General features: G+C 40.1%; 1 long non-coding RNA gene across 1 annotated transcript; it reads right to left on the bottom strand.

Annotated features, from left to right (window-relative positions):
• Window positions 1–14635: 14635 nt before the first annotated feature.
• LOC128087949 (uncharacterized) lies at window positions 14636–52358 on the bottom strand. The gene is made up of 3 exons (XR_008210087.1): window positions 52205–52358; window positions 24034–24102; window positions 14636–15203 (listed from the first exon to the last, which is right to left on the bottom strand). It is a non-coding gene; the product is annotated as an uncharacterized LOC128087949 (long non-coding RNA).
• Window positions 52359–72089: the final 19731 nt, after the last annotated feature.

Raw genomic sequence — 72089 nt, 5'->3', positions numbered from 1 at the left:
TTGACTGAAATTATATTTGTACCCAAAATTAAGCAAACATTTTACCTGTTTCAGTGTTTTCACCCACAGGAAAACTCCTGAAATGAATAGTATCTAAGGCTTTCATAAAGTGATTTTTCTCACAATTACATTTATACCTATCTCTATGAATACATAGATATTTAAACTGTATATTCTGTAGGAGAACCTATAGGAGGCCTATCTGTCCTTCCCAAAACCTCAACCATCAGTGTGCCTTTGCCTCACTCTTAGGAGGCAGATGTGCTAACAGCTGGTGACTATTTCCTTTTGTCCTCATTCTGGACAATTCTGAGAGGTGCAGAGTTGCCAGAGAGCAGCTTGTTTCTCTCCAGACTTGGTAAGATGTTGCTCTGGGTCACAGTAAATACAGGCTCTGAATGGAAAGACAAAACCAATCGTTTCCAAAGCCAGTGTAACTAATGTTGGCTCCATGAGTTTTCTTCCTACTCAGAAACAAACAAAGCATGGTGACTTAAATATCTTCTGAAAGCAGTGACGCATGAAACTTTTGCTGTGCTAAGCACTTGGCCCCAAGACTGGCTGCACCATAAGACAGGTATTCAATGGGCTCAGCAGTAGGAAATTACTTGAACACTGGAGCAAAACTGCAGTATTTCAAGAGTATTGGTCAGTAGACATTCCTCTGGAATCCAGTCAAAGCCGAGTATTTGACCACTGTAAGGAAGTTCACAGTGTGTGTGCTGATATTTGCTCATGAATGCAGGGCATAATTCTGCACTCCCAGTAAACATAGCTGATTCCACACAGTTCTAATGATCTAACCATTCTACTTGGCAAATAGAGACCTGTCGCTGACCTCTGCACTTTTCTACTAGAAACTGATAGGATTTCACAGGATAGGGAGAATGGAGACAAAATTCAACACTGTAGAAAGTGGATCATGATATTTACTTTTAGACTGATGCACTAATTCCATTTTATGCCACTGTAAAGTAAAGACTAAATGCGAGTGGAATAATAATAAATAAGTTAGGGCACTTTGTTGCCCTACTTTATACTTGTGTTTCTTTGAAACAGAGAAATCTAGATAGTGTTCGCTGTCTGCTTTCTGTTTTTGTGAAGGACTCAGTTTCCTGAGTAGTAATTGGGACAGCTAGATTGCAGTCTAGCATCTTTTCCTTGAAAAGTGACTACAATTTCAATCCACTGTCAAAGCACTGTAGAGATAGCACATCACAGCTAAGTCTCTAAGTAATTAGATCTCGAACACAAATGAAGGGTGTTTTTCTTCAGAGATACGCCATTACCAGTATAACCTGGCACTGCAGCTCTGGAAACCTTCCTCTGAGCAGTATTAACCTTTCCTCTTCTCTGTTCTGCCCTCTCCTACCTTTCTCAGGACATCTTAAAAGCTAGTGGAAGGTTCCTAAGTGCTAACATCCTTTTCTGAACACGACACCTGGTTGAAAACAGTGAAAAAGAAGAAAATACTTCTCTTTTTCTTCAGCAAAAGCATGTCAAAATGCACTCTGTACATATATTTATTACAAGCTCTGTTTCATGCTCACCTTTCCTTTTAGACCAGGTGAGGTCATGAGTGAGACTGATGAATCAGCAGACTCTACTTGCCGTTTCTCACCCAGATCAATTTTTAGCTAAATTATCTGAATAATCTGGGTGAATGCAACCAGTTTTCAACTGCATTGCATTACCAGATTCTTTAAAACAAAATAACAACAATTAACAAAGGTAGGTTTTTTTGTTTATTTCTGTAGGGGTGGATTTCTCTTGTGTGACAACTATACCTAGAAGGAAGAGCAGTAAGTCATGATTACTGGGAAATATGATGATTATAGAAAATAATATTAAGATTCTAGAAGAAAATGTTCTGATTATATCTGTTGTTATCTGTTATATACAGTATTTCTGAAAAGGCTTTCTTCTTTCCTCTCCCCATTCCCCAGCCTAATTGTGATCTGGAGCCTAAATTATTCAAGCAGTGACCCAAACAACAACCAAAATAAAGAATCGGTATAGTTCCTATTGATGCCAGTCACTTCTGGCAAAAGCCAAAATTAAACAGCCAGCCTTTTACCCCATGGTGGCATAGGATATCAGGTTCAGATAGATAGATTAAATTTATCAGTAGGGTCAGGCTGCCCTGAATACGAAATCGAATTACACTGAAGCAGATGTTGAAGTCCAAGAGGAGAAGGTGTAGATTGATGGGAGAAAGGCAGTCTGTCAAAGAGGCCTTTGTCTGAGTGTGACTGTATGAGGCAGCTGACAAGGGGCTGTCAGATGCCACAGCGGGCAGCTGCATGAAGGGGCCTGGGCAGCTGACTTCATTACAGCCCCTAGGACACGTGCAGGGGTGCGTTTGTCCCTTAATTGAGCAGAGCCAGGAAATGGCTATGAAAGGGCAAGAGGGAGTGAAAAGGGCTGAAATGAGCCCGGAGGCCAAATAGGTGAATATCAACTCTTATATGAATGTATATGTTATGCTTGTATTCATTATATGTGAGCATATATTAGCAAACTCAAAAGCCTTCAGATGTAAACTGCTCTATGCCAAAATTATACGAAGCAGAGAAGTCACTGGGAATGATTCTGCCTGAGTGTGGCAGAGGGTAAAAATCTGCACCAGTCTGAGAGTCCCACAGACACTGATTGTATGAGAAGCCTTCGATAGCCCATCATTTTAGGAAAAAATCTTACCTTTCTATTGGCATTACTTCTGGCTTACTTAACAGATAAAAAGTCTACAAAATGAATTCTAAGGCTTGCGTGCAGTTTTTCTGTTTGTAGCCTCAGTGGTATTTTCTCCTGCTATAGAACTGCAGAAACCCATCTCAGAGCATTCATCTTTGTAAAAACCAAGATTATCAGTTAAAATATTAATACAAACTCTGTCTTTGACTGCCTTACTCTTTTTACAGCTCACAATGCCAAGAGCATGGGTAGCTTTTGAACACGAAGTGCGAATGATAGATGCTTTCTCAGTGTAGAGAGCAGAGGAAAATCCTTCATTCCACTCTCAGGCACAATGTTGACAGAAGGCAGGGCTTGCATGGAAGGAGTCAGGAGCTGGGCTGCAATACAGATTCTTTGTTTTAAGTGTTCGCATCAAAGCAGCCTAATGTGATGCTCCAGCCAATTAATATGAAATATGAAAAGGACTACAGTGCAAACCTGTAATGAGTAATCTGAGTCTTCCAGCATCAGTGACACTTGGATATGTGTATCAAGAGCAGAATAGACTCCTTTATGTTCTCTCAAAGCATAAATATGTGATCAAAGAAATAGCATGCACTGGAGCTGCCCTTAAGCAGTGACCCCAACCTTATGCTTCTTGCCCCCATCACCAGAATCTCCAAAGCACTCAACAAATGTCAACTATAGTTAAAGTGGAACATATCCATGCATCTCACTGGGAGGCAGAGTAATTACTGGTAAGATTTGCTAAATTCTAATGTGTTTTGCACAACAAAAACTAGCTTGATTTACACACATTTCAGCAATACACTGGAGAGTTTTACAAATGATTAACATTGAGAAACAATTGCTAAATATTAGGTGGTGAGACATCAGTGACTAATTTTAGTACAAAAATATGTAGAAGGTTACTGCAAGGTATCTCAGTTCAGGAAGGCTTTCTGCTGATGTGTTATTATTCAGCTCTTAACTTAGTTATCATCCTTACAACCTCTCGCTCTTCATATAATGTACATTAACAGTAAAATGGTTCAAAATCTGCCCTAAGCTCTGATGTTGTTAAAAAATACATATCTGCCTTCTCTGTGGTGTAAAAATCAATTCATCTACAAACGCCTTTGAGATTGCCCTGGTCACTTCCTGGAGCTTTCTGTCTTTCAGTCAAGCAATTTACTCCTGCTGCTTGGGGTAAGTAAACCAGTTCCCCAATTCATTACCTTCCCAATATGTTCCAGCAATCTTTTCTGCAGGACTCTACAGGGCTTTCATATGAAGAAATGAGCACCAGAATTAGAACAGGAGATATATTTGTTGTTCTTCCCTTAAGACACAAAAAGGAATTTAGGCAGACAGTGTCTGCGAAAACTTTTCAGGAGCTGGAGGACTCAGGAAGTCTCCTTTTTTACAGGCTGCTCAAAAAGGCATTATGGAGAAGAGGAGGAGGCAGGGGAGAATGTCATGACTTTCTACTTACAGAGGTTGTTTTTTTTCACCGCCGTGTGGTACAGTCTCAATTCCCAGGGAGTTTTCATGGGTTAAGAGCCTATTTGACAGAGAAAGTGGATTTGATCCTGCATGATTTTCCTAGTGTCATTTGTAGCTTTGTGCTAGAAAGCAAGCCCTGAAAACTCCCTGTGCTGATACTTTTTGTTATCCACAGAGCTCTTTCCAGCACACAAATTAATGAATACATTTTAGCCAGAGACCTGGAGTAACCTCCAGAAACTGCGAGCCAAAAGATTTTGCTTCAGTTCTGGCCTCTGTGATGGTTAAGTAGACTGTCCTCCGTGAGACTGCTTAGGTCCAAACTTTATATAAATTGTTTCATGATTAGGCCTGGTGCCAGCCATGCTTCCCCATGTGAAGCATGTTTACAGCTGGAATAAAGACCTGGAAAAGAAAGAGAAGGAGTTATCTGAACTCTGGTTTGATGCCTGGAAAAATAGGCATATCATGTATAAAGAAAATTATATCCATTTAGATTGCTCTCACGTGGTTTTCTTTCATTTTCCCTTATCTATATGCACATTGAACCTCGGCAGAGATCCAGGCAAGAGAGATTTTTGGGAATATGCTTTCTCTTCAGCTTCTTAGATCAGGAAACCTCTCTGCCTTTTCCTGTGTTTAAAGGAAGTAGAAATAAAACTGAAAAGTAAGGCCACAGGATAGCTGAAGGTGAATAGGCCTAAATATGCCAACTATTTTCAAGCAGGAGTAAATATTTCTTCCTCACATACCCGTGAGCATTTATATAACTTATACCACAAGCTGTGCCTTCGCAGTGCCACTAGGCTTTTTGATACATGAGGTGGGAAGTCTTGTGTTTGCTTGAACGCAGCTGCTCTCTTGATGTCTACCCTTCCCTGTGGATCCAGGTCTCAGCGTGGATCCTGCACTCATGGGAAATTTGCAATAGGTAGCATGCCACTGACTTGAATTTAACACGTCTATTACAAGGGTTGCTCTGAAAAGAGTATCTCCTACTTTATTATGTTGGCCTGGTGGCAGATGTCATCGATATGGCAGTAGAAGTTGGACCTCCTCACAAATATTCAATAACGTGTTGTTGCTGTGTGACAAATGGCAGCAGAGGGACAGTCTGACAAAGTGCATCTGACATGGAAGTGCATATGAAGCAAAGGTGTGTCACTGAATTCCTCTATGGAAAAAAAAAATTGATCCCATTGACATTCATCGGCACTTGATAAACATTTATGGAGTCCAAACAGTGGATGTGAGTACAGTGAGCCAGTAGGTAGCGCGTTTCAGCAGTGGCAATGGTGACATGAAAGACAAGCCCTGTTCTGATGGCCATGCACAGCTGTCACACCATGAAATGGAGCGTCACAATCAGCTGATCGGCACAAACTGGCTAATGGTGGTGACTGAGTTGAAAAATGGTGTTTTGTAGCTGAAAATTTGCTCTATCAAATAGTGTTACTGTGCTCTTCGTATCTGTTGTAGTTTCCAAGGAAATAAATAGAAGCCTTTACTCTCAGGGAGATGTGCATACTATTATTTTGTGTAGTATTAAGTACTTTTGATTGCTACACCTTTATGCATGGGACTTATAGGCAATGAACTTGGAATACTTTTTTTGATGAAAAATAGTTCTAGTTTGCTTAATTTTTTTCACTTTTAGCAAACAAATACAAGAACTGCCATGAGGTAATGAGCAAAAGCTCCATTCTAGCTCCTCCTACAGTTAACACCAGGGGTATTTTGCTGTGTTCAGCAGAGATTCCACCAGGAAAGCAGCTAGATCTGGCAACTGCTGCAACAGATGGAAAATGCTGTCTGTCTTCATGGGCCTCCTCAATAATTACTAAAAAAACACCCTTTTTTTTCCGCCATTTTTGTACTATTTTACAGATTTCTTAATATGATGTGTACATTTTTTGTGTACAAACAAATTACTGAGTTTGATACAGCAGCTTTAGATAGAAACATGATACTCTCTAAAAAGAGCTTGTATGTAGCTCACCTATACTCAGATCTAGTTAAGACAAATGATTCACTCTTAAAACCTAGTATAATAAATAATTGCTTAATATTGTCTGATTCAGTAATCCTTTGTAGTGGCATACAGAAAGTCAATATTCTTTAAGCAATGGCACAACTGTACTACATATATATACCCATACTACATGTTTACTATATGTAGATCTCTGCAGTAAATTCACAGCAAATCATTTGGTTTGTTGCATGTTGTCTGGTGGAATAAAACAAAACCTACATAGGGGAATAAAGGATGATAAGCTAAGACTGCAGATCACCTAGTCCAGGTTTAAACTTGCAGTGCTAATAAGCAGGTGCCTGCTGCCTAAGCAGTGCAAAACCCCTGAGCCTAAATCTGTTTGCTGTTTTGTGGGTGCAGTTGCCAATGACAGGAAATAACAACTTTTTAGCCTGGTATCTCTGAGAAGAAGCTGAAGCTGCCTATCTCCAGTATAGTAGATTGAGGAAATTGGATTCTAATTGCATGTTGGAAGTAGATATAGGATCCAGCAAATGATATCAGTGAGGCAAATTAATTCCTAGTGTAATTACATTGACGTCAGTGGAGTTAATCCAGGGGTAAATTTGGCCCAATGTTTTCAAGCATTATTTGCACAGGAGAAATCTAAGCAGTGACAAAACCTCTGCAGTGAATCAAAAGCCACTGTATGTTAGAGGTCTTTCTGTTGCAACAGCCAAATTAGAAGAGGAAGTGGGCTAAAACATCACAGTTTTTGTATTTGAGGATGAAAGTACGGAGTTATCACTTTCTTCTATTTGCTGAACTGACTCGACTGTATTTCTCCTAGGTTCTTGCCTGGGCTTCTACTCTCCCTTCTACATTAAGCTCTTTGAGGAATATACTGCCTGAGACTAACTAAGGAGTTTCAGAAAGCAACTGCTACAGGACACAACATCTTCACTTGCACAATGTATTAAGCATGAGCTCAAACCATACTGAACCAACATCAGCAGTCTCACCAATTTGAAGACACTCTTTGGAGTAAGCCAGTGGTGAAAAACTGACCCTACCCTTTAGAACTGGGCCAGATGTCTTGATCTTGTTTTCCAACTGCTCCCATGTTTTCACACTGCCTTTCCAGTAAAGTCTATGGCTTTGGCTGGGTGGACCAAGTGTCATAAGGGCTTTCCTTGTCCCTGTCTGCAAATGCAGCACGTGTTTGCAAGGTTATGCAGCTTTATTAGAAAAAATGTAGATAGCAAGTAACTTTTCCAGGGATTATATGACACACTTTCAAGTATTGAGCCTGACCAGTTCTGGTACAACTGAGAAATGCTTTATATTTGCAGGTTTAACTTTGTCAAGCCTGAGTGCTTTGGTTCAGCTTACAAGAGTGCTGCATATTGTGTCTGGCTCTTGATAACTGTTTAACGACAAAACCTTCATTGAATGGAGCATATCTTTAGTTACTCACTACAGTTTTATTTATTACCCATATATGATTACTATGATAATATAAGCCTGCTGTGTAAACAGCATGCCACCTCTGCATGTACACACTGATTTATATTCCTCATCATCTGCTGAAGATCAAGCAGGGAATAGTTCAGACAAAAAAGATAGTCAGCTAACCTATCAGCTAGTAAAGTGCATTTTTGTTTTGTTGATGTGCTGTTTGGCTCAGAAAGGAGAATAGATATGCTGACAAAGAGGACTATCACATAAATTTTTTCAAGATGCTATAACTGAATGCAGTGCTAGAGCTGGCAGTTCCTGAATTAATTTCACCCTTCAGTGATGGAGTCAGTAGATTAGTGAATTGACCTTCAACTTCCAAGTTCTATGTTAAGTGATTGCAGTCATATAAAAGGGGTTGGAAAAGCTTGCTTTTCGTTTGCTAATTCATTCTTTTGAAGAATAAGGAGTTTGGTTTGGCTTCTTTCCAGTGAGCTCTGTGTCCTAAAGTGCTAAATATTTATTAAGGAGCAGAATTTTTATATCAAAGTTGGAAGGCAGATGCTTAAAGTAAAAACCCTGTAGGCTTTCCATTTTAATATACATACAGTGGGATGTTTTTATGTTTCCCTGTTCAGTGTTTCTTAAAAGTTGTCTTCCTCAAACTGCAGCACCTTCAGTAACTAGAGGCAGCTCTCTTTCATGCACTTCCCTTGCTTATAGCCAAGGTGTGTGAGATGCTGAGAGCTCAGCTTCCATCACCCCCATTTGGTTTCTATGTCTACTGCTTTCAGAAAAACTAACAGGTGTTGTACAGGTGCACTGATGTAACAAAATATGTGTTCTGTGCTTAAAAGCAAGACAATGAAAACAGATGTGTGCTTCAGTCTTACTGGAAAACAAACATCAGCTGTGCGTTGGAGAGCAGAGGACCAAAAGATGCTGAGCTCTTTCTAAGATATGTTGCAACCTCACATCCGGTTTATAATTTATAGGCATTTTGTAATATGTGGGGAGAGACTGTAATAAATTCACAGGCATATGACAAGTTAAATGGGTAAAATGCTACGTGCAGATCACAGAACAAACACGTTAACACACAGTTAAGAGTCTCCCATTTCTATTTAATTGGAATGGCAAATCAATACAAGTGAGGTGGTAAAACATTGAGTATCTAGGTATTGAGCTGCAGGGCCTCCTTTGTTAGCTGACTCCTGCTTAAGTACACTAAAAGCAATTAGCTTGTTAAGATGCTGCTCCTACTGCTACCACAGAGCACCTGAATCCTATCCATTCCTGGAAACTTCCTAATCAGCTTTCTGTTGTAACTAGAAAAAAAAAAAAAAAAGGAATTCTGTCAGTCAGTCTCATGTGAGCTTAACTCACTGAGTGTCAGATGTCTGTCACATATACTGTGTCCCTTGAAATAATATTAATTCAGCCAGGCAGCTGAGTCTTGCTATGGGTATCTACAGAGGAGGGGGCTCCCCATAAAAGACTCATCAGTTTCAGCTCAGTTCAGACATCTGTGCAGCAGAGGACCTCGTGATGATCATGGCAACAGCTCTTTTCATTTGGCTTTGGCTTTTTGTGCTAAATGCTTTTTGTGCTGAGATCCCGTACCAGCCTGCCTCAGCACTTTCACAGCCAGCGCTTTTTCTCTTCATAAGCTTAAGGTTTTTTGTTTTTTTTTTTTTACAGGCCACTGGATCTGACTGAAGCTGTACCCAGAATTACAGAAACCAGCAGCCACCTGTCACAAGGACATTGTGTGCAGTGCAGGGAGAGAGGGGTGGCTGTGAGAGGGCAATACAAGGAGATGGAGGGAGCCAGCTCATTGCAAGGGGATTTCTGAGAAGCAGGACTCTTTGCTTACTCATTTCCAAACACAGAAATGATAACACTGGTTGGAAGCTTTGGAGAGATGGGGGAAGGGAAATAGAGAAACCAGAATGAATAGGATTAGGGGCTAAAAGAGAATCTTTGCAGAAATGTCTGAAAATGCATGCTTTCAGATTCCTTTACTATTGCTAGGATATTTTTTTTCTATACATGATCCCCCTTTAGCTCAGACAGAATCTATATGCACTGGAGTGTTTGTCATACGAGTATAATTTGGCAACAAATAATTAACTACTATGACTTAGTGAAGACTGTTGCCTACTCCAGTACTAGGATGAGTATTAGAGAAGAAAAAAAAAAGTTTCTATCATGCAACCACTCACATCTCCTTATTCAGTTCCATCAGCTGTACTTTGGACTTTACTGTGATGTGTGTTCAGGTGCTTCCTCATACAGAGGACTTTACTGTGAGAGTGGTGAGGCACTGGAACAGGTTGCACAGAGAAGCTGTGGATGCCTCATCCCTGGAGGTGTTCAAGGTCAGTCTGGATGAGGCTTTGAGCAACCTGGTGTGGTGAGAGTTGTCTCTTCCCGTGGCAGAGGTGTTGAAACTAACTGGTAATTTCTGAGGGCTCTCCCAGCTCAAGCCATTCTATGAAATGTATTATTACCTCTGGGATAAACAACAACAACAAAAAAATAAATTATCAATCGTAAAAACTGTATAATTTATGAAAATATCAAGTTCTTGTTGGGAAGAATTATGTTCTTTTTATAAAGTAAAAAGAGTATTATGCTTCCACAACACAACAGAAGTGTGTGATAGCCATTTCTCAAAGATTTTCCTATTAAAAAAATTGCCACTGATACTACTAAAGGAAGGCATTACATACCCAAAATGTAATCATTTGAACGTCACTCATTTTGCCTCCCCCTATATCTAATAATGGAAAATGTTATTCCAGAGATTAAAGCTGAAATCAGGCATCATGGAATAGGACAAATTGCCTTCTGGAGATGACTGTTCCTTTCAGTTGTGCTGGGCACTCTAAAAATGTGATCTAGATAGGTGTTTATTAGACTTTCATATTATTACAACCCAAAAGAAGTCCTTTTGTCCATCACAGTGATATTAACAGGAAAACATCAAACATTGGACTGACATTTACTTTGTGACATTATTTTTTTAGTCTTTGTGTCGTGTAAAACTTGCTACAGGGAGCAAGTAGGAGGCTTGAAGAGCAAGAGCAAGAGCAACTCCATTTCTTGTTCTTATACTGTTGGGCTTGCTCTCACTCCTGATAAATGCCTTTGTCTTTAAAAAGGAGGCATTAGCAGAAATCTAAAACAATACAATGTGATTAAGTTGCTTCTCTGATACTCAGTGATCTTGGTAGTGGTAGAAATAAAAGGGCATTCCCTACTTAGCACAAAGTTCTTTTTCTCTCCTCATTGTCCCCTTTCAGCTTTCCTTGTTTCATTTTCCATATCAGTTCAAGACCTTACGAGTGTGGTACGGTAAGTTACAGAAATATACTCAGTCTACAAAGTGAAAGAGTGGTGGTGAGTGCTCCTATAACAAGACAGTAGTAAATCTCTTGACTACTCGTAAGGATATGGATTGATACTAATTAAGAATTGGGCCACTACACATTTATTTCTTGTGAAAATATGTACAATATATATAATTAATGTCCACACCTATAATTCTTTCATGAAGATATAAAATGTATAATCCATTTTTAATAGAGTGGGCTACGTGTGTCTTCACTGGGGACTTTCAGATGCAAATGACTAATCCTGATAAGATGCCACTGCTACAGTTGTCACGAGGCTGCAGCATTGTTTTGATTTTCCAGGTCTTTCCAGTGACTTGTCGCTGCTTTTATCTTACAGCTTTTAATTCACTACAAGTTGTGCCATAAACCAATGAATGTGTACATGTATTATGTGGTTCTCTTGAACTACTTTTTTTTTTTTTTAATGGTTGTGGTAGATGGCTTGACTGAGCAACCATGAGGAATCAGGAACTTTGTTTATTCCCTGTAGAAACAAGAAGTTAACTTTGCAAGAGATAACAGAAGGAGCACAGTATTGTTAAGATGCTGGGAACATGAACATATTTCTTCTCCACTGAGAACAAGTTTGTTTTGAGGGGTGATCTCCTCTATACTTACATTCTTCCAAGAATTTCTTAATGCCAGTGAAAAGCAATTCAGAAAAGCATCTTCGTGCCTGTTAATGAAGCAGATTCAACTTTAATTTGCACATTAGGAGGCACTGATGCATTCATCCTCTTTTCCACTGTACTATTTCACTGTACTAGGCCACATACTAAGTCAGGATTTTGCTCTTGGTTTCCACCAAAATGCATGGTGGGCATTTTTGAAGGTATAACAAAGGATTTTACTAAATTCATTCAAAATGTCTCATTGATTTTACTTCATTTTAATCTTTAGACAATACATGCCTGTGCATTAAGTTCTTAACAAATACTGAATTCCTTTCAACTATTGTTAAAGCAAGGTGTTTCCCTCCTGAGAAATGTTAGTCAGTTGTGAGATAAAACAAGGGGAAAGGGCAAAGGTAAGTGAATCAAGCACAGCTGATACTGGAAGCTCCTTTTCATTGCTACAACCTGCAAATGACCAACTTGCTGACTGACATACTGGAGGAAGAAGTCTTCATCTTTCTTAAGGAGTTCTTAAGGTATGCTGTTAACTATACAGTTCCTTGATCAAGTCTACTAAATGGTTGCACTTCCATTTGAATTATTTAGTGGTAAGTAACTTCTATGATTCTTCTCAAACTCTATGGAGAAATAATATGACAGTCATGTAAAATGTGATCTCCTGGATGGTCTTGTTAGTCTGAAAGATTAAAACTAGCTATTGAGGCTTTAGTCATTTCTCAGCTGCTTGAGGATTCTGAAAAACCTTTTTTAATGTTTTCTTTTATCTTTATCTGAGACCAGGTCATTTTTCAAGGATAGCTGAAACTATTTCAGTGTCCTAGGGAATTAAAAAACACCTGAGGCAACTAGTAAATATTGAAATCTATGAAGTTTATCCTCCTGCCACATGTACTGGCTTCCACATATAAAATCCCTTTGGCTCTGCTTTTGGGAAATAAACAAATAAAACAGTATCTGTGCAGATATTTTCACCAATCAAATACATATTTATAAAAATATATTTTTTCACCTAACCGTAAAAGGATGAAGATTTGTATGCCTGTAAGAGAAATGCCAACTCAGCTATCCTTCCTCTATTAGGATTATATATTCTATATAATCCTAATAGAGGATTCTATATTCTATAAGCATATTCTATAAGGATTATGCTCTATTTAAAGATGAGTTTACTTACTTGAGCATGTCACAATTCTCTTTCACTCATGCCCAACAACAGCTCAGTCCTCAAAGTTTTTTCTAGTGTGATTTTGCAATCATAACTGATGTGTGCTCTTGCCTTGCCAGCCCCATGGAAATTCCAGTTTGCTTTATTAAAACACTTGGTTATTTTGAAAGAAGAGCAGCTTCAGGAATCAACATTTTGATTTTGACCCAATCACCTATCAAGAACAATAGGAAAAATCTTGCCTGAGCAGAGGATATTCCCCTTTACAACTCACTTTCACACCACACACCAACCTAGAATCAGACACCCAGTAAATGTTAGTTGTTTTATGTTTCTTTCATAGTACAATATCTGCTTCATTAAGTGAAGGACTAGGGGAAATGAAATTTAGTGAGAGCAGCAGCGAAAGTAGCAAAGATAGTATCCAAACAAATATTCACAATGTTTTTGCTAGAGAGAAGGCATTTTGTCGGGGTTTGGCTTGAGAATAACTTTTCCCTTCATTAATTTCCTAACCAGATGATTTTCCCTCTTAAAATGTGTGAGATGCTATATTTACAGTGCAGTCTTATATTTGATCTCCAGGGCAGATAAGAAAACAACAGCAAAGCAGTACTTTGTTGGCAATTGGCATCAGCGTAGGTGACTTCTGAGTGTTAAGTATCGTGGTGGGGGAAATAAATCCTGACTTCCTTAATGTTAAGGCAACATTAAACTGGAAGCAGCTGATAGCGGATGGCAGTGTTCAGAGGAACTGGGGATCATGAGGAGACAGGGACTGAAGTAAAATCCAAGACTGTCTTGAAGACGTTTCAGGAGTGGCATAAAGAACTAAAGTTAGGGTAATAAATGAAAGGAAGACCTTTGAGCCTGTCTGAAATTCTTCAGATTGTTCTTCACTGTTAAACTTGTAAGTACAGTGTAATCTTGTGAGCTACACCTCTTGTCTGACATACTGTTAGGTTCCTGTATGCCATGGTTTTCTTGCAAGGCAGTATTCCAAGTGTTAATCCTCAAGTTGCTGCCTGCAGTAGGAAAAGCTTGTGTAGTCCTTCAAATACAGGTTGAAATACAAAACACAACCAGAAGACTGTAAGATGTATCAGAAGACCATACAGCACATGTGCATTAAGATTTGTGCCACCACATTTTTTGGTACAAAGACTAACTGGTGTATGTGTACTCCAGCTCAGGGGAAATTATGAGCAGGACACAGTACTTTAGCTTGCAGGACATATCTTACAGCAGAATTCATTTGCCTGTTTCTGTTTCTTGTCTGAACAGTAACCAAGGCTTGTGAAGGGCTTGGAGAATATGCCCTAGGAGGAGAGACTGAAGGAGCTGGGGCTGTTTATCATGGGGAGGAGGAGGCTGAGGGGAGACCTGATTGCTCTCTTCCAATATCTGAAAGGTGCTTACAGCAGAGCAGGGCTGGTCTCTTCTCACTGGTGACAGGACGAAGGGAAATGGCCTCAAGTTGCACCAGGGTAAGTTTAGGTTGGATATCAGGAAACACTTCTTACAGCAAGGGTTGTGAAGCACTGCAATAGGCTGCCCAGGGAGGTGGTTGAGTCACCATTCCTGGTTGTGCTTAAAAACCATTTGGATGTGGTGCTCAAGGACCTGATTTAGCAGAGGGTTGTTAGGGTGAGGGTAGGATGGTTAGGTTGTGGTTGGACTCGATGATCTTTAAGGTCTTTTCCAACCTGAGCAATTCTGTGATTCTAAGTGCAAGGTGCATGGACAAAACATACATAGAATATTGGGTGCTCTCTCTTTTCATTTTTTTATTTTATTTTATTTTTTTATTTTTTTCCCTATTACTTGATACACACACTTGTAGAGAATTCCTCTGTGGCACTTGTCAAGATAGTGGAGGCTTTGAAGTAGCTCAGGTTATGGCCCGTAGAAGTCAATGTATTGGCTGACGTACTGAACTGTCAACTGTTCCTTGTAGCTGTTCCCGTTCATGCACGAATACTTTGCATCCTAAGAGCTCTTGTAAAATAACATTAATGGCCACATAGTTAAATGCATAATCAAACGGCTCTCAAGAAACCCAGGAATTGCTCATTCTCACCACTTTCTGCTGCCTTTTCCCATCAGCTTAGATCCATCTCCCTCCCTGGGGAAGCAGGCTGTGCTATGTGCTCCGTGTCACAACCTGGGCAGTGCAGGCAGGCTGTGTGTTCAGGGGCCCTTGGGCCATCAGTTCCAGACTGATGCCATCAGTGCCATAAGCAGTTCCAGACTCCATTGCCTGGCTGGATGGTCGCTGGTCCTCTCCAGGGCCACATTCATCCTGCTCCTGTATTATTTGAAGAGTTTCCTTTGTCCTCTTGTTCCATCCTCTGCTTCAGAGCAGCGTGTGAGGGACAATCCAAGAATTCCTAACAAAAACACAGGGAAAAAAAGAGCGCCTCCATTGAAGTTAATAATCAGCAGGGTCCAAATTACCTCTTATTAGCATCTGTTTTACAAATGAGGCAGGGTATAATTTCAGATTTGGAGAGGGACTATAATCAGCCTCCTGAAGAGCTCTGCCTGAAGTACCGGGCTGCTTATTTCTTTCCAAAATCGCACTGCTCCCTCTCCCTCTTGCGCTTCCCCCACCCTCCTCAGCCTCTTTCTCGATCTCTCTGAATAATGCAATTGCTTTGAATAGCCCAGACAGGCCTGCAGATTAGGGAGCCTGTTTGTGGCACTGGGGGCCGGCTGAATAGGTGCAGGAGGCCCGCTTCCCCGGAGAACAAGGCTCTGGGAACTAGGCCAACTGTGAAGAGCATGTGTGGGGAGGGACTGAATAGGCGAGCAGCCGGCCAGCCCATATGTCAGCCTGTGCCACAAAGACTCCTCTGCACATCTACCATGACAAACAGGATTACTGAAGACAATTAATCTGGCACGCTTTATCAAAATCAAGCGCTGACCCCCAGCCTCTCCCCCCAGCGCGCAGCAGATGCCACGCTCCAATTCAATGGAGCTCAAGTGTTCCCTTTTTCGCCACTGAAAGGCATCCAAAGCCTGAATAAGATCGAAGTGGACTAATTGCAAACGCTGCCTGACGGCGATAGTCAAATGAGACAAACTCACCTTTTCTGTAACTTCTAATGGGAAGGCTGGCAGCAGTCCCCCATCAGCTGCTTGGGAAGATGGGGAAGTGTGTAGGGGTGGGTGGCTGCCCCTCCTTGCTTTCTGCTCCTTGGAGGAAGAGAGCATCCCCGTTGCTAGGGTCCTGGGGAAGCCGAGCTGAGCCATGGAGCAATGGGCTGCTGCCTGGCAAAAGCAGAGTGCTGAAGCTTGGTGCCCTGCTGGAAACCAAGTGATGTCTGGGGAAGCTACAAACACCCCCTTGGTGCCCCAGCCTGCCTGTGGGATGTTCTTGTTGGGTCTGCCATGGAGTGTAAACTTGTATTCATCAGGACCAGTTGTCTCTTCCCATCTCCCTCCCATTTGCTTTATTTTATTTACATTTCAACATATAGGGGATTCAAAAAGTCTGCCCGGCTGACCTTAATAGAAAATGAAAAGTACTGTTCAATAAAAGATGGGGTGAAAGTAGGGGAAAGCTAACAGTATTTTATCTTATTGCTTTTGTATTTACCTTACTGCTGTTCAAATAAGCAGCTCAGGTACTTGCAGTTCAACCTGGTAGATAGGGATTTCTGAATTACAGCTTACAGCCAAGTACATATGCTTCTGTATTGGCATCCTTTTGCTTTTTACAGTGGATGAAGGGAAGCATAAGCATAACTGAATGCAGCCTTCAAGGAAGTTTTTTTTGTTTTGTTTGCTCTCTCCAAGTTTTTGAACAAAAGTTGTAGATAGTTCAGTATCAATTTTGGGAAAACCTCCTCTGTTTTATTAAATTGAGAAATACTAACGAATACAATAATTTTCAAGTGAGTGTTTTAGTAGGATATTATCCTATTTTGTAAAATTTGTGCAAATGAAATTATTCAAATAGTTTATATGGGAAATAATGAAAGAGCTTCTCATAATGTTTCAATGCGCTTAAATTTTGCAAGCAGAAAAATAAGCATTTCTCTCTCTCCCTTCCTCTCATAGACATGTTAAAAAAAAAAAAAAAGAAATCTAAAATATTCTGTGTAACTTAATTTTTCAAGTTCTTTTCTGTCAAAATGGGCAGTATTTTGTCCTGGGTAGCATTTGCTGTTCTTCACCATGTAATTTTGTATAGAGAGAGTGTCTAGGTATTAGCTTTACCTACCTCTATGACTTTCCTCAAAACCTGATGCTTCATCAATATGAAAAAATTAAACTTTCTTTTTAAAGCAAGGAAAGCAGAGGACTGGTACCCCCTGTTTGCAGATTATGCATGGAGGAGCACTGGGCTGATAAATAGGTTGACATCTAAAAGCAACCTGTTAGGACTAGGAGCTGCCTGGGCCATGTCCATGACTTCTCTGTCCCTCTGCCCATGCAATGTGCAGTGGTAGCCACAGGAAAGGCTCACTTGTACTCACAGCTAAACTTAGTGTCAAGCAGTGTCATGTACTTTTGAAGCCACAATGATTTATATTTTCCCTGAATATTAATTCTCAGCACAGTGTGTGCCCATTTAATGCAACCAAACTTGAAATAATAACGTGGAGGGCTGACACCTTCAAAAGCCATGGGTGCAGGAAGCGAGCTTCCACTGGGACAGTGCTCTCCTCTAATGGAGAGGAGGATCTTATAAGCAGTGCACTGCTAATGATGCCCCTCTCATCTGTTAATGTTTCTTTTTCCTGTGTACAGAGCATGGGAAGTTTAAATGCTAGTCACAGATGGAGGAGCAGCTGATTTTGATATTACAGTGTTTACACTCTAGCAACATGCTCCAGCGTCTGAGAAATGCACTACTGAAAGTGGGTCCAAGCGGGAAATGAGAAAACAGAGCCAATATTGCTTAAGGCACCCAGCAAAGCCAGCTGTGGATCACCTAGCAGCTCATTGCTGTGATTCTTTGACATCCCGTAGCCCAACACCTTCCAGAAATCAAAGGCCAGGTTCAGTTTTTATTCAGAGTGCGAAGGTCGATTTCTAAGAAGTCTCTTGTAATGAAGTGATACACAGAGTTAGAAGAGCTAAACTGTACCTAATGGCTGCTGTGTCAGCAAGAAAAACCTCGTGCATGAAAGGTGACAGAATGAGCTACAAATACTACTCTAAGAAAAGAGAAAGAGCACAACAAATAGCACGGAAAACTCAATTCACTGCAGGATAAAGGAGCAGCAGAAGAATGAAGTGACAAGGTATTGATCTCAACTACCAGGTCACACCTTTAAGCCACAAGAGGAGGATCTGCCTGTGGAAGTGTTCAATGCTGTCGTCAAAACAGGAGCCCCTGGGTGCATGCTTGCAGGGTGGCAGAGATATAGGGTGATGGAGATGGGGTGACCATAAAGCAGCCAGAGGCTGGGACCTGGACTCGGTGTGAACACAGAGCCCTGGCAGCACTTCTTGCTTCAACAGTCTTATTGCTTGTAATGTGGAGAGGGAACTGTATCACAACTGGTTTGGGAATGAGGAAGATTGTGATCCTTCTGACAGCAGCTAATAACAGTATTTCTCTAAAAAAATAGGGTATGTCTCACATGATTTTTACATTGTGTTTTGGAGCAGTTCTGTAGGTCGCAGTAACTTTATTACACTCCTTTCTTAGAAGTAATGATAGCTAAGATTTTGGAAGGTGAAGCTGATATGATAGCGTTGACTAGAAAATTGTGTTCTTGTTGACATGGGTGTGAACTTCTTCCACTCATTTACAAAAACAGGAGCTTGCAGAAAGACTTGTGTCAAATAACATTTTTAAAATTTAATTTGGTTTGAGGTGAAGCATTCGCTGTTTCCTCTAAGAAGCACTGAATGTGTAATTACAATGTAAGGCAGAAATGACTGAGTCAGGTCTCCAGCCTGTGCTTGCACATATTGACAACAGAAAGAGTCTCCTCTGCTCCAGTGACCCTCAAGGCATTACCACTGCCTTCAGACAGCAGGAGAAAGTGCGACCTACTTTATCCTGGCTACTCATGGCTGTCAAGATGGTTTTATATCCAAATAACAGTGGTCACTGAATTTTTTCTTTAAACCAATATACTAGAAGTCGAGTGAATTGGGTCAGATTGGCAGAATTCTTTACATTTTCCAATCCTCATAGCAAGACAATATTTCTTAAGGCTGAGAAACATGCCTCACTTCTTTATTTTCCCCCTTCCCTTCCCTTCCCTTCCCTTCCCTTCCCTTCCCTTCCCTTCCCTTCCCTTCCCTTCCCTTCCCTTCCCTTCCCTTCCCTTCCCTTCCCTTCCCTTCCCTTCCCTTCCCTTCCCTTCCCTTCCCTTCCCTTCCCTTCCCTTCCCTTCCCTTTCTTTTTTCTCTTTTTTTCCTTTTTCTTTTTCTTTTTTCTTTCTCTTTTTCTTCTCCTGGACTCAAATAAGCCCTTTTGTCTCTGTTGACACAGTATTGTAAACAGTCATCAGAAGATTTTGCTTTCTCTTGAGTTCTCTGCTGTCAGGTCTCCTTCCTGGTTCACACTGAATACTTTAATACTAACATAGGCCTTAATAATTCAGGTGCTTCACATGTAGGAATATCATTCTGTACTGCAGAGTTTCACATCATACACTCTTATTTTGGTCCCTGTGGTGTGCTTCCACTGTGGCTCACAGCAATACTACCAATACATGAAATCTTGGTGTGTTTCACTTTTGATGTTAATACCTTGCTGCATAGGAAAATAAAACCAAAGTGAATTGAAGAAAGGATAAAGATACTCTGGTAGAGTTCACTTGAAATATTTTCCTTCCACAAGAAGCACACAGAATGAGGCTGGACTTTGTTGGCTTAAATATCAAAGTGATTGGCATCTATCTAAACACAACAGATAGCTCAGGCCAGCAAATCTCCAACTTCTTTTGTTTTACAGATTACTAAATAAAGAGGTGCAGATCCTGCCTGAATAATTTAAGCCCAACCGACATGAGGTTTGCTTTCTTATTTGTATTTTAGAAATCTCTTAGAAGCTGCTTTGGGAGCACTACATGTCCGCAGACCCTTTCTGGTTGAGACCACTGTCCCCAGTGTATGGCTTTCAAGCAGTATGATGTTTGTGGCATCTCCTAACATTATTCTTGGCCATGGCATACCAAAGAGATAGAGCAAAGCATGATATTGTGACTATCATATTATTTGCTCGGGACATTTTTATTTCTGTATTTTTGCCCTTAAGCCACTAATCACTGGTAACCTCTGGCTAAAGGACTTTTCAGTGCTCAGAAGTAAACAACAGAATGTTTTTGGTTCAGTTGGAGTTTCAGAAAAGTGAAACAATGTGGGATCAAATTAAGAGAGTTCAGTTTAACCTGAAAGCCAACATTTTCTTTCTGAAGTTTTAACAATATTTTATAACCAAGATTACAGCAAACAATTGTGGAGTTGCAAATCAACACCATAGGTTTAGAATAATTCCAAAATAAGCTGATGATTTACTGGTTATCTTAATTCCTTTCTCTGCAGCCAAAATGATTTGCTGGAATTTACAGGAGTTTGAAAATCAACTCAAATCCTTATCTCCTTAATAAATGCATTTCAGGCAGGAAAGTTTACTTAGCTGCATGATCACATAAGTAAGCAGAAGGATCTTCCTGTCATCAAAGCTCAAGACTTAAATTTGAGAATGATGTCAGGAGGGTCTTGGCAGTGCACCCAGAGACAGCTTCTGGTCTGCAGGAACAGAGCAGGGAAAAATGCATTGCTCCACTGAGCAGAAGGCTGCAAACAGTGAGTTAGTGGGAACAACGCTCTCTTGGCAAGGGGCTCTGTGTGCCCTATCACCACTGCAGCCACAAAGCTATTGATTTTTTATCTTCTGAAGTGAAGATAATGTCCAGTGGGCAGGACATAGGCCTTCCAGAAAGGAAGATGGGAATCTCAGTACAACTTTTACTCATTGACATGATTTTAAAGTGCCAGAGAAGATACACAAACCATCTCCGAACAAGAATGCAGCCCATAGCTGGGTTTCTGAAACCCTGAGATCTCGAGGACAAATGACAAAAATTGAATGCAATCTACACCTATGCTAATTATCTGCCTGTCAATGAGCCCTGAAATGCATTTGAGAGTAAATACCCAACTGTTTTAAAATTCACAGAAAAACTCATTCCAACTTTCTTCACTTTGAACAATAGGAGATTTTGCCTTTTTTTTTCACTTCTGTCTTTTGAATCCTTAAATTGCTATATAGCACCAAGTGAACATTGAGATAAACTGCTGTTCAGATAATTCACTGTCAAAAATATTGAGCATACTTTAGCTGGATGGCAGCAGTAATGGTCTTTTCAAGTGCCGCTGCACGAAAGCTGAGCCTATCAAGACTTTTTGGCAGGCACTGCATTTAACCTGTCATGTTATATATTGTACCAATGCAGCTGAGGATCAGTATAAATCAACTTACAAGCCTGAAGGAAATAGAAGAATGTGGGTTTTTTTTTTGCAACCTATTAGCAACACAAGCATCTAACAGAAGGTGGCAGCATTTTAACATTGTTAAGGCTACCTAAAAAGGGGGAATTAACACAATCTGCATGTCAAGAAAGCTTCTCGTGGTCAGGAGGGATGTGCCTTGAATTTATGGGTTTGATGAAAATATGTGGTTACGGAAAGGCAAAAAGGTGAAGTTTTGATAACTTTTCAGTTTTCATGAAGTAAATGTAGGAAATGGGCAAAGTAGGTTGCAGAGGGAAGGAAAGCAAGAGATGTATTTAAATATACAGCTGTCCAAAATGTCAGAAACAGCCCTCCTGCAACTAGAGGGCAGTTTTGTGGTAGCTCCATTATAAACAATGGGTAAGAAAATATGCAATCCCTAATGAATGATTGGGATTTGATCTCATACCAGTTTCACAGGGATAGCTCTCTTGCTTCCAGGGTAATCACATCTGTATTGTCAGCTCACATCATCTCATCACAAGATTTTTGGCATTTACTTCTTTTTCTTATAATCTCCAGCCTTTAGAACTCAGCAATGGCATGGGAACCCTAGTTTTCACTTCATGAATACCACCAATAAAAACAGTGAGATTTGAACCCTTGTGGTTACTGGAAAAAAGTTCAAAAAAAAAAAAACAACAACCAAACCAAACAACCCATGACTGAAATGCTCTCACAATGCTCAGAAACCAAAAGTGGGAAGAATAACAGAATTTGTATTAAATAAACCTCTAACCTCATAAGATTAGCTTGAAGTCATACATTGGATTGGCCTGATTGATGGTGATTGCTGATAGGAAGCCTGGACACAGCATTGAGAGCCAAGGCAAGTTGCAATGTAGCCTGATGGGGTGTAATTAAGTGCCTGGCTTAGAGCATAACAGTGGGTGTAGAGAGGTGTTGCTCACTTTGGTGAGATTACTTGTTGATTTGCAGCTCAAGTTGTTCACTGAACTGAGGTCCTAACTCATTTAAGAACTAATCCAGTGTCCATTGCAGTTTGATGGTAAAATGCTCAAAATCAGGATGCCTGTGTTCTTAAATGTCTTCTTTTTTTTTTCTTTTTTTTTTAAGCATCAAACTGCTTCAAGTATCACTTGATTCATCTTTCAAGATAGATATAGACAGCATTAAGGAATACCATATTAGCAGCCACCACAGAGATTCTACATCTCTACATGCTGACAGCAGTTAAAGCCTCCCAAAAACATACTACATTATTTTCTACCTTTCCATTCCAATGGATTTTTCTTTGAAATCAGGTAAAAACTGACAAATCTCACTGGGAAGTTTCAAAGTGGAGTAGATACATTTTCCACATTTTGCATATGGAAAAGAAATGTTAATTTTGTAAAGACTTCCCACTGTATTCATCTTGGAAGCCTGACTGCAGTGCAATTAAGGCAGTGGGCAGATTACCAGATGGCAACCAACCATGGGTGGAGTTAATCTAGAAGAGATATGAGACCTTGCAGGGGCTGAGATTTTCAGGGTTTAGCACAGATAACTCTGGGCACAGGCAGACAGTCACACAGTCAAAAATGGTACTGAATAAATTGAGCCCCAGAAAGATTAAATGCCTATCTGGAAGTCCTGGTGAGCTGACAGAAGAGCTGAGGGTAGGATTGTGACACTATTTGTTCTCAGATCTAGCAAAAATATTGTCAGAAAACAATTTCAAATTTCATGCTGAACACCGAGTTGCTGTACAAAGTAATACTCAGCCAAGCACACGCTGGGCAGGAATAGAACTGATTTAATTTTGTTTGGCTTCTTGATGTGTCTTCCTGGAGTTCCTATTTGCTGCATTGTGGGTTAAATACTTAAACAGGAAATCAGCTCCGAGGACCAGCTGACCATGTCAACCTTGTGGAAACATTTGTCCTTGCCAGAACAATTCAAAGAAAGCCTTGTTTCTGGTGCACAACAATAGTAAAAATCTATGGAGAACAATCTGAGTACAGAATGATTTGCTAGAGTGATATCTGTTGCTCAAATTAAAGACTTTTGAGTAAGGATCAATACAGATATCTACACACATAAAGACAGAAAACTCTGCTTAATTTGTATGTTCTCCATACAGGAGAGCAGTCCTCTGAATGAGTGCCTGAGTTATTACATGAATCAACTAATCATCTAATAGAGTGATTGTCTCAAAATTAATCTATCCTAAATTTGACATAACTGATCTAGAATGACAACAATTATAAAAATCACTTCACAAAAGAATGACCTTTAACAGAAGAAAAAGCAAATTTAAGCTAAATTCATTCAAGTGACACATAGGCAATCGAGGAGGGATATCTTTCTTTTTTTCTTCTTGTCATTGTATTAAAATGCCTGCAATATCATAGTTCTGCCAGGCTTACAAATGTCACATTTCATATTTTTGTCAAGGAGTTTTTATTATTTTTGCTGTTAGTCCATGCATAAGGAATAAAACGTCATGCATGACTTCCAGTATCATCATTAACATCTTTAATAAAGTTCATTCCATCATAGCAGATGCATTTTAATTGCCACTTCTTTTAGCTCAGCTCTGCAACGCTGCTTTATCCTGCTTTAAATCAAACTCCCTCTTACCAGAGGTAAGATTTGTCAGTCCTTTAAAGTGTAACATATGAAAACTATCGTTAAGGTCTGTGAATTAGATGGAAACAAGAACAGAACCAATGGGAGGTAGTATATTTCAATGAGGCTTTCAAGAGATAGTGGATTCTATGCTACCTTGTCAATGGTTTATGGGCTGGTTTCTGCTGGTTCCTTGACTAGCAGGGCAGAGGCATCCACAGTGCCCTAAAAGGGAAAAGGGAAAAAAAGGAAAAGGTTAGAGAGATGGGCTTAAAAATAAACAGTGGCAATGATCTGAGGAGAAACAAACTAATTTACTAAATAAGATATCGGAATGCAAGGTAACACACTATAATACAATATAATACAAAACAATCAGAACTGGAGCTAATAAATCATACAAAATGAGAGGATGTAGCTCTTCTCTTCTGGGACTGGAACTGGAACATTAACTCTTTAACTCACTTTAACATGACGTTATGATGTGGAATACCAATAATATAACCAAAAATCATAAAACCATGACATTCCTGCATATGGCAAAGCAAATCAACCTCTTAGTTTGTGGTGATTTCTAGTGATCTCAGGATTGAGATTTTCCTTAGAAAAGACTGTGTGAACCCCTCATAATTTTGTCCAACATGGAAAGTCATTACCTCAATGTGAAACTAACATTTCTCTCCTAACATGGATAGTGGGGGCCTGGTCTGTGTGGGGATCAATTCACACTTTATTTGTTTGTGAGCAGCAGTTGGTATAGCTATGTGTGTGCTAGTATGTAGGCCTGAAGGACCAGATGCAATTTGCCTGGAGTGTGACAACCCTACTTTTGAGCAGAAAGAAGTTAATGCTGTGGGCAGCATTGTCCTCTTTGCTTTCTGATGGGCTTGTGCAGTTATTACCAGGCATCTATGATTGATGCCAGGGAATGCCTTGAATAATGCCTACTTAAAAGTCTATGGCGTGTTGTGATCTTTTATTTTTATTTTCACTTTTCAAGTACTTTGAGCTTGCTTTGGGAGCTATGAGGACTTCACTTTTGTTTTCCTAACTTTAGCAGTTCTCTTAGGCAGACTACCTGAGTTTCATGTTCCAGTCATTTTAAACAAGAGCTGAGCCACTGTAACCTGGTTAGAGCTTCCTGGCAGAATACACAAAGACAGTTCTGTCACTGAAGGAATCAAGGCTGTGGTTGAAGGGGACATTAAGGATCATTTTGTTCCATCCTCCTTGCCATAGGCAGGGTTACCAATTGCTAGATCAGGTTGCCCAGGGCCTCATCCAACATATCCTTGATCACCTTCAGGATGGGGCATCCATAACTTCACGTGGCCTCACTTTTCAAGCCTGTCCAAGTCCCTCTGGATGGTGTCCCTATCTTTTATGGTGTCAACTGCACCAGTCAGCTTGTTGTCATCAGAAATGGAGTACAGGCCATATGAGGAGAGGCTGAAGGAGCTGGGAATGTTCAGCCTGGAGAAGAGGAGGCTCAGGGAAGACCTCATTGCTCTCTATAACTTCCTGAAGGGAGGTTGTAGTGAGCTGGGGGTCGGCCTCTTCTCTCGTGTCATCAGTGATAGGACCAGGGGGAATGGTTTCAAGCTACGGCAGGGGAGATTCAGGCTGGACATGAGGAAGTATTACTGTTCAGAAAGGGTGGTCAGGCACTGGAATGGATGCCCAGGGAGGTGGTGGAGTCACCGAGCCTGGGGGTGTTCAAGGAAAGGCCGGATGTTGTGTTGAGGGACATGGTTTAGTAGGAGCTATTGGGAATAGGTGAACGGTTGGACTGGGTGATCTTTTAGGTCTTTTCCAACCTTGGTGATTCTATGTTTCTATGATTCTATGAAATCTTGTTGACAGTGCCAATCCCACTGTCTACGTCATTGATGAAGATGTTGAAGAACACCGGACCCTGTGGCACATAACTCATGATTAGCCTCCACCTGGACGTAGAGCCATTGGCCACAAACTCTGGCTGTGACCATCCAATAGAATTTTATCCACCAAATAGGCCAGCCTTCCAATTGCTGTCTCTCCAATTTAGATATGAGAATGAGGTGTGGAATCATATCAAAGGCCTTCTAGAAGTACGGGCAGATGACACCTGTTACCCTTCCTTTGTCTACTGATGCCATCACTGTATCATAGAAAGTCACCAGATTGGTCAGGCATGATCTGCTGTTGGTGAAATCATTTTGGCTATCTTGGATCACCTCCTCATCTTGCACATGTCTTAACATCTCTTCCAGAAGGATCTGCTCTATGATACTCCCAGGCACAGAGGTGAAGCTCACTGGCCTGTAGTTCCCCAGGTCTTCCTTTCTCCCTTTCTTAAAAATGGGATTGATGTTTTCCCATCACTGGGGACTTCACCTCATAGTCACAGTTTTTCAAAGATGATGAAGAGCAGCTTGGCAAGCACATCAGCCAGTTCCTTCAGAACTCTAGGATGCATGCCATCTGGCCCCATAGACTTGTACAAATTATGAGTTGGTCTTGGACTTGCTCTGCTCTTACAGTGAGAGATTTTGCTCCCCTGACCCTTGAATAGAGGTTCAGGGACACAAGAGGCAGGGGAAGTCAGACTGTCAGTGAAGACCAAAGTAAAGAACTTATTGAGTACCTCAGCCCCTTCCTCATGTTTGAGGAAGCCAGTTTTCCCTTCTCATTTATCAAAGGGAGTACACTTTCCTTTGCCAGTCTCTACTGACTGATGTATCTAAACAATCTCTTTGTGTTATTTTTCACAACTCTCACCAGGTTTAATTCCACCCGCACCTTGGCTTTCTTGATCCCCTCTCTGAACATCCAGATAGCATCATTATATTCTTCCTAGATATCATAAGATCCGAAAATCCATCTCTGCTTTCATAGCTTACAGTTTCCCTTCTTTTCCCTTAGTTTGACCAACAGGTCCTTGCTCAGCCTCCTTCCTGCCTCCTCTGCTTTCTTTCTTCTGCTGGAGAACAGAGTGCTCTTGTGTTCTCAGAAAGCATCCTTAAAGTGCTGACAGATCTCTTCTGTTCCTTTGTCCCTAAGGACATTTTCCTAGGTGATCTCATCCAGTATCTCTTTAAACTCAACCCAAAGTTCACCCTCCTGAAGTTTGGGACTCTGACACTTCTCTTTGCCAGGCTCACATTCCTTGAGATTACAAACTCGACCAGGGCACTGTCACTAAGTCACAGGCTACCTCCATTCTTAACCTCTTTAGTGATTTCCTCTGCATTGGTGAGTACCAGGTCCAGTAATGCTTCACCTCTGGTTGTTCTGTTCAATACTTGAATCAGGAAATTATTATCAGCAGACATCAGGAGTCTTCTGGATTGCTTGCAGCCTGCCCTGTTGTTTTCCCATCAGATACTTGGGTGGTTGAAATCCCCAACCAGGATGAGAGCCTTTGAGCATGAGATCTCTTGTACCTGAAGCAAGAAGGCTTCTACTTGAATGATCAGCTCGTAGTAGACCCTGACCACCAGATGTCCTCTATTGGTCCAGTCTCTAATTTGAACTCCCAAGCTCTCAACCTGGTGTCAGCTGTTTCTCAGATGCACTTCATCACAGTCTATACACTTCTTAACACAAAGGACAACTCCCCCACCCTCCTACCTTGCCTATCCCTTCTACAAAGCTTGTAGCCTGCCTCAGTCAAAGGCACACACACTCCAGTTGTGTCCCACCACATGCTGTGATGGCAATTTGGTCATAATTTTCTAATTGCGCCACGGTTTCCATCTCCTCTTGCTTTATGTCCCTCGCTGTGTGCATTAGTATAGAGGCACTTCAGATGGGGTATTGGTCAGATTACCTTCCCGGAGGAGCCTTCCCAAAATCTTCTGGGACAATTCTGAAGTTTTCTCCTACTTCTTCCTAAAGTGAGAGTGTTCTTTGTCTTTGTCACTCAGCAGTACATCCCCTTCCCTGCACCAAATGAGTTTAAAGCCCTGGTGATGAACCCAGCTACTTTGCTGCCTAGTATATTCTTGTCCCTCCTGGTCAATTGTGTCTCATCCAACATCAGCATACCTTGTCAATCAAAGCTGTGTCCTAAGTCATGGAATCCAAAGCCCTGGACATGACATCATCTGTGCAACCAACAGGTCTGTCCTCCTGCCTGTATCCCAGTCTCCAGCTTGGAGGACTGAGGAAAGCACTGTCTGCGCTCCCAATCCCTGCAAGGGATTTTCCCAAGAGATGTAAACTCTTTGTTGACATTTTTTAATTTCCCAGTCACAGCCTCCTGTGACACAGCTTGAAAGACCAGGAGAGGTTAATAGGCCCCCAGGAGTTCTGTGGGGATAGGACAAGGGGAGATGGCTTCACACTTAAAGAGAGTAGATTTAGGTTGGATATAAGGAGAACTCCAGAGGAACCAAGGGGTCTTCAAGCAGTTCCTTCTTCAGCTGTGCCACAGAACTTCAGGAGAGATTGCTTAAAGGCTCCTTTCGAATATCACTATAGTTTGCCACTACAACAGAGCCCTTAATTTTGAATTAATGTATTTGACAGTGACTTTCATTACCCTTCATTTGTGGATAGAAATGTGACTGATGTCCACCAGGACACCTAAGCACTCTTCTTGTTCTCAAAGTATTTATCAACAAATCTAATTTTAAAGCTATTTTCTGCATGCCTAATCTTGTAAGTATATTAATATTCTGCCTAATATGTTCTGTATAAGCAAACAGATCAATTTTTCATAAGGTCATAAGTGTTAAATCTGCAAATTGAAGATGACTTTTTAAATGACTTTTTAAAATCTTTTTAAAAGATTTTTTAAATCTTCCCAAAAGCTCCTTTGCTACTTTGCCTGCTTTTCACTCAAATTAGACCATTTTGATAGAGCTATGATGGTAATTAGTGAGGTCAGATGAAAAATAGTCAAGACTTTCTTACACCATGTTCCCTTGTGGAATCAACAAGCAGTGGGAAAAGGTTTAGGGAGAAAGAAGTTTAACTTTCTCAGGTAGTAGGTCTTAGTATATAAAATATGAATAGCTTCATTCTGCACTCAGCTTTGTCATGTTTAGGTTTGTCTTTGCCTGGTCATGTCAGAGTTTTACATCTTAGTTCTACCTCTGTAATTTTGATAAGAGTAAGACTCTTTATTTCCATGGCAAAATGCTGCTGAAGGATAAACTTGCCTTAAGCAAGATAAGTGTCCAAAATTGTAGCCCCATCTGCATTGCAAATGTGAAATGAGGCATCAGGCAGGTTTCAGGTACGCAAACAGTTTTGGTAACTCAAGGTGTTCTCTAAATGAAAACGACTGGCAAATTCACAAAGCTTTCTGCCCACTGTGTCAAAAGAAATCAAAGGACATGGCCCGTGGTGTCTCATCCGAAATGCTGCTCCCCATGAAGAGCACTGTAAGCTTGAGTGCATCGTTTCATTTGCATATGCTGAGACAGTTGGTAACAGGGGAGGCGTCAGTGTGAGCATGGGATTTCTCACCCACTGAGAGAAAGATCATGAAATACGGGGAACTAAGGAGCCAGCAGTTTCTTTACAGAAGTTGGAGTCTGTCTGTAATAACACCAGTGGGATTTATTCAATTTTATTTTTAGAAGATCGTGCTCAATCAGCTCAGTATTTCCACTGGGAGAATATAAAACTGTAAAAATCTGTTTTTTTGTTGTTTTTTTTTTCTGTCTTTTGACAATGGATCCATACATTCATTATGATTTCTTAGGCAGAGCTTTTATACCCTATATAGATAGATGATTGGACTACTCACTGTTCTTTTCCAAAGTCTGTTTGCTATGTTTTTTTTCTAGGGAGCACAGCATTATGTGCTGAGAGGCTATTAGGAATAACAAGGTGAACAAGACAGTAGACTTGGTTAAACATAGCCATATTGCTCTTCCTTACCATGAAAAGCCTGAAAGCTTGATTTGTTTCAGAGATACAGAATAAACCATGTGTTTGCTCCAGTACATTTTAAGGAAACGTGATATATGCACATACTATGCATATATTCTGTACATACATACATACATTGTACTGCTCTATATTATCTACTTATATACATGTATGTATGTCTACATTAATTAGAGCAACTGAGCAGAGCGAGGAGACTAGAGTGGTTCCTGGTTTGAAAGCTGATGGCTGAAATGAAATCTAAATGCAAAGCACAGTGCCTCACAAAATGTCCCAGGTGGGATTAGGCAAACCTTAACTAAGCTTGTTGTTTATATACACTTTGTGAATGATTCTGTGAATCTTAATGCAGTGGTATAAATGTATATGGTGACACACTTGGTTAACTGGTTTGCTTGTCTTCTCACAGCGTTTGAGTGAGCTACACGAAATTGTGAGGCTTGTGATTCTTTCATAGCAAAGACACTTGCAGAGTGCCTCAGGACAGTGTTCCAAATTTGTCCAGATGTTATCTGGGAAGGGACCTAGTGTGGATGAATGCAACTGCAGGCGTGGAGAGCACAACATCCTAGAAAGAGAGAAAAAGGAGCTGTAAAATTGTTTAACTTGCAGTGGTTTGAGTCTAATTGGGGACACCTGGACTTTGTGCTAAGTTTGAAAGAGCCTTGCAGAGATAACATATAGTTCTAGAAAGCAACGACTTAAGACAGTCATGTAAACAGAAAGTGGTGGGTAACCACAATGATGCTGTGACTCTCACCAGTTCTAAACTGGAAAATCATTCAAGGCTAATATTTGGGTTAGACACTGAGGCCAGGAGAGATGATATGTCAACTCTTGCCTGCTTGAAAGTGGCTGGGAAACTAGGATAAATTTTGGGAAGTTGTGGTCTCTAGGACACAGATGCAAAGTACAACCTGCCACCTGTGCTGTCTGCTTATGGGCTCTGTTTCTGCCTCTCTGAAACACTTGCAGGGCTTTATATATTTACTCTAGGTCATCTTTGTTCTTTGTTTCTCAGAAATGTTACTTTTAAAATCTGATAAGACTCCGTGCAAGACTTCTAGATGACAGCTCTCTCACAAGAATTATGGTTTATTTACTCTCTCTCTTTGATAATGGGAATGGTTTTAAATAGATTACCTATCCCACAACAAACACACTCTTGGAGCAGGAAATCAAAGTCTTCAGAATGGGTATTCAAAGAGTGAAAAAAATTAGCAACTACCAGAAGGAAGTTTATAATTATGAAAGCTATGATGCCATTTAAAAAGTTGTCCCAGAGGTAGGAAAGGATTTGCTGAGGGTAACACTAAATCATCTCATGAAATCTCCTGCTGAACACAAGTCTGCTTTTTATGGACCTCGAGAAATCACAGCATCATTATAAAGGTCTCTAGATATGAGCCCAAGGGAAAAAGGGAAAGAAAGGGTTGCAAGGAAACTGGTCAAAATCTCTCAATATACCCTCCAGCATTAAAAAAAGAAAAAAGGAAAAAGGAGAAAGAGAGGAGAGAAAAAGAGAGCAACTTTAATACCACATGTTACAGTTTTTACTGGCACCTTCCATCCTGCACATTTTGTTAACAGTAGGTGTTGTGTCTTTAGGGAGACTAATATACATATGAAAGGATTAGATGCCTCATTTCAACAGCATTCACACAATGAAAACCTATGTGTACAAGGAGGAAAAATATTAGCATTGAGGGTTTCCTGTCTGGGTTTAAGTTCTCATTAGTGTTTTGTCTCTGGATAGACTAGGTCTAAGTGCTGGAAATACCAATGCAAATATTAGAAATAGCATTTCTGTTAACTTAATTGCTTTCTCCAGAACTGATGACCTCGGGTCCTTACCACCTCTCTGTCATTCTGTACTTTGTCTCTTTTCAAAGCCATTGCCACTTCTTGCCGTGGCTTTGCTCACTGAGCAGTGATGTTGATCCAACAGCACGACTGGATTTAGTCTAGTCTCTCTGTGGCTCTGCTGTGCACTTTTCTGTTCGTGTGCTCTTTCTGTGGCAGACTGTGTTCCTCATGGTAGAACCAAAGCCACCATATCAGCAGATACTACGCAGGTATGATTTCAGCAGAACAGACTAAATGAGATTTTTTTTTCTTCAGTTGTCACTTTCTTCATCAGCAGCAATGGAAGGCTACGCTCTGTGTTTTGCTATTGCATACCCTACAGTTTCTTTCCCCTTGATTAACTGGAGGGAAAGTCTCAAGTTACTGTGGAACAGTCACCATTTGTCAGCTGAGTGCTGGAATCAGCTCTGTAAGTACCTCACGATGACTTAAACGAATGTGTTGCAAGAGAACGGTAAGGGCTGGACAATTTTGTCAGGTCCTGTTGACAGGCTGAAGCTTGTTAAGCTGCTATAATTGAGTTGTAACTCAGTCATGTGGCCAAGTCCTGAATTCCAGTGCGAGTGTCCAGAGATGTGTGGTTAGCAGTGGGTAACTGTTCAAAGAAAAGAGCTCTTTGCATGTGTTTGGTGATGGTGTGAGTTTGGCAGAGGCCTCAGACTCTCTGATGAACACCTTGAAGCAGCAATTCTTTCAGCCCAGGCGTATGTGCCATATTGGCTGGTAAAATGAAGGCATGATGTTCCAGTTCTTCCCACAAACTTAGCATAACAAGGGTCCTGAATTATTTTATTGTTATTATTTTTAGCCAGGCTGGGGAGGGGGGGAAGTTTGACAGTAAGGAAGGAAGGTAACAAAAGTAGAAGTAATAATCAAAGATCTGCTCAGAATTAAATAGGTGCTAGTCATGTACATACATCTGAGCTCTATTTAATGACTTGAAATACTACATAATTATATACCTGCCATTTTTTTTCTTTCTTGTTAAAGTCTCACCCACTTTTTTTGTCTGTGAAAAGTTCATTTAAAGCTGTCTCTCCTGTGCAATAGGAAAAATAACAGTTCATTCAACAGTATAATACAAATCCTAGAATGTTTTCAAATTTCTCTCTTTTGTGTGCTTTAAGATTGACAACTATATAATTAAGGATAACAAAAAGAGATTTAACAAGATTTAGCATAACTCAAGCAACTTGGGTAGCAGGGGGAAAGAAAGTCAGGGGCAGATGTGAAATGAATATGTGGAATTACTCATCAGAGGTGTGCAGATCTGGTCTGTGCTGCTTGCTGAAGTCAAAGTGGAGATCAGGATCAGTCTGACAATCAGTACCCTCTCTCATAGAGGAGGCATGCACAGAGATCCCTCCTGAAATGACAGCAGAAGGCTCCAAAGCACTTCTGCTTCTTTGTCTTTGCCTTTTCCTATCCACATTGTGTGCATGGAGTATGACAGAAACGCAGTCTTCCGTGTTCCAGTGTAGAGTGGTGTATAGCATGCTTGACATCATTTATATAAAGAGTGTACTCCTGCTCACTGGTCATCTCAAGGTCCAGTTTCAAGTAAATCCAATGGAAGTCCTATCTTGTGATCCATTCTTTAGAGAAACAAGGAAAAATAGGCTGTGCTTCTTCAAACAGTTCTTCCTGTGGCTGTTCATTCTCCTTCAAATCTCTTCAGTTTGTCTGATTTTCCCTATATGGCTGTTTTTTAAATGCAGTTTCTCAAGATTTTTTCACTTAAGCAAATCCTATTTTTCCCGATAACATTGTCAAAATCTCTAAGCTTATAGAACTATTTCAATCACACTGAGCTATTTGGTAGATATCCATCTATCATTATGAATGTTAAAGAGAGCTTGAAAAGCCCTCCTTAGAAGGACATTAAACCTTTAAGACTGAAAAAGAGGGGAAGTTTCCTGTGGACCTGAACAAGATTCTCACAAGAGGTTCATTATAAGCCTAGCTCTGACATTTTGAAAGTACATATAGCAGACAATCAAATAATTTAGAGCTGGATTCATCCAACTGTCTGAAGATGGATTTTATTTATTTATTTATTTATTGCAAAGAATATAGATAAGGAAATGAGAGCAAAAATCTTAATTCCACATCAAAATTTCCTTCACAAGCAGGGAGGGAAAAAAAAAACAAGTATATTTTCTTACCAACTTCAGTATTCACTTGCAAAGATGTTCTGAGTATTGTATATTTATTGAAATAGAAGACTGGTGAACTCCAACAAAAATAACCCTTCCTGCTTCTTTGTGGGAGCTCGCAAAATGCTGTCTCACTATCTGAAAGTCCCATTGAGTTAATCCATTTAGTGAAATCCTGTCTAGACACGTTTCCATTGCTTTAAATTCCATTTGAGCATAACTCAGTTTCTAATGAAGTTGAAATACAATAGGAAAAGCACAGATGAAAATACGTGGCATATCTGCACCACTGTGAAAACATCAGAAGCTCTACAAGAAAGTGGAAATGCTGAGCCTTAAGCTGCATGCCCATGAATGTTGCTCAAAATAAGCAATTTTTATTTCTTATCTCATTTTCATTGTAAGCTACTGGCTCCAACTCCAAATAATTTCTTTTAAACTCAAGGGCACAGAGGACCTACAGAGCTGCATAATATTTTCCCTGTTTCTTTCTCGTTCCTTTCACATTACTGCCTTGTTAACTTTATACCATTACACTTTGCAACGTCCTGTGTATTTACATCAGTTTTAGACACCTATTTCATCCTCTTTGCAACTGCTGCTTTAAAAATTCCCGTGCATATAACAGATTCACATGTGCTGCCAGAGCAAATGGAACTGCAGACACCGAACTGTCATCCCACCTCATCCAGGGAAGTTCTCCGTGTGGTACAATAGTGTGGTTTCTTGCCAGTGCCTGGCCAATGTTTTGAAGCATGTTGCTCATTTTACCATTTACTTTGCTCTTGTCATCCTTCCTGGGATTTAAATAATGATGAGACAAATCTGCTTTCTGGTGGTTTCCCCAGTACTGAAGCCACAGCTGTTTTGGTCTCAGCATAAGAGAAAGCAGCTGTGTCTGTGGCATAGCTCACCTATCAAAAGCACTGTACTGTAGTGTCTGCAGGAGTAGCTGACTCCATTGGCTTTATACCAGGAATACTTTATCCAAGCAGCTGCAAATGGATTTGGGACCTTTTGCTTTTTCCACAGTGATCCTGTTGCTGTGCTTGTTGATGTAGGCAGACATCTCCCAGGAGGTGCTGGCTTTATCATTTAAACGAGTTGACTTCTTGATGATGACATTCTAAGATGAGCAGTGTTTAACTGGTCCTTATCAAGTTCATTATCCCAGCTGATTGATCGAAGTAACTTTATAAATGATCTAATTAATTCCTCAGAATAATTAAAGTTTCAGTTGAGGCTAGCCCAAAATATTTCCAGCATCTAAAGTTTCCATACGTATAAAAATAAAATACAAAGGCAGACTGATCCAGGTAGCCAGGGCTGCCACACATAGAACTAATCAATTCTGTCTACAAGGTTATTAGCTTTAGGACATTCCTCGGCCTTGGTTTGTGAAGAAATAGAGATGTGGAGAAACATAAGGAATTGCCTGCAGGAAGGTCTCACCTGTGGTGAATAAATATTATCCTCAATGCTTTTTTACTAAGACTTTGGCTGCAACGTCTCTTGGGCACATTTGATAAAGTTGTGCAGCATCCCAAAGATGTTTCTTTTAGGAGAAAAATAAGTGGCACTGGGACAAGATATTTGTTAGTTACCTTTAAAGCTAGGATCTTTGTACGCTTTGAGATGCCAGATTTGCTCTAAATTAAATGTGTATTACTGTCTTCAGTTCCAGCTATGAATTGTAGTCCAGCTGCTTGGGTAATCCAAAATATCATTATTTTATACAGCTATATTGTTGCAAAGGAACGCATTGTAGCTGCCAGATCTGTCTGCTGGTGATTATATTTGCAATGGTAGAATTGAGCCTCGGTTGTAACTGATAATTGATCTCATAGTCAGTTCCTTAATCAAACAGCGTGTCTAGACAAAATTCTTGTTGACTCTTCCCGTCAAAAAATCTGCAGGATCTTCTAAAAGCTGAACAGTTTCTGAATCAGTCATTATAATTACAGCTTTATCATCTTTGCGGAGTGGGTAACTAGCTATTCTTGGCAAAGCAAAGGAAACGTAATCTGTAGCTTTACTGGCTACAAGCACACCGTGTGTAATAGTAACACATATTCTCTGAAGAAAGCTCTGGATACCAAGAGGGACTCATGAAGAACACCAGCACAAACCTAATTATCACAGAAAAAAAAGGACCCTCTGGTTGCAGTAGCTGAGAGCATGTTCCTGAATGCCAGTGAAACAATCTGATTCCTGCTGTAGCTGAGCCCCAGTGCATAAAGTGTGGCCCCATGAGGAGGCCGTGGCATGGTTCCTAGTGATTTTGAAGGAGCCAGGACAGCATCCCACAGGCTGAATTACGGCGTGCTTGCCAGCAAGGCTGATCTCTGCAGAGCTTTTAATCATGCTACTGTTGTGCCAATAGTATTGTGATACGTAATACTAAGAAACGTGGGCTAAAACAAATAGAGCAAAGTGTGAAAAAGGAATGCAAAAAAAACCATACTCACAAACACATAATGATCATTGTCCAAGCTGGTAAGCCAAACACTCCCCATGGCAAAACAGTCATTTTTTTTGTAAGTAACTTTGTCAAATTTTCACTTTGTGGGCTCACATGTTCTGTGTTCAGTGGCTCCAAAAGGCCATTATTATCACTTGCTATAATTATTACTCCAAAAACAATATAGTCCGGCATTTCCCTGACAAAAAAAATCATGTTGTCTGCTTTAGCCATGAGACTGCTGTCATCAGTTCCTTTAACAATTATTATGGTACGGAGCAGAATTTTGAGCTAATCTGCCTTTTCACAACTCCATGTATCATAGAATCATAGAATTGCTCAGGTTGGAACAGACCTTAAAGACCATTGAGTCCAACCACAGCTAGGCCTCCTTTTGAGTGGCAGTAGCCCTAATACTTTCATAACCATGCTCAGGTGTTTCCACAGCCTCCGACCTCGCACCAACCCTTGTGTTTTTCCTACAAAAGGGTGAGTCGTTCTTTTCCTTCACCAAGACACAAGACTGTGGGATCTTACTAGCACATCCCTCTCCTACAAGCACTGGCACGTTACATACAGACTCTGTACTAATGACCCCAGTTACACCCCAACTCCCCACTGTACGTAGTTTAAAGCTCTATTAATGAACCTTCCCAACTCCCATCCACCCCCTTCCACCAGGGCAAAGCCATTCTATGTCTCCCAGTGTCTTTGGAAATTCAATGGACAAAATTGAAGCAGCCTTTTCTGGATATTTTCTGCAAATTGCATTTTCTCAGTTTTCCACCCACATTAACTATAGCCCAATGGTAGCTGGGCATAACTGGAATTTTCCTTGTGACCATAATGCTGCAGCATGATAGAGATACTGCAGAGGGCAGAAGCTGGGAAACTGAGTGAGGGAAAGGAACAGAAAGAACATCCATGATTTGGTTCTGTGGGACGTAGATCTGAAATAAGAGATAGGAAATGAAGCCACGGGCTAAGGGACATGTAAATTATAAGAGATGCAGAAGATTTGAGGGAGTCATGGATGATGAGGCAGGAAAAATACAGAGACAAATTGGGACAAGGAGATAGAAGAAGTTGCCATAAGGTTTAAGAAGGAGAAGAATAGAGCCAGAACTGAAAATGATACGGTCTGAAAGGGATGGGCAAATAGTACTAGTAGTGGGAAGGGAAAGGAGGGAAAAATAACTTGATGAGTGAGGAACATGGGACTGAGATGCAGACGGTGGTCCTGGCCAGATCTCATGGACTGGAGCAGGGATGGGAAGGCAGGACTTGGGAAAACCATTACTAAGACAGAGACAGAGCAGCAGAGACAGTGTGTGGGAGGGATGGATTCTACCAGCTGGTTTGGAATGGACTGAGGCTAGAAGAGGGAAGGGCTGGTTGGAAGAGTCTGTGACTAACATGCTGCTCTCCACAGCCCTTGAGGGAAGCAAATGCAGCATTTTTCATTCAAGATGTAACTTGCGTGGATTTTTAATTGTTGTTTTGTTTTCCCAAATATAAATGATACATACATGTATATAAACACACATATTTACCTCACAGAAAATGGAATTTCTAAAATGTTTTAGTCATCCGGTGATTCACCTGTCTACCTGGCAGGAAAGCTTAAATCTGGCATTTTCAAAAAGAATTTGTATCTGTCGTTTCTTTAATTTTGCAGCCTGGTATACTAAAATTTTGTTTTTATTCCTGTATGACTGTGTGTGTGCATGTTCTTACTCATAAGCATTTCAGAGCAGAGACCAATTCCACAAGGCTGTGCATCATAGAAACATAAAGATTTGTATCTGATTTGTACACAGATTTACTTTTGAATGAAGTAAGGTCCAAGAATTTTTCTGCTGGAGATAATTTACAAGTCAGTTTTAGATACAGAATGTAGTTGTCTATATTATCATTTGTTAATCACCAAATAGACTGATCTGCCTTGGTAATCATGAGATCTGATATTCATTTATGAAAATGTTCTTTCAACTTGGGAAGTTCATTCAGTTACTATTTTGTAAAGTAGGAGGTGGATTTCTATATTTATACATGTTAGAGAAATCAGTGTTTCAGCAGGAACTGGTGGCCTTTCAAAATACATGCTTATACTACAAATAGCTCTTATAACAACAGCACACAAACAAAAGGCATTCTTTAGCCACTGTGGTAGACAGATTGTGTATGCTTATGGGAAGGGTGAGTTTTATTACTGTTTCTACATCCAAAATCCTGGTTGGAATTGTATCATTTAAGTTATTGCTTTCTGGATATTCCTGTCGCTCTTTTACCAGGCTCTTGGCCAACATAGTAGGTTAGACATTAGTTGTTCATTTTCCCGTGCCCTCAGCTTCAGCAAGATCTTTTTTAATAGGAACTTCACTGCCATTTTCTTTCCAGCCATGGAAATATCCCTCTCGCAGCAACAACTTAACCACACTGAGCAGTGAAAAGCTGAGGTTCCAAAAGGAAATTAGTTGGGCAAGAAGCCATGGGACAGGTGGTGGGATGAAGCTTGGTAATGAATTTGAACATTACTAAATCTAAAACTGATTTGGACAGCCCTGCCTCAGGAAAAAGGAGGAATTTATGACATCACAGCCTGGCAGTAGACTTTATGAACGACATACATATTTAAAGGTGGTGTATTGAAATTCTGCAAGAACACTGTAACCAATATTCCCTTCCTTCCCAAACTGTACTTAACACTGATGATATTTCAGCAGTGTATTATTTAACAGCCACGTGAAGTGGAGGAGTAAATATTTAAGTAAGATTTGTTGCCTCTCTGTGGCTTCTTGCTATATTGCCAGGAAGTGCAGATTGTGTTTGCAGTGTTGGGGGTTTTTTTGTGTGTTTTTGGGAGATTGTGCCTGTAGAAGCTGGGCTGAACTCTTTCCATAGACACCAATGAACGGTCATCAGGCACTGCATATTAGGAACCGTCCTTGAACAAAGCATAATTAAAGAGAAAACTTTAAATGTAATATAACATGTAGGTAGCTGTACTGTCCTGGCTGTGAAATACATTTTGTGTCTTTTCTTACTAAAAGAGGAAAATATCAGTGTTCTTATATTTATTTGAAATTATTTACAATCAGAACAGGTATCTGTGAATCATGTTATTTTTTTCTGAGTATTCTAATTCCCTCACTCAGTGATTATACAAGCTTTTTCCTGGACAAAATAAGTGCTATTCCTATATTCGAAGCATATGGTACAAATTCTCATGTGAACAAGTACAGAATTGGATTTCTTTGACCATCTGCCAATATTTGTTTAAAATGAATGATCTTCATGAACTTTCTTGCCACAATGCACAATGCAGCAGGGGTGTATGGCCTGGGACCGATCCATCCTCCCCCTTCATGGCATCAGGCTTTCTATAACACAGAAATGAAAAGCAGACTGGGAACCACTGCACTACAGTATTGGTGGAAAATAAACACAAGCTAAGTGAATTCATTAAAGGCATTAAACAAGCGTTTACACAAAATCTTCTGCAGTATTTGCCTATCTCTTATTCAAACCGCTGACCTAGCAGAAAAGGCTCCAAGCCAAATGGGACTTGAAACCATTTACATCATTGTTCTTCTTCTAATAACCTGGATTTATTACTTTCAGAGTGTTTTATTGTTCTTTGTGCACTACCTGTGGCTTTTTAAATTCATTATGGTCGCCATTATTCTACAGTCCTATATGAAAAACGTTCATATTCTTTTCTGGTAACAGTGCACGGTTTCCCATAATATTTCCCTGTATCCTATACTCCACACTTTGTATTAGAAATGAATGATATAATAATGAGCGCTAAACCTTATTGTCATTCATTTGTGTGAATAATAAGCACTCTGCATTTGGAAGCGCAGAAAAAAATGCTAATAATCACTCGTAAAAACCAGACATTGGGTGCAGTTAGTCTTCTTTGTCACAGAACACATCCTCATTTGCATTTCCATCTTCCCTCTTTGCCGCCAGCACAAAGAGAAGTGCAGACTCTTTGAATACCGCAGCCCCTAAGGGAGGCTTGGAGGCTTTTGCCACTGCAAGTTGCGCTGTGCAATGAGAACACTTCTCTCAGAGCTTCGTGGAAAGGATGGTTTCTGAAGCAAGCAGGGCACCCTGTGCTCCTGAGGACGGGAGTCGTTGGTTAGGGTTAGGCTGTTCTTTTCTCGGCCTCGTTGCTTTCCCTTGGCATCCGAAACTAAAAATACCAGCTAGGATAACACTTTGGGGGGAACAGGGATTTTACAGAGAATGTTCATTTCTCCGTCCCTCTCCACCCATCCCTCTTTGCCAAATCACAGCGTGCATTTGGCAGCAGTTCCTTTGGAGAAATAAACAACCTGCAGCACTGTGCTGAGGGCACAACTGAAGGCACAGTAAAAGAATAAGGAGATAGTTTAACCTTTGCTGTTATCGAGGCTTCACATGGCAACATCTCCACATGCTGCCATGGAGGAGCACAGGCAGAGTGGCCATGGAAGAGCAGGAGAGATGAAGAATCATGGACTGAATGCAGTGCCTGTTCCCCACACCCAGTTCTCCTTGGGGAACAAGCTAGGGGAGAATGAACAGGAGAAGTTGCTTCTAGTTTGCATTTAGTCCTCACTGCTCTAGCCTGTTAGTAATAGGCAATACATTATATGAGTCTTTCTATACTGAGTCTGTTTTGCCCATGGCAGTAATAGGTGAGCAGTCTCCCTGTTTTTATTTCAGCTTATTTTAGCTGCCCATCAGGTTGAAACCTCTACAGAATTATGCAGAATTGCATCTGGGATATTACAGACATGGATTTTTATTTGCTTTTTACCCTCTGTAGAAGGTGTTGAAAAGTATTTATTTTGTTTCTAGAAAACATTCACTTAAGGAGACATTTATTTTTCTACAGACTTGCATAAAGCTTTCCATAATGGGTAGAAGTTGATACTTACCTTGGGGCACATTAGGCTCTCATTCTACTGGCTTATATTTGGACTTATTTTATAAGTAAGAAAGGAATGGTATTTGCATGAGGAAAAATTAAAAAGAGAATGTATTTTACATCAGAAGGAAATTATTTTACAGAAATGTCCTGGACATCCTGTCTTTGGCCTGCAACTGAATAGTCTGAAACTGTCTTTTAACTTAGAATCATAGAATCATAGAATTGCAGAATGGCTTGGGTTGGAAGGGACCCCAAGGATCATCTAGTTCCAACCGCCCTGGAACAGGCAGGGCCACCAACCTCCAAATCTGGTACTAGACCAGGTTGTCCAGAGTCCCATCCAACCTAGTCTTGAGAGCCTGCAGGGATGGGGACTCCACAGCCTCTCTGGGCAGCCTGTTCCAGCATCTCACCACTCTCTCTGTAAAGAACTTCCCCCCTGACAACCAATCTAAACCTTCCTTCCTTGAGCTTAGAATCATTTCCCCTTGTCCTATCACCATCTACCATTGTAAAAAGTTGATTCCCCTCTTTTTTTATAATGCCCTTTTAAATACCGGAAGGCTGCCTTTTCTCCTCCAGGCTGAACAAGCCCAGATCCCTCAGCCTGTCTGTGTAGGGGTGGTGCTCCAGCCCTCTGATCATCTTTGTGGCCCTGGTCTAGACCCTCTCCAACAGCTCTACATCTTTCCTGTACTGGGGGCCCCAGACTTGGATGCAGTACTCCAGATGGGGCCTCACAAGGGTAGAGTAGAAAGGGACAATCACTTCCCTGTCCCTGCTGGCCACCCCTCTTCTGATGGAGCCCAGAACACCATTGGCCATCTGAGCTGCAAGAGCACACTGCTGGTTCATGTTCAGTTTTTCATCCACCAGGACCCCCAAGTCCTTCTTTGCAGGGCTGCTCTCAAGGTGTTCTTCTCCCAGTCTGTACACATACCTGAAGTTACTCTGACCAAAGTGCAAACCTTCTGCTTTGCTATGTTAAACCTCATTAGGTTCACCCTACCTTTCAAGTAAGGCCCACCTTTCAAGTTTGCTGAGGAATTGTTCAATAACATCAGTGGACATAAAGCATGCGGATTTTAGTGTTCAAGGACAGTTTGAAATGATAGACAAGGTATTATGTATCTCACTAACAACCAAGTGTAATGCACCAACTTGATTTAACTCCCATTTCAAGCACTCATATGGAAAGATGACAAAGAAAAAACCTGGTGCACTGTAGTTCAATTGTCTTGTGATCAAACAAGCTGTTTTAGCATAGTTGTCCTTGATTCAAAGGACAGCATCTCCCAGAATGAGTAAGAAAAGAAGAGACTTCTAGAGACTGTCTAATCCAACCCCACCACATGCAAGTTTCTTAGAGCTGTATCTAATTGGGCTTTCAGTCTCCAAGGATGGAGATTCTACAACTTATCTAGGAGACTTCTTCCAGCATTTGACTATCCTCGCTTTAAAGAAGTAGTTTCTTCTTATATTTCAATGGAATATTTAATGTCAATTAATTGAATGTTTCCTCTTGTTCCATCACTGGGAATCTCTGAGAATAGCCTGGCTTCATTTTCTTTAGTAATCCCTTTCCTTAGGCATTTATACACTTTGATAATACCAGCTTTTTAGCCTTTTCTTCTACAGACTGAACAATTTCAGCTCTCTTCATATTGGGTGCTCCACTTCATTAATTATCTTTGTATGGTGTTTTTATTTTGCTGGGCCCACTCCAGTATCTCTGTCTCCCATGTATTGTGGGGCTGAAGTCAGGACCCAGCACTCGAGATTCATCTCAGCACAGCTGAGCAGAGTACCTCAGCCTGCTGATAATACAGTGCCTGATGCAGGCTAAGAGGCTTTTGATGGTGCATATTTAAAAGCTGTGGAGAGTAACATATAAACTCCTCATGTTATTGCTATCTCATAGTATCTATGGCTCCATCTGAGAGCTATGCCGAACTCTTCCTGCACAGGCAACTCCTCTTCTGTTTAAATAGATCAGTTCTGTGAGCATTTTTACTACTTTAGGCCTTAACATCATGAAGGATTGTCAGTTCTTGGAGAAGGAGCTTATAGGCAGGACTGTTTGCTCTTACTGGGATAAGCTCTGCAGTGTCTTGTGGAATGCCAGAGCAGCTGTGGAGCTAAGGCTTCTATGAGATACTATGTGATGGGCACTCTGGAATATTTCACTGGAGCAGCAGGTACCTAGTGGCACCACTGACAGCAAGAGAGATCTCTCCCCAGGTGTCTTCATATACAGGGTAAGGAATTACTCCCATGGGGAATTCTCCAGAAAGTTACTTTTCCTGTCATTTCTAATGAGTTTTCATCAGTGTGAGCACTACAGTGCTATTGTCTGGCAAAACCCAAGCTCTCATCAGCTGTCTCCATGACTCCAGGCCTGCAGGCAGCCTGCGTGATCTCCTCAGCGAGGCACCCTGCTGCTTGTTAAGGCAAACCCCACTGCCAAAATTCCTTCCACCAAGTTTCATACCCTGCATCTGCCTCCTTTTTCCCTTTTGCTCTTTATCCCCAAATCTGACTTCCATTAACAAGCTGGAAGAATTCATCTTCCAGAGTAGGATCTGTGTCTTTCTACCAGAAGTTTAATTTACAGTGCTGGCAAGCTGAGAGCAATTGCACACAAGGGCTAAGGGAGAACAGGCAAATTCTCCCACAGTCTGCCACAAATGAATTCATGGGACAGTACACAGGGTAATCCAGCATGATGAACCAGCAGACGACCTACTGAAACTCATCCCATCGTAAGAATAACCCAGCAGCACGACTTCACACTAGGCGTGCTATTCCCAGCCCACATGACTTCACAGTGAAAGTCTCCTTAGAGATAATTCTCTCCATTTGGTCTTGGTGACTGACATCTGGTCTGAGTCCTTGGGTTGCCTGTGGCCAAATATAAGCATTTACTCAGCAAAACTTGACCTTTCTCTGCATCCTTCCTATTCTGTTTTGCCTATAACTATCAGGGAGGAGATATAATGGGTGTTAGGCTGTTCTGCCATAATTCCCAGCAAGGCAGTCCCTTCATTGATGGCCCTTCATTGATGGGGATCATCAACTAAGTATTTCTGCCAGCATTCTTATTATCAGATGGATGGCTTTCAGCCTGAGCTATTGTACACAGCTAGCTGTTAACATGTACTGCCAGTCCCACAAGCAAGCAAACAATTAAGCATGTACTTGCAGTGTTGTGGTAAATTTATAACTTGGGGAAGAGCCCATCTTGCTTGGTGCATCTTGCATCTTGCTCAGGTTTAGACACCTTTTGATCAGTGCCATTTCTCCTCCACCCTCATAAAATGAATATGCAAAGCATATATTAATGTATAACCTTTAAAGCATACTAGTACATGGTATTAACCCACAACACACAGCCACACGCATGCATACACTCACCAACTTATTTGCAGACAGCAGGTTCTAGCATTACTCTTTGTAACTAATTAACAGGAGTGTTTTTTCACACATCTGTACCTCCAAATATTAAGGTGAACAGAAAATTAAGAACAAAACTAGTCCTGAAAGTAAAATGGCATAGGCATAATCAAAAGTAGATTTGTAAGCCTGAGTACAAAAGCTGTTCCCAAATAATTTCTGCTTATTGATTAGCTGGGTTTGGCTCAGGTGGGTTGGGTGGATTTTAAAAGCCTCCTGACAGCAGATTGTCCATGAATGAGGAGCTGATAACTAGCAAAAGACCAGTAAACAGCCTCTTTAGAGATCTTTGAAATGGCAGGACTTTGCAAACTTCTTACATCTATTTCAGTTAAATATTATTTTTTTTTCCCTAGAAGGACAGCTCCTTACTTTTTATCTGTCTGAGACTCGGTTCATTGAAGGGTAGAAGCCACTCAGTGCTTATGCTTATTGCCACAGCTCTGGCACAGCCTCCAGACAAAACGTCCACAAACCTCTGAGCTGCTGTAAGCTGTGCTGAGAGGACAGAGCTCCATCTCCCATCCCTTTCCTTCCTGTTGAGGTAGTGAGGGACAGGTGAGATAGAATAGATTGCCCTCAGGAGGGATTTTCAGCTGTAACTTTAAGCAAAGCAGTGCTACCAAAGCAGAGGTACTGTCCGAGTATGTTTTACATCCTGGGTCAGCTGAGTAGAATGCAGTTTACAGGATGTGGCTTGTTTAATCATTTAAAATTTGACATCCTGTTTGCTTTGCATGGATGTCAGTCTGTGGTAGCACTTAAAAGCAGAAAATTCTCAAGGGTCCCTGGCTAAACTGTCTTCTTCCCCTGTGCACTTCATTGCTTTTGCTGGAACTGTGCCAGATTGCATCAGTTGAAAATCAGGCCCAGGCTTTACAGGGAGGAAAAGAGAATTGAAAATGGCAGTCCTGCTTAAGTGAAGTTAAATATGAATTCAACTCCTGAAACTGCACGCAAGAACTTTCTTTCATACTCTCTGGTAGCGAATAAAATTTCCCAGTCCCATTCTTTGCCTCTGCTCTGAGATCTCCTTGCTCAGTGACTAAAACATGTACATTTACCTTCTGCCACCTGTGCCAGCACTGTGCCTGACAAAAACAGGCTGTGGTCGGCCTTTCTTGTCAGTGTTTTGTATCTGTGTCTTCATACTCCTTTGGGTTGAGGAGTCAGATGCTGTTGGTATCAGGTAGCTTTTCTATGGTGAAAAAGTGTGGGAGCACTCAGTTTACATTAACAAGCATAAAGAGCAAAGCAGTCTTCAGAAAGGTAGCAAAAAAAGTCAGAAAACCAAGAGGCAGCTTTGGAGTGTGTGTGCTATCCTGAAGGTCTGCGTTTGAGAGAGTGGGGAGGCTATCTTTATGTAGAAAACTGTTCCTCAGAATGAAAAATGTATGCTTAAGAGGTACAGTATCATTGGATGGTATGTTGTGCAAACAAGGTGGCAGATCACACCACCACTGAGTACCAGTTTGTCAATGTAATTTGCAACTCACACAATAGAAGAGAATCAGATTGACTTTCTATAAATCCAGTACTAAATGAAGTCTTTTGCATCCCGGCAGTAGTGTCATGTCTGCCTGCTGTCCCAGTTAAAGTTGTAATGTCACTTTGTGGGGCTAATTGCTGGTAACATAATACCTACAATATATGCCATCTATTTTAATCCTCACAGAAAAGCTTTCAGAATACATGCCACAAAGCTTGTAACTGTTCTCTTTCCCTTTTCCCCATATTTTGTTTTACTTTTATTTTTCTGACCGCTTATGCATTTCCATCCTAACCACATCTTCATGTTTCACTGTCTTGTGCAGGGAAGTTTCTCTTCAGCCTCTGCACAGAGCTGGCAATGGGACAGGCTAATGCAACGAGCTGTCTGGGGTAGAAGACATCCAATTGCAAGGATCAAAGTTCTTCTTCAAAGAGACAGAAAGTCAATGCTCTGTAATGTCTGAGATTCCAGTGACCTCCATGGCAGTGAAATGGGAAGAAAGATGAGCTTGTGATTATGAGGCTTAGGCTGGGGATCTGGTGGCCTGGTTCAGATCTCTGCTGCAAGCTTTCCCTGTGAGTGTCAGAAAGATCCTTGCAGCCTTCTGGGTATTAAGAATTCTGAAAATTCGACAAGGAATCATCTGCCTGCTTTAGCACCAAAACACTCTTTGAAAGTTGAGTGTTTTCTTCTCCCAGAGCCTCCATGCCTGTTGATAAAATAGGACTGATTGTGGTTTCTTGCTCTGTAGATGAGACAAGAAACCGTTGGTGGTGGAGCTGCTCAGGCAGTGCTGCACTCTGTGGATGCCATAATGAGAGAGAATGTGCTATATTTGGATCTGTGTCCTGGAGATGTTCATGAGCAGCTTATTTAAGACCATTTCTCGGAACTCCCTCTGAAATAAATGAACGGCCCCCGTATTTGAAAATTAGTGCTATGTATATTTGTTTAAAATGAGTGGATTCATTTTTAGTGATGAGACAAGAAAATATATTAAAATACTCAGGCACAAACACTTCTTAATATTTTTCTTGGCACTAGTGAGCTCTTTTTCAGTTGATTTTGTCAGCCACATTTCCTTTCTGAACAGAGGTTACATACAACAATTGGATGAACAATTGTAGAAAACTCTCGGGGGCATTCTTGAAGCCAAGCCTGCATGAGATCATGTTATGAGTGTGGCTTGGCTGTGCTTTTATTCAGTAGGTGATCTCATTCATCTAAAGCTCTAATCATTTTAACAGGGACTAACTGCAGCTATCCAAAAGTATAGCAAAAAGTGATCTTGCAAGATTTCCTATGAGTTTTGCACAACAATACCTATTTCTGTGCTGATTGAACGCTACCTGGATATACTGGTAAGATAAATAAAGTAAGGCTGATACAGGCAAATAAGATTATTCCCTGCAGTAATGGCTTTACCAAGTTTACTGGTTTTTATTTAAATATGTATTTTCTTTGTTGCTTTTAGATTGCTAGCTTTTGGAAAAGAGACCATGTAAACATCTGCATTTCTACAATTTCTATCTCACTGGGGGTCTTGGTGGGGCCTCTGGATGTTATCATGATATAAATATTAAACACAATCTAATAGATTAAATATCCTGGGACAGGTTAGCCCATGATTACCCCAGAAATGCCTACAGAGCATTTCCTCCAGTATTGTTCAATAATGAAAAAAAAATCCCTGGCTGAACCAATTATTTGCAAGTTCAAGAGGCAGGACAGGCTCCTGGCTAGAAAACTTGCTTAGGCACAATCAGCTGAAAGCTTTGAACTGTCTCTCAGAGCAAAGAAATAAAAATGTTTACAGCCAGAAATAGCAAGGCTAGGAAGTTAAATTAGAAGCAGGGGCCAAAAAAGCTTTTGCCTAATTCTGGTTTCAATCAGTGACTGCAGCAGTCGTCAGGAGCAGGCGCTGCTGTGGGTTTGAGAATAATGGCTTTATTTTAAGTAGACAGAAGTTGTTAGCTTGACCCAATTGCTGACAACCAGTCTCCCCTAAACACCCCGCAAGGGGCCAGGTCCTGAAGTCCTCCTGTGTCTTTTTATCCAAGCTCATTCTCACTGCAATTAAAACTTGAGCAGCCTCAGTACTTGGCTTACACCTATTACAGACTCTTTCAGTCTCTTAAAACCACCACAGAAAAATAAATATCTGTGCCCAGGTTTCATTTTCAAGTCTCAGACTCCTTTGCACTGTTGGCCTGATTTTTCTGCAGTGAGTTGGGAGTGGGATATAAATTAGAAGTCTTTCCACTGTTATTTTCTTGCATCTCTTGGGTTCAAGTTTCATCAAAGTCAGAGATTGCCAGCCTTGAATTTGAACAGCAGAGACAACATATTGTATATGAGCTTGACCTTGTCAGGGGTCCAGCAGCTTGGGAATATACAGAGTCCCCTTTACTGAAGGCATTTAGACTAGGTGTTAGCTTCTTGGAGAAAGAGGTCATGTTAGCTTCTTTTGGGCAGCTTTCCCAGCCTGTCTTTCCCAGTGCTTGGAACCAAGGTCTCCAGACAACCACTGCAGTGTACATAAATATTTTAATTGTTGATTTTAAAAAACAGCAGTCAAGTTAACAACAGAGAGGCAAAGCAGCCTCAGAGGAGAAGAGGCTAGCAACTGCATGCACACACCCGTTATAATATAGGGGACAGGAAACCAACGCAAGAAAAGTTGAGATTTCTGTTCTCCATCAGGAGAAGAGAATCATAGGAGTCAGTAATGTCTTTTAGGGACTTTTAAAAACATGCTCTTTATACAGAGGATGAAAACACCAGTAAAAGTGAAAGCTCATTTAAGAACACTTTAATAAAACTAGCATATATTTGGGAAATTGGGAATATTTGGGAAAAAAAAAATCTTCCCTATAAAAATGTTTTAGAAGTGAAATTTTTATCATACAAAACATGTAAATGCAACTCTTTGCCAACTAGCAGCTTGCACAGGGAGGCTGTTTCTTGCTATCAAGACTGGCGCTCCCAAGTGCAAGTGAAACGGGAATAACCTCTGTCATGTCATGCTTAATGTCTCCATGTTACTTGTGGAAATGATTATGTTGTGAGGTTTTTCTGTTTGTTTGTTTGTCTTGAGTAATAGCTTCTTAGAAAACACAGAATTAATCTGAATTTCCCATTTCTCTCTGATTGCTGTATACTTTTTTAGATAATTTGCATCTGAGCTCCATTAGGTACCTCAGTGTGGTACCTAATGTTCTATCATGAACAGCAGTCAGGAAAATCTGGCATTTCTGTTCAAACTGGAAGAATTTTCAGGCCAACTTTAATGTGAACCAATTTAGTTGTTCTCTCTTGGAATCTTTAGTTGATTCCAAGACTGTAGTAGCATGTTATATATAAGTTTACCTTAGCAAAATTTTCTTGCTGATCTGAAAGTGACCTATAGTCACTTCCACTGTCTGAGAGCCTTTGCTTGTAGATACAAGAAGAGCTTTTGTGCACTTTAAGAAATACATTTCAGTATTAAAGATGCTTTTCTTAAGAACCCCACAGATGATGTCTGGTGCAGTTTCTGTGCATTTACTGTCTGTCAGTATGCCTCTGACAAAATTCTGTGGATTTAGGAGCCTGAGTGTAATGGCATTGTGTTGGGCTGCAGCAGAGTAGTTTCAGGCTGAGTTTTTGGAATAAGTATTAGGTAAGTATTGGAATAAGTATTAGACTTAAAGAGACAGCTATTGCTGCTGTCATTGTTTGCAGATGATTCCCGCATGAGTTCCTATGCATGTGCTTTTTAAATGACAGACCATTGAAAGCTGGTTCTGTTTTTCTGCACCCGCACCAGTTTCTCATGCTAAGTGCAAATATCATACAACAACTTTATTTGCTTTCCACTGCAGTAGCCAGAAAAGCAGTTATTTCAGTGCCACCCTCTATTTGTACCAATCTAACTTGCATCTACATTTGTGGTAGCAGTGGTTTGGTCCCATTCAGTAGAGACGATTTTTAAAATCTCAGGCAGTGTATGAATAATCTGTTAAAAGCAGGCTGCAAAGAGAGACCCTCAGCCTGGATCCCAGAAATGCTGGCTGCTGTGGGGCCTGTGGCTAGCACCGCAGCCTACTTGCTCAGCCCCAAACCAGAAGTCCTCCAGAGGGAGAGCTGATGTTTGAGGTCTGGGCTGCGCTCACTGCCACAGATCTCCTGCTCTGGCAGCTGCTCTGGGCAGATGTGCTGCTGCTTCAATGATGTGCAGCTGCTTCAGTGATGTGCAGCCACCACTGTGAATGCTGGGTGCCTTTAGAAAGTAGCCCATATAGGACTGTGCACTAGTGGGCTAAGGGTGGTTGAGACAGAAGTCGTGTCAGCCAGGTTGAAGTTTTGCTTATGAAATGTGACCCTGACTAGGGTCCCTTAGGATCATGTGTGATTTTTACATCTCTGTAGCACGAAATGAATTACATTGTTAGAGTTTGGAAATTGCATTTAGAAGATGTCAGTGAACCAGGGGAAATAGGCAGATACAATAGAGATATGCATGCTCTGAGTACTGCAGACTGTGTTCACATAAATCCTCCAAATGCCTTCTAAAATATTAGCACTAAGGAAAGAAGAATAATTAAGTAAGCTAATAATAACTCAGGGAGACTCTCTGTCTCAAATGTACTTTTATCTTATAAATATAAGGTCATAGCTTAAGAGTGGAAAGACTTATTAAAAATGAATGCTACAGAGAGCCCCTGTCCCTCGCCACTACTCCAGCTGTGTTTGAAAGGTAATAGTTATTTTCTTTAATAACAGAGCTTAAAAAGGAACATAAATAAAGATCTATGAAAAAATGAAGACTACGAAGGCTTAACTTGAATAATTAACCATCATTTTTGGTGAGCTTTCCATCATGGCAAAAATGATTGGGGTTGGACCCGATGATCTCTGGAGGTCCCTTCCAACCCCTACAATTCTGTGATTCTGTGATTATCATAAAGCATAAACATTTGCATGATTTTAGAAAGAGAGAAGTGAAAATTCTGCTTCCACTACTAGTAGCTTCATTTATGCAGCCACTACACTAAATTACTAGCTTTGCAAAGCTATGTGTCCTTTTAAGGATATGACATGAAGCAGGGAAGAAAGCAAAAAATAACTGAATTTATCAGACCCTCCTATTTTAAATGTTGTAACATAAATGGATGTTATCAATTTCTTTTTCAGAACCTTTAAAATATGAATTTTATTTACTCCTCTTAGTGACTTTAAACTGACCTGTGGAGTCTAGAAAGCAAAACTGACTATGCTACTGATTTGTTTTCCATTTACCTTGCATTCACTATTCCCCTACTCATCTTCCTGCTAAGATAACTCCAGGCATCTAATTAAGGTACATAGATTCAGAGGATGGCTGGTCTACTTCTACTATCAATCAGGTGGGCACTTTCTGAGGGTGATTTCAAACCACTTAATATGTATGTGCCCTCTGGAAATGTCCTCTTTGTCTTGACAGCAGAGAGTACCTAGGGTGACATTATGCCTAGATTGCATGTCTCATTTGTGTGCTTAAAATTAAGTAGAATTAATCTAGGCGTAAGAAGCTTTGTAGTTTAATTTTGTACTCCACAATGTATTGGTTGTCAGCAACAAAGTATTTTCCATTGTGGTTTTGTTTTGTTTTGTTTTGAGAAAGAAAATGAATGAAATAAGCATCTCTGCTTATATATAATAGTAGCAAAGGAGATGCCTGTGTAGAAACAGAAAAGAAATAGAAAGGGCAGGTTTCCCCCTGAGCCTGGAACAGCACAGCAGAATGACTAGAGGGTCCACTGAGATCCACCTCTTGATAAAACAGCGTGTTGTCTGCTCCCTCCAATAACATCTTTTTGCCCTATAGCAACTTCTCACCTTCATTCACTTGCATTTTGTTCATAAAGGTTAAAGTATTTGCCAGCTACCCAAGCTAATGAAAAACATTAATACTCATTTTTCTTTTATATAACAACAAAATTACCCCAAATCATCCAAAATTGAAGAACAGTATTTTTTGTAGTACCTTGAACTCCTGCAAGCATTAATCTCCCAACTTTCATACTATGGTCTTAAATCTTTTATCTAGAAAAAGCCAATGTACTTACTAGTCTGTATTCATTTCCACATAGGGAAAGTATGGATTACCAAATCAAATCTGCTTCTGCACTCTCAGTAATATTGTCAGAAGTTGCTTAGGAAATACTGCTATGAAGGCATTCCAGCCCTACGTAGACAATAACTCTGTAACCTTGGCTCAGGTAGAACATACACACTTGTCTCATTGCTTCTCACCCCTGAAGAGGAAGGTTTCATATAGGCCAAGAGATGAGTGCACTGTGAATGCCTGGGCTCCTGTCGTTTGGTTGTCCATACGTGGTATCTGGCTGGGGGACTCATGCACGGCCCACATGTGTTACATTCTGTAGCAGCCAAGCCATTCCACTAGGAACAGACTCATAAACTAAACAGCCTATTTTTCCTGAAATTTGCAGAAGATGGTTCTTCCTATATGGAAATTCTTGGAGAGATGCACAATACTTTAACAGCAAGAACTCTCTTGGCTGTTTCTGGACATCTTAGACGTGTGTTGTACATCTGCTGTATAACGTATAGCAAAATACAACATTTCTGAAAACGGGTCTATTTTTCTTGGCTGCTTTCACAGAACCCTTTGAAATGCTTCCTCCAAAGGTGAAAAACAATTCTTAAATGTACACTGAAAGATAAGTTCCTTAAAAGTTTACTTATCCCTTTCAGTGTAATTCTGATGTATTATTAGAATCATGAGAATAGAACAGAGATCTAGATAGATTCAATTAGGTAGCTAAGTACTTGTTTAAAATTACGTTTTGCTTTATTTGGTAATGAGCAGTTGGTAATTACTTCATAGTGAACATAAATGTTTCAAATGTGATTATATAGCTTTGATTTCTAAATTGCTTATTTAGAAATTATTTGGCGATTAGGAATCTGAATACAGTTTAAATATGGTAGTACTTACCTCCTTCATGTCTGTTCACTTAGAGAGGGATGGATCTGAAGGGCACATTACTTGGTAGATAAATAACTGGTTGGATGGTCACAGTGAGAGGGCTGTGATCAATGGCTCTGTGTACAGGTGGAGGCTGATCACAAGTGGTGTTACTTATGGGTTAGTCTTGGGACCAGTGCTCTTCAACATCTTCATAATGACATAGAGAGTGGGATAGAGTGCACCCTGATCAAGCTTGCAGATGACACCAAACTGAGTCATGCAGTTGGTATGAAAGAATGGATGCCATCCAAAAGGACCCAGCCAAGCTTGAAAACTGGGCTCACGGGCACATAATGAGATTCAGGTGTTGTACTTGGGTTGTGGTGATCCCAGATACGAGTACAGACAGGGAGAACTCACTGAGAGCAGCAAAGTACAGAAGGACTTGGGAGTCCTGGTATATGAAAAGCTCGACATAAGCCAGCAAGTGTGCATTTGCAGCCAAGAAAGCCAAGTGTGTTCTGGGCTGCATCAGACGAGGAGTGTCCAGCAGGGAGAAGGAGATGATTGCCCCCCTCTACTCTGCTCTTGTGATGCCCCATGCATTGTGTCCAGGTCTGGGGCCCTACTAGAGGAAGGATACAGAGCTGTTGGAGAAGAGGACGGTCGTGAAGATGATCAGAGGGCTCATCATCAGAGCACCTCCCTTATGAAGAAAGGATGTAGACTCCAGGAAGACTTCATTACAGCCTTCCAGCACCTAAAGGGAGCTTATAAACAAGAGGGAGATCAATGGTCTGATTGTGATAGGACAAGGAGGAATGGTAATACACTAAAAGAACAGAGGTTTAGATTAGATTTTATGAGGAATTTTTTTTACTCAGAGAGTAATAAGGCATTGGAACAGGTTGCCCAGAGAAGCTGTCGTTCACCCATCCCTGGAGGCCAGGTTAGGTGGGACTGTAGGCAGCCTGATTTAGTTAGTGGCAACCCTGTCCCTGTAGGTGAGTTGAACTAGATGATCTTTGAGGTCTTTTCCAACCCAAGCCATTCTATGATTCACTTTGGAAACTAGTTGCACTTTATATAACTTACTCCAGCTTGGATAACTCTGTGAGTCCAGCATTAAAATTTCAGATGCCAAAAGACCTCAAAGTCTAGAAGAACTCATGTTGGCATGAGTTCATGCAATGAACTGCATAGCTGAGCTTTCTTTCTAGTTGTGATATGTGTACTCCAAGATGGGTGGTTTGTACACCCCCAGTGCTGGCCTTGCTCTGCATGTGTTATGAACTTTTTAGAAATCCCACCCTCACCTTACAATCCATCCAATGTGTAAGGGAGGTCTTCTGAAAATACATAAACATTGATCATATTCTGTAAGAATGGGTGGGAAAGTGTTGATAGATTGAGATACGTAGTCTCAAAAGCCATGTATTACATTCTGTCTAGTACTTTTATGGGGGAGAATTCTGTCGTGATACACATTAGTCAACAGGAGAATATAGTCACATCTACACAGTTCTCAGCATTTCTAGTTAAGGCTTAAGTTGTTTGGACTGTACTCTTATGTTTATTATTCTCTTCTTAAGAGCAGCTCATAACATAGCAGTGTATGGTTTTGGAAAAGCTGAACCACCAGCTACAGTATTTCTAATGAAGTAGATAAGTGAGCTGGAAAAGATTCCTGATGTATATTTGTTGCTTTCTTTTAAGAAACATAAAATGCAGTTTAATCTATTGAGACATTTTTCCTGCATTTGCAGTAAAAATATTATCCTTTTAGTGAATCAAGAATGAAAATACATGCTACTCATGCATGAGTTATCTCCAAGGAGGCATTTGCCAAGTAAATCTTTACATTAAGATGTCTTAGAAATGTAGCCTGTATCAATAATTTATTTTTCACCATGTGAACCAAACCATCAAATCACTTTAGTCCAACACTCTGTTGCGTTATCAACATACTTTACTGAAGCTGTCTTTGACAAGTGAGAGTGCTCTGTGGTCTCCTCGTATCATTTTTTTACCATTGTGGTACTGTAGAAAAGCACTGTTTGATTCTAGAGCAAATCAATCCTTCATTTCCAACAGAAGCACTCAGAAGGAATTCTTAGCATGGTGTGTTTCTCTACCTCAGATGAATTGATTGAATGTAAGAGTCAGTACAGGATGAATACAAGCATAGTTTCTGTTTTATAAACATAAGGAGATTCCCTGCTTATACAATCCTGAGATGATATTAGTTTGTTTCACTATTTATTATTGTAGCAAGTTAATTCCTTTCTATCCAAAACATTAGCAAGCAAATTTTACATGGATTTTTTTATGTGTGTGACTCTGTTTCATTAAGAAACAACACCTCAGCATCTTGATGTAAATTACTTGTTTCAGTGCTTTTTAAATGTTCTTCATCTGAAATTGTGAAGGGGTGTGAAAGTGGGGACCATACAGCATGCCATAACCTACGTGTTCTTAAATGCTGTACATAAACCTTTAACATTACCATGTGCTTGCTGCTCAAGTTAATGCTCAAAGTGGCCAACTAAATAGAAATGCATCCATATTTTGCAATGGTCTGCTCCTTAGAGAATTCTTGGTACCTACACTCTTACATAGCTGTGTCTCAAAAACAAAGTATGTTCTTATTTCCCTTTCTCTTGTGGTCCCTAGGTAGAAATCCTCCATTCAGTTTCTGAGCATCAGGACAATCACTGTGCCTGCTTTAGCTCTGCAAACATTTTTTACAACGCTATGAAGAGCAACTCCACTGCCATTAATTAATGTATTTTTAGAGGTATGTATACTTTGTGGTACTGATTATAAAAATCATAGAATGGCTTAGGTTGGAGGCGACTTTAAAGATCATCCACTTCTCTGCCATGGGCAAAGTAGCCAGCCACCAGATCAGGCTGTTCAGGATCCCATCCACCTGGCCTTGAATGCCTTCGGAGATGGGGCATCCACAAACTTCTCTGGGCAACCTATTCCAATGCCTCACAACCCTCTGAGTAAAAAATTTCTTCCTAACATCTAACTTAAATCTCCCTCTTTTAGTTTAGAGAGATTTCTCTCTGTCCTATCACTATCAGTGTAAAAAGTAAGTCCCCCTCCTCAGTGTAAGCTCTGTTCAAGCACTGGAAGACCACAGTGAGGTCCCTCTGAAACCTTTTCTTCTTCAACCTAAACAAGCCCAAAAATTCAACAGGCTAACATCATTTTAAGATGTTGATAGTGACAGATACTGATGCCTATAGATACTGAAGTCAGTACTGAAAGATATGGATACCTAAAAATACTTGTTGATGGGGATAGGGAAACCTATAATATCAATATAATTACTAATTGATGTGAAAATCAATAAGTACTGATTTAACTATTGATTGCTATTGACATCAAATGTTGCCTATCAGTAGGCATCAATCCTTATTTATATCAAAACTGGTAGTGAAAATGATAGGTATTAGACACCTACTGATGCCTATTAATATAGATAGGTGTTAGTATCACTAGGTGTAGTTCCTTTTTGATTTTGACAAATATCAGTGCCTTTTGATGGGTAAAAATAAGTGATAGGTGTAGATGTCTATTGACTGATATTAATTTTGGTGGGTTCTGATAGGTTATCAATAGCTAATGATATCGATGCCTAGTCAGGTACCAAAATAGGTGGGTAGTGATGCCTGTTGATAGTTTACAATATTGGTAGATCTCAGTGCCTGCTGGCACTTGTCAGTGCTGGTTGGTATTGATAATTGTGTTTGTGCATGCTGACATGATATTGAAAAGCTTTGGTGCCTAACATTAGGTTTTGAAATTTATTGATATTAATGCCTGTAGATATCAGTATCAGTCCTGGCAGTGTTGATTTTAAATTATTGATAGGTATAAATTTCTATTAATTGGTATCAGTTTTGACAGATATTGATGTCTACCATTATTACAATTATTGTAATCAGTCGGTATTATAGAGCATCGTGACTTACTGTTATCAATCAATATGCATACCTGTTAAGAGCTTTTTTAGAAGTAATGATGCCTCTTATCAAAGAGTATCAAGATCAGTAAGTGTTGACAACAACTCTTGTCAATACCTAGCAATAGATACCAGTATCCATTGGTAATACTGGGTATAAAGTCAATAGGTATTGATACCTCTTATCATCAGTCACATAGGCTACTCTGAAACTAATGCCTTTTGTTTATTTCCGTGGATATGACAACAGATACAAAGAGCACAACGACACTATTTGATAGAGCAAATTCTCAGCTGCAAAGCACTCTTTTTCAACATAGACACCACCTTTAGTTATGCATTTTCCCCAGAGATGAACAAGAGCCTGCATGCCATGCTCATAAAAATCTGTACCAGTGGAGGCGACACACTATCACAGATACCACTGTTGAAACACACCACCCACTACCTCACTGTGCTCATATCCACTGTGTGGTCTCCATAAACATTCAGCAAGCCTTAATGTCAATGGGTATGATTATTTCTGCATGGAAGAGTTCAGTGACACAACTTTGTTTCCTATGCACTTCCAGTCAGATGGCATTTTGTCAGACTGCCCCTCTGCTGCCATCTGTTGCGTGGCAACAACATGTATTGGAATAGTGGGAAGGTTCAGCCTCTACTGCCATACCACCAACATCCACTTTTGATATCCTGGGACAACATAATAAAATTGGAGACATTGCTTTTGGAGCTGCTGAATGCTTCCTGGGACCAAACAGTGGGTATTTTCACAGTGAGGTAGTAAGTGATGTGTTTCAGCAGTGATGACAGTGAAGTGAAGGATCAGCCACGTTCCAGATGGCCATGCTTAGCCGTCACAACACAAAGTGAAAACCATCTCCATCAGCTCATCCATGCAAACTGGCTAGTGGTGACAGTGGTGACCATGTTGAGAAATAGCATTTTTTATCTGAGAATTTGCTCTGTCAAGGAGCATTATTGTGCTCTTTGTAACTAGTTTTTTATATGGAAATAAATAAGAGGCATTCGTTTTGCAGTAACCTATAAACATCTGCATATAGTAGCACTATAGATATAAATACTGATAGATACAGCTATACACCAGTATGTATCTACACTGATATAGAGCTTTGCCTAGATATATAGATACATATAAAGCAGAACACACTCTTTTAGTTAAAATTGTCATGGGGGATAGAATGAGATGATTCATCCTTCCAATAACCAACATATGAGTTGCATAAAAAGCCATGTGTGGTCTCCAAGCAAGTATAAAGGGATATTACTTTGTGTCAGTTTTTGAATTCCTGACGATATGTTTTGTCCTTCATGTGTGTGGGAAAAATAATTAGCATTTATGTTTCTGAAAGCCAGCTTAGATTGTGGGAAGGAAACACAACATCAATCACAAAAGACCATCCTTTATTTTCTAGGAGTTTTTTGTCAAGTGACACATTGCTTTATATAGGTACTCACTGCTTTTATGATATCTGGTTTGTTGCAAATACTTTATTTTCACAGTTACAGAATGAGTTGGTCAAATATTTAGGAAAAATAAAAAAAAAAGATGTTTTCTAATTTTACAAAAGAAATTAATGTCTTAGTAGTGGCCTGCTTTCTGGTATCTTTCAGAAATCAAATATATCTATGAGCATGTGACAGTCTCACAAGTACTTAAAAGTTAACCTGAGGGATTTGCTGTTTTGACCTGTCTGGGAAAAGAAATGAAGGAGGGGGGAGGATCTAGATAACTGAGTAAATACGAAAGGCTAAATCCTTCAGCTATAAACCAGGCACACACCCAATGATGTCAGTGTGTTTGGCTTACAGTGGAAATAAAGTGACATTTTATTACACACTAAGTGAGAATCTTTTCTTGCCCAGAATGAGGGAAAAGTGCAAACAGGTGCTGGCTCAGCAGGAATGGAAACTCAAGAATAACAGTGGTTTTTACTTAGGCTGATACACATCCTGGAGGACTAAATTTCTGTCAGTACCTTAATAAAAAATTATCTACTACTCAATCTACCTATGCCTGGGTTAGAGCCTACCTGCGGGAGTTTTGGACCGTGGGGCTGCATAACATCATTTCTCAAGCTCTGCTTTTGTGCTGTGCACAGGCAGTCAAGAGGGCGGTTCATCACAGCTAAGGGAGCAGAGGCCCCAGTCTGCTCTGGTTGACGGGAGAAGAAAGGAGTGATTATCTGAGAAGAGACCGTCTACCGTGATCAAATAAGACTTCGTTGTCTGGTAAATCAGGAAATGTCAGTTTTTCTGAAAGGTTAATAAGAGGCTCTAGAAATGCATTAAATCCAATCTTACAGAGCGTATGCTGATGACTTCATGTGAAGATTCTGGAAATAAGAAGGGGCAAGAAAGAATACTTTAGGCAACAGTCTTTGTTCGAGCAGCTGGAAAATGCTGAATTTCTCCTGCACTGAACTCTCTGCCTGGTACTCTATGCTACCACAGGACATAGCACCAGAACATTTGAACCAAAAGCAATGATCAAATTTTTTTGTACTTACTGAAGTGTAATTAAATGAGTGACATGGACATGAAGGGAACAAAATTCTGTTCGCTCTGGAAGTGAACAACATCAATTTCTCTGTTATTTATTCTAAATGGGCTGAATAAAACTTCAGTCCCTGCAGGAACTGGCAGAAGACTGTATAATGTTAAGATAACTTTTTCACGTCAGTCAGAATCATCCGTGCCTCTTCTGTTTTACCTGAAGAATCATTTAAAAAGGGAATTTGTTAATAAACATACTTTATATGCAGCCTGTCCTCTTGCCATTTTATAATCTTATAGGCTTTACCAGATGCAGAAGCAAAGGACATATAGGAACAAGAAACACAAATTTTGTTATCTGGGATTAATTGAACAACTTGCAGTTTTCTGCCATAGCTTTCTAGGCAGTATCTTCTGATATATATTCAGGTTGGGATTTTATTTTTAGGTCATTAGCCTCATTTGTGAGTTTCTTTCATTGCCTTGCTGCTTTGATGAGATTTGCTTTCCGTAGTTGCTAGCAGGTTTTTACAATGCGAGCACAATTGGTTAATCCTATAATAGAAGCCTGCTGCGTGGAGAGTGCTATTTTTACTGTACATACTGTATCTCATAGCATAAGCCAGTTTTAGAATGAGATACAGCTGCCATTAAATCTATACATCTCAAGAAGGACTGTGAATAGCTGCTCCTTACATACAGACATGTCCTGTGGTTCTGTTATCCTGGCTCAGGCTCTAAGTAAAGCCAATCTTTAGCAAATCAATACCCTTAGTTCTCATTTTTTCTTCTTTTTCTTTGCTAACTTGATTTGTTTTTTTTCCTGAAAAGAAACTGTGCCTGGATATACACTGCATTAGCATCCCAGAATCACAGAATCATAAGAATATCCCTAGCTGGAGGGGACCCAAAAATATTATTGAGTCCAACTCCTGACTCCACACAGGGCCACACAAAATTTAAATGCTCTGAGAGCACTGTCCAAATACTTCTTGAATTCTAACAAGGTAAGTTCCACGACCATTGCTCCAGGGAGACTGTTCCAGAGCCTGGTGTCCCTCTTGTGAAGAACCTAAAAGCCAGGCTGACCCTCCCCTGATACAGCTCCATGCCTTCCCCTCAGATCCTATCATTTTCATCATGGAGAAGAGATCAGTGCTGCCCCTGCACTCTCCTTGTGGGGCAGCTGTAGGCCACCACGAGGCGTCTCCTCAGTCTCCTCTTCTTTGGACTGAACCAAGAGACCTCCGCTATTCCTCATTCTAGGGCTCCTTTACCATCTTTGTAGCCCCTCTTTAAACATTCTCTAATATCAAATTTAGTAATCCTTATGCAATCATTTTAAAAACCTTTGGAGTTAATACCTTTTGCAAAGATACAAACTGAAGGAATTGAGAAGGTGCTTTGAAAACCCACAAGTTCAGAGATGATTGTGCATTAGCAAGAGCTGGGGATTGACTGCCTGAGGAAACATCAGTGAAAAAACTTAGGAGAAATTCATTGTCTACTACTTTTTCTTGCATAGCTGCATCTCCACAAAAAGAACCACAAGTCTTTGTCCTTCTTTGGTATCAGACACTACTGGAGGGCACAGTTTTGTCACTTGTTATCTCACCTGCCAAACTTTGGTTAATCATCAAATTGTTGATTTACACAGAAGACAAAAAGCTCAACCTCTTCTGACCACTCTACATCTCCAAACTCAAGAGGCTAACCTGCAAAAAAACACAGCAGTTTTATTTATAGATTTTTGTTCTTTTAATAGCAAGCACAACTTGGACTCTTGCTGCTCTTTTAGAGATAGAAATGGCTTGGTTCCCTGCCATTCACTGAATATTGGTCTCTACAGTGAATATGCATATGTTCCATGAATTTCTCTGAGTTGTTGCTAAAACCTGTGCCTCAGATCACTGGGTAAAGAATGGTGACCATGTCTATCCTTCTTGTCATTTCCTGAATGATATCCATGTCTGTGCTTCTCATCGTTCTGTGACCAATTGGCATGCCTGGTATCCACTCCATTCTCTAGGTGTTTGGCATACCTAAGCCTCTTGGCATTTGGTGGAGAGCTCACATCCATGGGCTCCTCCCTGTCATTCACTAGAGGTCAGGAATGATTTGGTCCAATGCCATTCCCTTGATGGTGGGCAAGTTTCTGTGCCATGTCAGTCTCTGGGCGATGAGCTCGCCCTGGTACCACATGTACTTCGTAGCAGACATGCCTTGGCCCCATGTCATTCTCTAGAGAATCCACCTCCATGGGCTTCTCACTGTCCTGTAGCTGACAGGCATGAGTTGGCCCCATGACGATTCATGATAGTGAACATGCCTCGACCCCACAACATTCTTCATCATTCACTGGAGGTCAGGAATGATTGTGTTACTTCCACATTTTCTCTTTGTAGTGTGGCACCCCTGATGTTCATGGAATTGCCTCTCTCTTGTCCCACACCCACTTGGGCTGTCACCTGCCTTCCTGCTTTGACTCCTCTTCTGTCCACATTTGTATGGCACCAGAAGGCCTAAGCTCAGCAAGTGCTGGTCCAGCTGCCAGTGCTCCTGTACTTACAGAGTCCACAGATAAAGGCAGGGCAGTGGTGTCCACTGGGATGTGCATAGGCCACTGTGATGGTCATTATGACAGTATCCAATGTGTGTGGTTTTATATTGCAGCACCCAAAAGTGCACACAGAACTCAGTGCTGCACCACCATAGAGCAGAGTGGAACAATCCCTTTCCTCTACTGGCTAGTACTGCTCTGGCTGATGCACTCCAGGAGTAAGGCCCTTTTGGCTGCCTATTCAGTTTACTCTCATCCAGAATCGTATATGGGTTCTGCCCTCCAGCCTATCCTAGATGTACACTGAAAATGCTAAATTAGGGTTTTTACCAAAGTCTGTGCAACAACCTCCCCCTTCACATCCTATATGTACGTGTCCTGATTCTCTTCTGACACTTTTTTGCAGCTTCTGAATCATGGGATAGGCAAGGACCCTTCTGTGTGCATGCATGTGCATCAAGCCTCTGGAGGACCATAGCGGAGAACCTTGTGCTGATCTGGCGTGCTTGTTTAGCATAAAATCCATCAGCAGAGTTCTGCCAAATGCAAGGGTTTCTACCTGGCACATCTGTGCATTTATCAAGTCACAAAAAGACCCTTCAGGGGGCTTTAAAAATTTCCATGAATCATCCCAACCTGTACATACCTCAGTCTGAACCCTCTGGGAGGAGGCTAAGGTGACTGCTGCTGATTTACTAAGGCAGGCTGCTCAGTCTGCCAAGGCATAAGTAAATCATGGCAGACGTGTGAGAAAAAGGATAAAGCACAGTTGTTTTCAGATGCTTATTCACTCACCCATTCTCTCACTAGGAGATCTGCAAACTGTAATGAGTAGGTTTACAGTTATTCCTACTGGAGTCTTCCAGTGTTCTCAAGTATAAACAGTTTGAAAACCTCTTCAGCTGTGGCTAATTCAGAGAATGTGCTCAGACCTTCTCCTATCAGTAGCTCCCCCAGGGAAGACCAAAAAAGCTCCTCTACACACACACAAAGAAGTCACATTTTATTTATATTGAAAACTGTAACAGTTTCAATTGCCTCTAAACAGAGGCAATTCAGATGGAACAAATCCCAAGCAAGTTGCAAGGGCTAAAACCTGATTGCATATTTTAAGACTTGGTACGGCATTACGCTGAGAGGAACAGAGGGGGCTGGAGGCCTGAGTTTGCTCCTTCATTTTGCAGCCTCTGAAGTAACACAATAGGTATGGGGAGAGCAAGAGCCTAAGTAGAGAAGCACAAGAGCTACCCTGAAAAGCAAAACAGCCCAGTCAAATGGACTGAAAGAAAGCAAGGCTACTAATCATTTGCTCTTATCTCTCTTATTAGAGCTGTGCTTGAGCCACGAAGCTCACATTCCCAGCCTCGCTATAATTCAAAAAGCTATTTGGAACTATATATACATCTTGATTTCAAGAACAACATGTGTATTTATGTCTCAAGTATGATGCATTTAATGTAGAAATAAACAAAATTACCCTCCAGCAGCAGACTCTGAAGCCTCTAGATGCCCTATGTTTCATATCTTACTTATTTAGTACTTAATAGCTTTGTGGCATTTTGTACTAAATTTTCTGTATTAACAAAAATATTTCTTGTTTTTGAGTTGGGATGATTGAGTCATATTCAGATCTGTCCACAGGAGACTGTAATTAAATTCAGAGGTATAACTGAATCAAATATGTCCACTAGTTAATGATACCCTCAATTATATATATGCGTGTATGTATATTTATGCATGTCACGTGTGTCGTCAGAGATTGTATGTTTATCTACATGGAAATCACTGTACATATACCACACATTCTTCAATATTTTTAAGTCAGAATACTGCATCACATCTATAATCTTAAAAGCTGGATTCAGTAGATAAAGTAGTAAAAACCTTATAATAATGACAGCTTTCCAAAGATATTACAGATGTCTGAGACATTAGAAGTATAGATGATAGTGAACATGAAAATTCTCAGTTATACTCAGGGCTCCCTGTGACTAATTTAAAACCCATTATTTTACCATAAAACTTTATTTTTGGCAAGGACTCTTTTAAAGTCTGATTTTTTAAAAAACAATAATTATGCAATGAAAACTGAGGAGGCTTTCAACACTAGAATTATGTCTGCATTTTTTATTTTGATGTATGTTGGGGTTTTCCCAAGAAGAAATGTGTTCACCAGCTGACTGCTCTCAAATCTCTCCATGTGTAATCTGTGGCCATGAAATATTTTTTCAAGCAGTTGGAGGATAATGAATATGATTATTTAAAATTCTAAAATAAACCAGTTAGCAAGCTGACCTGGGTCTGTTTCTGTAGTCTGAGCTAAGCTCACTGTGTTTTTTTCTCTCTTGTTTTGTATATTGTATTTCTGAACATGCCCTATCACTTAGTCATTATTTCCATGCTAAAGCCCAGTTTAGACAGTATCCCTACTCTGAGAATTAGTAACTGCTATCAAGGAAAATGAGGGGACAATATTTCATGCTAGCTCAGGTTGGCTTTTTGATATCATTGCTGCATTTTAGTTCAGATCCCACTGCCCCCCAAATGTAATAAAAGTGGTTTTTTTTTTTTTTTTTTTTTTTTTTTGTTTTGTTTTGTTTTTGTGTATGGGTAAAGAAAAATGGGAAAAATGTGGTAAAACCACATTTCAGGGGATAAAACCACTGTTAACACATTCTCTCTCCTTTTTTTCTTCCTGTCATTTCTCTCCCGTACCTCCTGCCTGCAAAATGTTCTTTGAAAGCAAACACGTTACTCAAAGGAACTGTCTAAGGAAGTTGCTTTTACTTTTCATTGCAGGGTTGGCCTATTGAAAGTGATTAACTTGACTGTGATGGAAAGAGAAAAACAATCTGGAAGCAACTGGCAAATTGCAAAGCAATGACTAACATTTTCTTTGCTGCAGGATTTAGCTCAGAGACATTACACTTAATGGATACCATTTACTTGGAATCACAGAATCACAGAATCACCAAGGTTGGAAGAAACCTCCAAGATCATCCAGTCCAACCGTCCACCTATCACCAATATTTCCCACTAAATCATGTCCCTCAGTACAACATCTAAACATTTCCTGAACACCTCCATGGTCGGTGACTCCACCACATCCCATGGCAGCCCATTCCAGTGCCTGAACACTCTTTCAGATAGTGGTTTTTGCTAATATCCAACCTGAAAACGAACTTAAAGCACTGAAGTTTTTGATGTAGGCCTTCTTTTTTTTTTTTTTCTGTTTTTTTTCTTTTTTAAGTAGTATTTCTGTAGCAGTTTACCCTGTGTTTCTGAATCCATAGGAAAAGTTGCATGAATACAACAATGTAGGCATGGTGCTGTGTTTAAAAGGTGTCTACTGTTCCCAGCTGGCTTGTTGTGTCTTGAATACACATAATTTGAGGCTTGAAATATTTGGGAATGCATTTCCTGTCTTCCAAGTGATTACAAACAGCTGAAAAGTAATTTAGACATACAAACAAATGGAAGCTGTCAGATGAGTGAAAAAGTTAAAGAAATTTGAATATAGCATTTAGAGGATTTCATTTGGTTCCTCAAATAAGGAATATAACCATCTTTTGTGAAATTGTGTGTGTAAAGAACTGTTGTTACTGTCTACCATTTTAAAATAAAAGGGGAAAACAAAACATTTCTTTCATAAGTGTATTTCTTGATTTGTACATTCTGTCGAGTAATATGTGGAGAGACTGCATTCTCCAAAAAGTACACATTTTGTATTCACTATATCTTATGCATCATTTCTCAGGTAAGTAGTTCCACTGTACCATAAGTAAGTAGTACCATGCACCATTTCTCACGAAGTAGTATTTCTCATTGTGTGGAAAAAGAATGGAGAAAAAAAAAAGAAGCAATATATTTTTAAAAAAGGACTGTAAACAAGTTTACTATCTCTTCTAAATTTCAGTTTCTGGAGTCTTTCGAAATTCCATACAAGATCAACAGAACGTTTTGTATAAGCAACTTTTTCTGTACATCTCTAACTGTATGAAATACATGCTTCTGTTCAATGGTCAAAAGTTAAACCCTGAAAACTGAATTTCACTTGACACGAAACATTTTCATTTCAAGCTTTCTAACTTTTAGCTTTAATAGCTAAATATTTTAAAGATTTCAAAATGAAAATGTAGTATGATCCAAATATTCTGTAACAAAGCAGCTCACATTTACTAAATTTCATTTCCTGGTACTAAATTTGTTCTAATTGGTAACTGGATTTCTCTGGTAAATATGATGTTTGTGAAAACAGGGATTACAGCTCTAATTCCATCAACAAACCTTGAAAAAGAAGAACTCTAGCTTTCTGGATGTCTGTCATCTGTGGAGCTTTCAGGCAGCATGTTTTAACTCATGCTTCCTCTGCTCTCCCGACAGATAAAGTGTAGCACTCCGACACAGGTCCATGCATCTGTGGCATTTGTGGCAGGCATTTATTCCTCCTTTAGGGATGGAGTGGCAGTGCTAAAAGTGTATGATGTGCTGATATTTTAAACACACAGCTTTAATAGAAGCATCCTACATTCGCGACCTACAATCACATTTTTTGTTTCCTCACACATTCTGTGGTACAAATGCAACAAAATCAACAGCACAAAGTATTTGTGAATTTGTGTCAACTGCTGACAAGGTACCAGGCTGAAGTCAGGGCTGAACCAATGGTGCGGAGTTACTTCCACAGCTGAGATGGCTGAATGACCCTCTCTCACCTCTTACCCCAACAAAACACTTGATTCCAAACACCCTGTGTGGATGCCCATCCCTGGAGGTGTTCAAGGCCAGGTTGGATGGGGCCCTGGGCAGTATTAAATGTTAAGTATTAAGTATTAAATGTGGAGGTTGGTGGCCCTGCATATGGCAGGGGGTTGGCTGTTCATGATCCTTGAGGTTCCTTCCAACCCTGGCCATTCTGTGATTCTGTGAACCTCTTTTTTTTACTTTTTGATCTCACTGTTCATCTTGACTGAAATAACTATTAGATCTTTCCAAATCAAGGAGTCTAGTTCTAACATTCCTTCCCTGAGGATATCTATCAGACTGCTAAGGTTGCATGGAATGAGAGGTCTTTCCATCCACATCTCTAACTTACATCTCCCTTAAGCCCTTCTTAGAGGCCTTTTTCTTAGTTTTGCTTTGCTTTTTATTTCCTAATATCTCCATTTCATTATTTTATTCTTTGTTTTCAACTTTTTTTGTAGAAGGAAACCAAATCCGCCATCTTTAATGGCAGATGCTTCATGTAATATTTAAATATTACTAAGTTGAAAAAATACATACTTCACTGCATTTTGCTCTTCAGATCTCCGAATTTTACTTTTTCTTCAAACTTCTACCTGCTTCTCATTCTCTTATAGATGAAAACATGACCCTTCCTATATCTATCCTATTTGTGGTTATAGGCAATTGAGCAAAAGGTATCAAGGAACATGTGAAATATGGAATACGTGAATTACAACTGAGAAAAACTCTATGAAGGATTTATGACAGGATATATTAGACAGCAGTCCATTTCAAAGTACTCAGGTCAAGTGACTGATGAGTGCTAGGGATGTAGTTGAAGGGAAGCATTTTAAGCCACTGTCTCTCCTTTGTTTAAGTGCTGACATCTTGCTTGGTGATGCAGAGAAGGTCCTTGCCTGAAGAAACTGATATCCCTGGATTAGGCCAACAGGTTCCTCACACTTCATATCAAATTACTAAGGCTCTTTGAAAGCATAGCTCACACTGTATTTTTACACATAGCCATCTGTTTATACATTTATGCAACATAAGAAAATGGGGGCCTAGCTAGAAGCCAGTAGTGGCCATTCAAACACAGATGACATTAAAAAATCTCTATAAAGTAGTACTTCTGGCCTGGCTAAATTTCAATCTCCACTTAGGGATAGAGCACAATAGGTCCAATGCACACATCAGTATTGCACCAAGGGTAGAGATCGTGTTGTGCAGCCTGACTATAGCAGAATCACAGGCACTATAGTGGCATTTTTTAGATTTCCTACAGTCATAACCCAACTCTAGGAGCAGACCTTTGCCTATCTGTTCTTCGGATTGTTATTATAGGAGATTTCAGGGTTGTTTTTTATGCATGAACTGGATATAACGCACCAGGTGTGCACAATTTTGGACTAGAAATATAGAAACCAATGTGAAAGAATTTCCATTGGGTGAACCACAGCAATTTTGAGAATAAAGTGAAACCTTCACAGCACTGATGTGATAGTCTTTTAAAACCCTCTGCTTATTTGTTATCTGTACTGGTGTGTAAAGCACAAGCAACATTTCTTTCCCAGTGCTTTCCCTGTCTCAAATGACACTGCAACTCAGACAATAACATGCAGAGCACATGATTAATGAATCTGTGCACTGAGGACAGGCCAGCTGTGGGATCACAAAGAGCTGCTTTGTGTGCACTTGACTGCATGTTCAAGAAACTCCACAAATTGATAATTTGTTAAATTAATTGACTTTCTCTGCGTAATGTTAATGTAACCTTCAGTAAGAAAAAGCACACAGATTTTAAAAACAAAAATGCATAGTCAAATCCACAGAGAATGACTTAGGTCTGGAGCTTACCACTTCGTCCTCTACTGAGGATATTAATATTAGTCAGAAGTACTTAAAAATAGCTCATCTTAAAAAAAGAATAAAATAGTAAATGTCTATTCAATTTCTAGGCCATTTACAACTGAGCATAATACAGAAATACGTGTCACAAAAGGGTCACGGCAACAACAATACCTGTTTTATATCATGCATAAATCCTGAAAAGAGCGATTCACCCCTGTGAGAGGCAGAACACTGCCATTTACTCCTCCCTTCTCCAACAAAACACAACAGAGTTGATGCTAATTCAGTGAATTCCTGTAGACGATTTGAGTTTAGATCTTTATCTTTGGTAGAACCTTGCCGAGCTAAGAATAGAAAAGGTTTGAACATAGCTGTTTAGATTTCGGCCCTTAACACTGACCTGAGTCCTCCTTCCCAAAGCTCCATAGGATCAGAGCTTTTATCCTATTGGCACTGTGTCCAAATGGGAGCTATAAATGAATGCAGAGATGCTGCCATAAAGCCACATGACATGAGCAAGTTTGTTCTGCTGTTTGAGTCAGAGAAGAAAATTATGGTATTCAGCAGTTCTATGGACTCATCTTTGATAACTGAGACCCTGATGATAAATATATGTATTTAAATTCAACCAGGAGTGCATGTTTAATAAAATCATGGAAAGAAGAAAGTAGCAAAGAGTTGTGAATTAATGTATATTATGCTTTCGGACTTCCTTTGCTAAAGGCTTGTGGACAGCATTAGAATCAGAACAGAATCCTGGTCTTATAAATAGAATCATTGTGCTCTGAGCACCTCGTATGATGTCTAACCAGAACCTCCTTGGCTGAGGGAAAGCCTTCCTTTCTTAGCAATGATGAACTAATGAACTAAAACAATGTTTATTTTTTTTTCTATGAGGGAAAAGGAAAATCTCATCAAACAAACAATGGACCTAATGAACTCTCTCTTACTTCAGGCTCTGGTTATCGATGGAAAGCATTTTTCCTTGCAGCAGATGCAATCAGTTTCTTGCATACACTGAGAAACATATTCTTTAGGAAGAAAAATATCCTCATGGTGAGCTGTGAAAACCTCTGCTCCAGTCCAGCAATGCTGTGTGCATGCATTAGGTCTGCCTGTATGAGTGCTGGGTCTGAGGACGGTCCTGCTTTAAAATGGTGACATGCAAGCATGCTGCCATTTTGCAGGCCCTCTGAATGGCACAGCTAAGTAGATACACAGTGATTCTGCAAATTTCCAGTGGGAAGAATCTGTTCATTGTATATTGGCCTATTAAAAAGAGTAACATAAAAAGTGTAGCCTTGGCCAGGCTCCGTATGAGAGGGATTTCTTTAACAGATGACCGAGTCTAAGTTTTGATGGATGTCATCAGCATGCTTTGTCTTTTCAAAGACAGTAGATACATAAAAGTGTTTGGAGTCTTGGGGAATTTATAAAAAGCATTCACCTGATCAAGATTTATTCTGTTTTAGTAAGGCATAATTTCAGGGCATGTAATTAGTATTGTGCTTGACCTTAGTACCTGGTCTCACCAACTATTGCAGGTACATAGTTTAAGATCCTACAGACAGCTACACGAAGTTATCATAAAATACATGTGGTTTCCATGAGAATCTCAATATTTAGCAAGCTCTTACACTATATATTGAAATGTATGTATGATATAATAAAATCTGGACACTGCTAGAGGGGAAAAATCATAAGGCAAAAGGAATTCACAGTATATTGAAAAAATGTACATTACCTAATGAAAGTGTATACTTCACATAAAAAGCAACAGAACACACCGAAATATTTATATAGCCACCACGTAGTTGGTGCATTGTATTCTGCAAGCTACTGTGTACTCAAATATGAAATGTCTCAGGCAAATAGTTCAATATACAAGTAATACAGAGGAAAATAAATACATAATATAGCTGGCTTCCTTCATTGTTTGATGATGCTTGTATGTGGTGGAATGTAACAATTAATGGTCAGTAGTCATTCCACTTCTTTTGTCTCTTCTAGTGAAAGCTAATGTCAAACATTGTTTGAAACAGAATCAGAAAACACAAGAAAAAAACTGATTGCCTGTGACTGAGCTAATGTAACGAGAAGAAACCAAAGGGACCACATTTTAGTAATGCTGGAAAAGTGTTAAAATTGTTTTGAAAAGAGAGTAAAAAAACTTTTTTGAAAGTGATTTAATAACGTCTACTGTATTAGCAGTGTAATGGATTAGTAACAGAACAAGAGGTAATGGCCTCAAGTTGTGCCAGGGGAGGTTTGGGTTGGATACTGGGAAAAAATTGTCCTCTAAATCAACTCATGGAGACTGAATTCATTGCCAAAGAAGCAATTCAAATGAAATGTTCATGTTCAGATATTATATGATAGAATTCTACAGTTCCTGCCTTATATTTATTTCTCTCCTAATAAATTCTTAATTTTATAATGGTTTTTCGATATGCAGGATTTATCTCTTTACTCGCTAAACAAGAACTTCAGATAATGGTGTTTTTACATATAAAAGAGCCAATTCTCTTTTCATTAAACAAGAGAACTAGGTATTCTCAAGCAGAAATTATAAGAAATATTACTGTAGCCATACTGCTGTGGCTAAAAGCTATTTAACATTTTATCTAGGTTTGATATGCTTTCATTGTACACTAAAACAATGTTTGTTTGTTTGTTTTTTTCTATGAATTGGAGGGAAAAGGAAAACCTCATCAAACAAATAAACAGTAAAGATTTTTGTTAGAACAAAATCCACTTTTGGCAAGATATGTGCATGTATGGTGGGACAAGTAGCTTTCAGAAACAGGCACATGGTGAACCTTGCTCTGCAGACCTTTTTGTTGAAGATCAGCACATGTGTCTGGGAAACTGGCAAAGATGTAGAATACCTAGGATGACTGAAATCATAATGACAAACCATGGATTGTGTGAGTAAGCTGAGTGACACAGTGCATTTTGGTGAGAGCTGGTAAAGCTCACAATGCAATGAGTGCATTTAAACATGTCATATCCTGCAGAATACAATGCAGAGAGTTCAGGGAAATGATATTAATATTTCAGAATGCATCTTTTTATATGAAATATACATTTTGTGTATGCAGAGTACATTTTCAGGAGCTCACTGGATTCTGAAGCTAAGACATAAGCATCTCAACATTAAGCCTGAATATTTCATTACATCATAAATATCATATGTTTCAGTATATAATGGAAGACAGATAACTAAATATTTGATTTTATGCCAGCCATAACAAACCCTCATACGAGGAAGTGTTTTCATCATCGTGACCTAATTACAAGTGCTCTGAAATATTTGAGAATAATTTCAGAACCCAGTAAAATGAGTGACTATATTATTGCTGGATGTTGTAGCAGTGTTGCCATGGC

The sequence above is a fragment of the Tympanuchus pallidicinctus genome, unplaced genomic scaffold (assembly GCF_026119805.1).
Source record: "Tympanuchus pallidicinctus isolate F22 unplaced genomic scaffold, pur_lepc_1.0 scaffold31, whole genome shotgun sequence".
NCBI lineage: Eukaryota > Metazoa > Chordata > Aves > Galliformes > Phasianidae > Tympanuchus > Tympanuchus pallidicinctus.
Note: the sequence above shows the minus strand (reverse complement) of the source record. Positions and strands in the feature narration are given on the sequence as shown.